The 72,089-nt window shown below is 42.5% G+C and overlaps 1 protein-coding gene across 3 annotated transcripts; it reads right to left on the reverse strand.

The window, feature by feature from the left end:
• Positions 1-2,250: 2,250 nt before the first annotated feature.
• SMPD1 (sphingomyelin phosphodiesterase 1) lies at positions 2,251-37,012 on the reverse strand. Of its 3 annotated transcripts, XM_063433307.1 has the most exons (8): positions 36,962-37,012; positions 36,327-36,355; positions 33,522-33,745; positions 30,494-31,257; positions 8,257-8,428; positions 4,338-4,414; positions 3,868-4,013; positions 2,251-2,975 (listed from the first exon to the last, which is right to left on the reverse strand). In XM_063433307.1, the coding sequence occupies exons 3-8, from the start codon at positions 33,699-33,701 to the stop codon at positions 2,581-2,583; spliced, it is 1,734 nt and encodes a 577-aa protein (XP_063289377.1). In that variant the 5' UTR covers positions 33,702-33,745; positions 36,327-36,355; positions 36,962-37,012; the 3' UTR covers positions 2,251-2,580. The 3 variants fall into 3 exon arrangements, with proteins under 3 accessions (XP_063289377.1, XP_063289392.1, XP_063289384.1); XM_063433322.1 differs by lacking the exons at positions 36,327-36,355; positions 36,962-37,012 and adding an exon at positions 35,324-35,376; XM_063433314.1 differs by lacking the exons at positions 36,327-36,355; positions 36,962-37,012 and adding an exon at positions 34,492-34,525.
• Between the last annotated feature and the right edge of the window lie 35,077 nt (positions 37,013-72,089).

A 72,089-nucleotide genomic window follows, 5' to 3' on the forward strand; every position in this document is an offset into this window, starting at 1 on the left:
CTATCAGTGTGTGCCTGTATGTCTATCAGTGTGTGTCTGTATGTCTATCAGTGTGTGTCTGTATGTCTATCAGTGTGTGTCTGTATGTAACGCCACTCATATCCGTGGAGTAAATGGATTGGCCTTGCTTAGAGACCTCGCTGTTGCTATAATCCAGAAGGACTGGCTAGGAAGCATGCTCTGGTATCAGCCAGTGCCCGGACAGACTGGTTCCAATGACAATCATTACTCCGTGATCGATCTCCATTTATAATAGACATCTAGTGTAAAATGAAGACGTGGTATAGCGTCACGGTGTCTGGCAATAATTTGTCTGTTAATTAGCAGCCACGCCGTTACTGACATCATAACAGAATCATAGTACAGCACAGGGGCTTCACTTCCTCGTTAGCTTAATTAGTCTTTATTGCTTCTATGTTACAGAGAGTAATAACACACACAGTATCATCCATCTTATTGCTGAAAGTTATTTTCCTGAAACATTCTGTTTGCATTTTATTCTTTAACCCCTTAAGGACACAAGCCTTTCTATTTCTGAAGCTGTGTCCTTAAGGGGTTAAATGAATATTCTAACGATTGTTTAGTTGATTCTATTCCTGCCTGTTTTTGGTGGGGGGCCAATACAAAACCCAGCTTGCAAACGCTGCAGGCCTGCGAGCACAGCTTCCCAGAGAGTTGTAGTACAGATTACGGAGAGGAGGGGAAGGCCATTCCCTTTAATTCTGTGAAGCCGATAGAAGAAATCCTCCCCAGCTGTCTAAATGAGAGCCAGGGAGTTATAAGAGTGTTGATTTCTAAATGACAGACTCTCAGCAAGTTGGGAGCGTTCCTGTACAGAATATAATGTGAATATAAGGAACTCCCAGTGTCTCATATCCCAGAGCAGCAATGGGGCTGGAATAATCACTGCCTGGATTATTCACCAACGTGTTCACTGTGAATTTCAACGCTAACGATATTTCCAGTTTGAAACATCTACAGCCACGTTGATATGCACACCACGGCACCTGGTGAGAGCTCGCCGTTCACTGCCCCTGATCTCATGCAGATAATGTGCGCTGCTCTCTATGTTGGTGCTTTATAAATGAGCTGATGATGATGATGAGTTAGAATGTTTAAATATTTACCAGCCAAATCTAAACCCAGAAATGGTAAATTTGTACACGGTCCACGCTTTCAATTTATTATTAAACAAGCGTGTGTGCCATCTAAGTACAGCCAAACCCAACACACAGGAATGTCTCGTTACACGGCCGCCGTTTGGCTCTGTTGTTCCAAGTGAGTTTCATTTCCGGGTTTAGATTCTGTGTTGGAACTTTCTGAGGTTCATGATCCAGATACATGGTAAAGGCACAGAGCTCTCCGACCAGCGAAAGGCAGGCGTGGAGACAAAATGGCACCCGTTTATTCCAGTTCTCACCATAAAACCAGACATTGGCTCCAGTGTTAGTCATTGAAGATTGTAACGAGGTTATTCGGTGTCAGTCCTGACAGGTTGTGATGGTCAATCTCCATGTCACCATCCATGCGTCCTGAGCTGAACGCAGACTAGCTATTAAACTCACTCTAATGACTTCAGTCCGATTTACTTTAACCTAAAATGCTGCGTTTCTTAATACAAAGTTCCTGCCATCAGCTGTCCGTGGTTCAATAAAGCAGCAAACACCCCATTTAAAGTGACCTCATGCTATTTAAACATTATCTTCTTACTTAAAATAATAATAATAAATAATTTAAATTAAAGATGCCGTCTGTGTGGGGCACGTAGAGAGATTCTCTCATTGCTTTTCCAGTGAAAGCTCTATCTTTACACAGATTTGGCAGAGAAGATGGAATTGGGATCCACTATTGATTGTTACAGTGATCATTGTGGAATTGCTATAAAGCGTTATACATCGTTAATCTTGGAGTGCAATTAGCTTTAACTTAATACAGTTCAGTGATTGTAAACCTCAAATCCCCCCCCAACACGTTCACACCACATAGATCCCATATACACAACATGATAAAAGCGCTATAGAATGTCCATTAACCCCCTGTAGACTGTTATCCCGTGTACACACACTGTATAGATATTATCCAGTGTACACACGGACAGTGTACAGATAGTTTATCCCGTGTACACGCACTGTACACATGTTATGCAGTAATCTAGAGTAGCTGCAGCCAACAGAAGCTTTCTAGTTTTTAAACAACAATTCCCACAATCCTTTCACAGGTTAGTTCATTGAGTGCAGCAGAGAATTCTATCCATAGCTGTCCAGTGGCCATGCCCGCTCTATTGATTATAGTTAAAGAGACGGGATCCCTGATGCCACACATTCCGGGCCCTGGCACAGTTGGCGTAGTGTCTATTCTTACCGCGCTGTGTGTTTGGGGTGCGTATAGGACTCATTACAGTGGTATAGCGTTTCTATTCTCCGAAGCCGGCAGAATGTGATTCTCTCATTATGTTACTGTAGACTTTGGTCGTCTGCGGTCAGTCCGGGGTGGGGTTTATATACGGAGACAGGGCTCAGTCTTGGTGTGGCAGCATTTACAGACCCAAAGTTTGCCAGTTACAAACGACGGTCTCTTTCCTCAGCAGTAGCGTTTGGGCTTCCAGTCTGAATTCTGGGCAAACTTCAAATCCTTGCAGAGCTGCGTGTCGTCCGATCGACCGGAGCGCAGTGTGCACAGGAGGGTGCTCTTACAGCTCTCTTTACACACCTCCTCCACATGGCCCTTGTGGTACAAATACCAGAATGTCTGGAAGAGCCGTTCGTCCTGCAGGAAGCGGTGGATGAGGTTATCCCAGTCTGACGGGTAGGCAGACTTCATGCCGTAGGTTTTTACAGCGCTGTAAAGCAGGGTCCAAGAAGGCTCCTCCGTCACCTTAGCGTTGGCCTGAGTTAGATTTAGGATGTAGGTTTCATGGTCCAAAACCATGTGTGAGCTCGCAGGATACTCGCCGTCTATCAGGTACACACGGTAACCTGCAAAGGAAAAAGACTAATTACCCAGAATTCCGTGCAGTCTATCATCTGCAAATACATTCCATTCATTCCGCTCATTAAACCAGAAGACACCCATATAATGGCAGAAGACACCCATATAATGGCAAGCTTACCGCGTATCCGATAACACCAAACTAGAGTGGCGAAATATGGCGCAATACGCTTCTCAACATGCTGTATGGTATTAGCCATTTTACAGACGTTTGCAGAGTATTTTCAATCACCTCATCTTTCTTACACAATGTGGTCAATCCACCACCATAGATATCGATGCCCACACAGTATTGCTTGAGGTACAATAATTCTAAAAAGCTTTTTAATGTAAATATTTAACAATCCATGGGCAAAGCCCGGATGAAATTATCGCAGCCTCCGAGGATGTTTTGTATGAAGTCATTTAAGGTTTTAAATCTTCGTTATCCTCTTTTAGGATTTAGTTTATTCCACACTGAGATGTTTGAGGTGCAACAATGTCTACTGTACAATTTGAATGTTTTTACTGCAGCAGGAGCGACCAACAGAGGGGCTTGGAGTGAGTTATTAGGGGATATGGGGGACCAGCAATAGGGGTGATAGAATAAAAGGAGGTATTCGGCATGGGGAGGCCAAAGCCATGCTATATAATTTACATACAGACCTGCGGGGCAGTCCGCCTGCAGAGGGATAACAATAGTTCACAGCAATGACAGCCCCTAATCTATGTCCCTGTGCCACTCGATAATATTCAATATAATGACACAATGGCATAAGGAGAACATCAACAATCATTGTGATGGACTAACACAAAGCTCTATTAGCTCCAAACTATATCCTCAATGGAATCATTATGGTGGCCACAACGTGTTCCTTTGTAGGGATAAAGACTCCTTACCTGGGTTTAGATTCACATAGGTTGTGATGCTGGGAGCAATGAAGGCCACAGATAATGGACGTGTCAGGGTTTCCTCGTCATAGAAAATCTCAAACTCATCCAAGTGTGTGTGTCCGAAGAACTGTGCCGAGATGGTGCTCTCATACCTGGGGGGGGGTGACAGAGCGATAAGACACAAAGAATTCAGAGCTCCAATGAGAAACCCGCAGAAACATACACATTCACTCACAATAACAAACAGAGCTAGACATTCTCACTACGCCTGTATTGTATGAGAGGTGTGGCTGTATGTGCAGTAGGAGAGGGCTTATATTGGTATGGATTCAATGGACATGGTTTGACATGCAGTTATATAATCTGAATGAAACGTGACCAGGCAGTTGGCTCTAGATACGTAGCAATGTCTCTAGTTTATAGGTTTACATGCCAATGCTTTATTCTGGAGGGGTTATAGCTCCATGCCTACCGACCTGTTCACGATGCGATAATAATTCCAGCTCCAGGTCTTTGCACAGATTCCCGGAGGGATGTGGCCAATAATGTGAACCTGTGGATGGAAAGGACGAGGTAGGTTAGTGCATCTATCACACAATTACACAAAGAGGCAGGCCCAGAAAAAGACTTGTCAGAGGATGAGAATTCATTCTGGACAGTGATTGGACCGGTCCATCTTGATTCTGATACAATTTAAATATAGGTCTATTATTCTAGCTCAGGTGGTCAGAATTAATCCCCAACCTGATGCACAGTATCAATATAAAAGTAATAATACAAGTAGTTAAGGTGATGAAAAGTGTATTTAACACATGCACAAAAGGACTATAGAGTGCTAAAACAACATGCAATAAAACGGCCATATAAAATGTATCGTACGTGTAAATCACCATTTAGTGGAACTTCCTCACAGCGTGACAGGTTAAAAATAAATAACAGATATTAGTATAACACCGTTTATTTTAAGGAATCCACACACAGCAAAACGTGGGACTTTACGCAAACGAGAGCCTTCTAGAGTGATCGCCACTTGTACTGCGCAGTGCCACTTTTATTATTCCTCTTTTATTGATACTGTGCGTCACTTGATATTTCAATGATTGGGGTTTTATAGTGATCACCTGGTATTTGAGTCTGATTGTTTGTTTGTGCTGTTTGCTGTGCTGTACACCGGGGGGCCTACAGGTGGAACGTGACCGTTTGTGAGTTTTATGTTTTTTAACTATTATTCTAACTGCTTCCACCACACTGAGACATGATAAGAGAGAACTGTGGGAGGAACAGACAGTGAACATGCATTAAATATCAAGTACTTTATATTCCTCGGTGTAAAACAGACCCAGACGGTGGATTAGATAATAGTAAAACCAATGTTGTAAACCCATGGTTACTCTTTCTGTATCTCTGACTGCGGGAGCTGAGTTCTTGGTAAATACATCTCTTAACGATTCTCAATAAATCCCCGGGAAAATCACATTATTGGCTGAGGTGTCTGTCTGCACCCGTTTGCAAGAAGAAAACACTTGTTTTGTCTCTTTCTTGAAATAATTCTTGCTACAGTCGTCATCTATCAGCCACTATAGAGTGTTACTAGTTCAGGAATTGCCAGTGGCCCTTAGCGGAAGAATAGCCTGTAGTAACCGGAGTCAGCTCTGCGGAATATCCTGCATTGCGAGTGGTCCTAGCATTTGGTGGAGCAGGTTAGGTAAAAGAAACCCACAGACGATAGCAGGCCTGAACTGGTACACCGTCAGTGCCAGAGACGCCAGGGCCATATCGTCACATTGTTTATCTGTGTACCCAGTGTAACGTGACCCCAATAATAGTATTTATACTATACCTACACACAATGCACAGATAAATCCAGTCCTTCCAGGAATCCCAGAGATCAATCTTCTTACAGAACATAAACCCCCAGTGTGGTGGTATTATTTTATAATTTACTGGGTTACAACACACAGGGCGACAGACACAATCAGCAGCTCATAACAGATACAAGAAGAGTCAAGGCTCACAATGTTCACTAGACATTGGCAAGTGAAAATTTAGTCCTGGTGAGCAGAAATTCTGTTACAATGGACCCGCCAGACTTGCATTGGCTAGTAACTTTTAAGGCATGGCTAGTTGACTAGAACTTAAAAGTTTAAGCCATGAACTAGGGTAAGAGATTCGTCAGACAGATGGAGATATAATGGGGCTTGAAGTGTTACGATCATTGGAACGCTCTCTGCAACTCATTAAAGCACTCTAAAGGTAGAACAGACAGAGGGAGAGCTGAGAATCAGATGGTGCCAGAGATATAGAGCAGCTCATATCAAATATTAGAATAAAAGGAGCGCACTCTTTAAAATAAATAAATCCCCATTAGTAATACCAAGAATATCCTACTATCCTTCTCCCATACTGAGTTATCTGCGGTAGGGACTGCTGTGATAAATCAGGTCTGCTATGTGATTAGACCTTTGTAGGGGTTGGTGAGGTTTTGACTTCATGTGGTCATATTTCCTTGTTTCCTGTGGTTTGTATACACACACACACACACATATTATTATTATTATTATTATTATTATTTATAAAGCGCCAACAAATTCTGCAGCGCTTTACAATGGGTGGACTAACAGACACGTAATTGTAACCAAACATGTTTGACACACAGTAACAGAGGGATTGTGGGCCCTGCTCAGTGAGTTTACATGTTAGAGGGAGTGGGGTATAGTGACACAGTAACAGAGGGATTGAGGGCTCTGCTCAGTGAGGTTACATGTTAGAGGGAGTGGGGTATAGTGACACAGTAACAGAGGGATTGAGGCCCTGCTCAGTGAGTTTACATGTTAGAGGGAGTGGGGTATAGTGACACAGTAACAAAGGGATTGAGGCCCTGCTCAGTGAGTTTACATGTTAGAGGGAGTGGGGTATAGTGACACAGTAACAGAGGGATTGAGGGCCCTGCTCAATTAGTTTACATGTTAGAGGGAGTGGGGTATAGTGACACAGTAACAGAGGGATTGAGGCCCTGCTCAGTGAGTTTACATGTTAGAGGGAGTGGGGTATAGTGACACAGTAACAGAGGGATTGAGGGCTCTGCTCAGTTTGTTTACATGTTAGAGGGAGTGGGGTATAGTGACACAGTAACAGAGGGATTGAGGCCCTGCTCAGGGAGGTTACATGTTAGAGGGAGTGGGGTATAGTGACACAGTAACAGAGGGATTCAGGGCCTGCTCAGTGAGTTTACATGTTAGAGGGAGTGGGGTATAGTGACACAGTAACAGAGGGATTGAGGGCCCTGCTCAGTGAGTTTACATGTTAGAGGGAGTGGGGTATAGTGACACAGTAACAGAGGGATTGAGGGCCTGCTCAGTGAGTTTACATGTAAGAGGGAGTGGGGTATAGTGACACAGTAACAGAGGGATTGAGGGCCCTGCTCAGTGAGTTTACATGTTAGAGGGAGTGGGGTATAGTGACAGTAACAGAGGGATTGAGGGCCCTGCTCAGTGAGGTTACATGTTAGAGGGAGTGGGGTATAGTGACACAGTAACAGAGGGATTGAGGGCCTGCTCAGTGAATTTACATGTTAGAGGGAGTGGGGTATAGTGACACAGTAACAGAGGGATTGAGGGCCTGCTCAGTGAGTTTACATGTTAGAGGGAGTGGGGTATAGTGACACAGTAACAGAGGGATTGAGGTCCCTGCTCAGTGAGTTTACATGTTAGAGGGAGTGGGAGTATAGTGACAGTAACAGAGGGACTGAGGGCCTGCTCAGTGAGTTTACATGTAAGAGGGAGTGGGGTATAGTGACACAGTAACAGAGGGATTGAGGGCCTGCTCAGTGAATTTACATGTTAGAGGAGTGGGGTATAGTGACACAGTAACAGAGGGATTGAGGGCCTGCTCAGTGAGTTTACATGTTAGAGGGAGTGGAGTATAGTGACACAGTAACAGAGGGATTGAGGGCCCTGCTCAGTGAGTTTACATGTTAGAGGGAGTGGGGTATAGTGATACAGTAACAGAGGGATTGAGGGCCCTGCTCAGTGAGTTTACATGTTAGAGGGAGTGGGGTATAGTGATACAGTAACAGAGGGATTGAGGGCCCTGCTCAGTGAGTTTACATGTTAGAGGGAGTGGAATCAGATAGATGTATATGGTCTTGTATTAGTGGGATATTTCAGTATGAATTTAAAAGAGAAAGTGCTCATCTATTGTAATATTTTATAGTTGAATTAACCCTGTGTAAACTGGGGTTTGGAGTGAGCACCTGTTCGTTAGACATTGATAATTATAATTGGTTGCTGACTGTGTCTGACACAAGGTGACCTCCATCATAGTTTATTTTTTATCAATCCAGACAGACAAGCATTTAAATTACCCCAAATATTACAGTAAATGTACAGAACTCACTTTCTCCATCTTGTCCTCAGCGTCCTGCAATACTCGCACCAACCACTGAAGCTGGCCGGCAGGATCCGTGCTGTTAATCAGAAGCCAAAAATTCTCAGTGGCGCAAAAATTCATATTGAGAGACACAAGGCGAAGATTCGGGCTGATCTGTACAGTGTAATACCCAGCAATTCTGCAATCAGAGCAGGAGAGAAATATTAATCAGAGCGAGTCTTCCATCTATTAACTCATATAAATATAGTGTATAAACAGAGCGAGCCCTCCGTCTATTAACTTATATAAATATATCGTATAAACAGAGCGAGCCCTCAGTCTATTAACTTATATAAATATATCGTATAAACAGAGCGAGCCCTCCGTCTATTAACTTATATAAATATATCGTATAAACAGAGCGAGCCCTCCGTCTATTAACTTATATAAATATATCGTCTAAACAGAGCGAGCCCTCCGTCTATTAACTTATATAAATATATCGTATAAACAGAGCGAGCCCTCCATCTATTAACTTATATAAATATATCGTATAAACAGAGCGAGCCCTCCGTCTATTAACTTATATAAATATATTGTATAAACAGAGCGAGCCCTCAGTCTATTAACTCATATAAATATATCGTATAAACAGAGCGAGCCCTCCGTCTATTAACTTATATAAATATATCGTATAAACAGAGCGAGCCCTCAGTCTATTAACTTATATAAATATATCGTATAAACAGAGCGAGCCCTCCGTCTATTAACTTATATAAATATATCGTATAAACAGAGCGAGCCCTCAGTCTATTAACTTATATAAATATATCGTATAAACAGAGCGAGCCCTCAGTCTATTAACTTATATAAATATATTGTATAAACAGAGCGAGCCCTCAGTCTATTAACTTATATAAATATATCGTATAAACAGAGCGAGCTCTCAGTCTATTAACTTATATAAATATATTGTATAAACAGAGCGAGCCCTCAGTCTATTAACTCATATAAATATATCGTATAAACAGAGCGAGCCCTCCGTCTATTAACTTATATAAATATATCGTATAAACAGAGCGAGCCCTCAGTCTATTAACTTATATAAATATATCGTATAAACAGAGCGAGCCCTCCGTCTATTAACTTATATAAATATATCGTATAAACAGAGCGAGCCCTCAGTCTATTAACTTATATAAATATATCATATAAACAGAGCGAGCCCTCAGTCTATTAACTTATATAAATATATTGTATAAACAGAGCGAGCCCTCAGTCTATTAACTTATATAAATATATCGTATAAACAGAGCGAGCTCTCAGTCTATTAACTTATATAAATATATTGTATAAACAGAGCGAGCCCTCCGTCTATTAACTTATATAAATATATCGTATAAACAGAGCGAGCCCTCCGTCTATTAACTTATATAAATATATTGTATAAACAGAGCGAGCCCTCCGTCTATTAACTTATATAAATATATCGTATAAACAGAGCGAGCCCTCAGTCTATTAACTTATATAAATATAGTGTATAAACAGAGCGAGCCCTCCGTCTATTAACTTATATAAATATATCGTATAAACAGAGCGAGCCCTCCGTCTATTAACTTATATAAATATATCGTATAAACAGAGCGAGCCCTCCGTCTATTAACTTATATAAATATATCGTATAAACAGAGCAAGCCCTCCGTCTATTAACTTATATAAATATATTGTATAAACAGAGCAAGCCCTCCGTCTATTAACTTATATAAATATATCGTATAAACAGAGCGAGCCCTCAGTCTATTAACTTATATAAATATATCGTATAAACAGAGCGAGCCCTCAGTCTATTAACTTATATAAATATATCGTATAAACAGAGCAAGCACTCCGTCTATTAACTTATATAAATATATCGTATAAACAGAGCGAGCCCTCAGTCTATTAACTTATATAAATATATCGTATAAACAGAGCGAGCCCTCCGTCTTTTAACTTATATAAATATATCGTATAAACAGAGCGAGCCCTCCGTCTATTAACTTATATAAATATATCATATAAACAGAGCGAGCCCTCCGTCTATTAACTTATATAAATATATCGTATAAACAGAGCGAGCCCTCCGTCTATTAACTTATATAAATATATCATATAAACAGAGCGAGCCCTCCGTCTATTAACTTATATAAATATATCATATAAACAAAACAGAGCGAGCCCTCCGTCTATTAACTTATATAAATATATCGTATAAACAGAGCGAGCCCTCCGTCTATTAACTTATATAAATATATCGTATAAACAGAGCGAGCTCTCAGTCTATTAACTTATATAAATATATCGTATAAACAGAGCGAGCCCTCCGTCTATTAACTTATATAAATATATCGTATAAACAGAGCGAGCCCTCCGTCAATTAACTTATATAAATATATCGTATAAACAGAGCGAGCCCTCCGTCTATTAACTTATATAAATATATCGTATAAACAGAGCGAGCCCTCAGTCTATTAACTTATATAAATATATCGTATAAACAGAGCGAGCCCTCAGTCTATTAACTTATATAAATATATCGTATAAACAGAGCGAGCCCTCAGTCTATTAACTTATATAAATATATCGTATAAACAGAGCGAGCCCTCAGTCTATTAACTTATATAAATATATTGTATAAACAGAGCGAGCCCTCCGTCTATTAACTTATATAAACATATTGTATAAACAGAGCGAGCCCTCCGTCTATTAACTTATATAAATATATCGTATAAACAGAGCGAGCCCTCCGTCTATTAACTTATATAAATATATCGTATAAACAGAGCGAGCCCTCCGTCTATTAACTTATATAAATATATCGTATAAACAGAGCAAGCCCTCCGTTTATTAACTTATATAAATATATCGTATAAACAGAGCGAGCCCTCAGTCTATTAACTTATATAAATATATCGTATAAACAGAGCGAGCCCACAGTCTATTAACTTATATAAATATATCGTATAAACAGAGCGAGCCCTCCGTCTATTAACTTATATAAATATATCATATAAACAGAGCGAGTCCTCCGTCTATTAACTTATATAAATATATCGTATAAACAGAGCGAGCTCTCAGTCTATTAACTTATATAAATATATCGTATAAACAGAGCGAGCCCTCCGTCTATTAACTTATATAAATATATCATATAAACAGAGCGAGCCCTCCGTCTATTAACTTATATAAATATATCGTATAAACAGAGCGAGCCCTCCGTCTATTAACTTATATAAATATATCATATAAACAGAGCGAGCCCTCCGTCTATTAACTTATATAAATATATCGTATAAACAGAGCGAGCTCTCAGTCTATTAACTTATATAAATATATCGTATAAACAGAGCGAGCCCTCCGTCTATTAACTTATATAAATATATCGTATAAACAGAGCGAGCCCTCCGTCTATTAACTTATATAAATATATCGTATAAACAGAGCGAGCCCTCCGTCTATTAACTTATATAAATATATTGTATAAACAGAGCGAGCCCTCAGTCTATTAACTTATATAAATATATCGTATAAACAGAGCGAGCCCTCAGTCTATTAACTTATATAAATATATTGTATAAACAGAGCGAGCCCTCAGTCTATTAACTTATATAAATATATCGTATAAACAGAGCGAGCCCTCCGTCTATTAACTTATATAAATATATCGTATAAACAGAGCGAGCCCTCCGTCTATTAACTTATATAAATATATCGTATAAACAGAGCGAGCCCTCAGTCTATTAACTTATATAAATATATTGTATAAACAGAGCGAGCCCTCCGTCTATTAACTTATATAAATATATTGTATAAACAGAGCGAGCCCTCCGTCTATTAACTTATATAAATATATCGTATAAACAGAGCGAGCCCTCCGTCTATTAACTTATATAAATATATCGTATAAACAGAGCGAGCCCTCAGTCTATTAACTTATATAAATATATCGTATAAACAGAGCGAGGCCTCAGTATATTAACTAATATAAATATATCGTATAAACAGAGCGAGCCCTCCGTCTATTAACTTATATAAATATATCATATAAACAGAGCGAGCCCTCCGTCTATTAACTTATATAAATATATTGTATAAACAGAGCGAGCCCTCCGTCTATTAACTTATATAAATATATCGTATAAACAGAGCGAGCCCTCCGTCTATTAACTTATATAAATATATCGTATAAACAGAGCGAGCTCTCAGTCTATTAACTTATATAAATATATCGTATAAACAGAGCGAGCCCTCCGTCTATTAACTTATATAAATATATCGTATAAACAGAGCGAGCCCTCCATCTATGAACTTATATAAATATATCGTATAACCAGAGCGAGCCCTCCGTCTATTAACTTATATAAATATATTGTATAAACAGAGCGAGCCCTCAGTCTATTAACTTATATAAATATATCGTATAAACAGAGCGAGCCCTCAGTCTATTAACTTATATAAATATATTGTATAAACAGAGCGAGCCCTCAGTCTATTAACTTATATAAATATATCGTATAAACAGAGCGAGCCCTCAGTCTATTAACTTATATAAATATATTGTATAAACAGAGCGAGCCCTCCGTCTATTAACTTATATAAATATATCGTATAAACAGAGCGAGCCCTTCGTCTATTAACTTATATAAATATATCGTATAAACAGAGCGAGCCCTCAGTCTATTAACTTATATAAATATATCGTATAAACAGAGCGAGGCCTCAGTATATTAACTTATATAAATATATCGTATAAACAGAGCGAGCCCTCCGTCTATTAACTTATATAAATATATAGTATAAACAGAGCGAGCTCTCCGTGTATTAAATTATATAAATATATCGTATAAACAGAGCGAGGCCTCAGTATATTAACTTATATAAATATATCGTATAAACAGAGCGAGCCCTCAGTCTATTAACTTATATAAATATATCGGATAAACAGAGCGAGCTCTCCGTCTATTAACTTATATAAATATATCGTATAAACAGAGCGAGCCCTCAGTCTATTAATTTATATAAATATATTGTATAAACAGAGCGAGCCCTCAGTATATTAACTTATATAAATATATCGTATAAACAGAGCGAGCCCTCAGTATATTAACTTATATAAATATATCGTATAAACAGAGCGAGCCCTCCGTCTATTAACTTATATAAATATATCGTATAAACAGAGCGAGGCCTCAGTATATTAACTTATATAAATATATCGTATATACAGAGCGAGGCCTTAGTATATTAATTTATATAAACATATTGTATAAACAGAGTGATGCCTCCGTCTATTAACTTGTATAAATATATCGTATAAACAGAGCGAGCTCTCCGTCTATTAACTTATATAAATATATCGTATAAACAGAGCGAGCCCTCCATCTATTAACTTATATAAACATATCGTATAAACAGAGTGAGCCCTCCGTCTATTAACTTATATAAATATATTGTATAAACAGAGCAAGCCCTCAGTCTATTAACTTATATAAATATATCGTATATAGAGTTGAGCGGACACCTGGATGTTCGGGTTCGCAGGGTTCGGCCGAACTTCGGCAAAAAGTTTGAGTTCGGGACTCGAACTTGACCCCGAACCCCATTGAAGTCAATGGAGACCTGAACTTTTGGGCACTAAAATGGCTCCAAAAAAGTCCTGGAAAGGGATAGAAGGCTGCAAAAGGAAGTAAGATGGGGGTAAGAGTAGGACAAGTGCCCTGCAAACAAATGTGGATAGGGAAATAACTTAAAATAACATAAAATAACATAAAATACATACAAATTAAAAATAATCTTGAACTAGGAGGAGGAGGTGGATGTGGAGTAGGAGGTTGAGGGGGCGGTGACCGTGGCGGTGTAGGTGGAAGCGGTGGTGGAGGAGGAGGAGGTAGCCAACACTGTGTTTTTTTTTGTTTTGTGTTTTAATTGGGGTAGCCCCCAAAATATTGGGACATATAAAAAAAAGAAAACAAAGAATAAGTGCGCTTGAGTATAACAATGGCTGGGTGAGGCCGGTATAAAGGTCTATTCTGCACAAGGTACAGACAAGTCTGGTGGGATCCATGCCTGGTTCATTTTAATAAACGTGAGCTTGTCCAGGCGGCTGCGCTTGTCTGTGATAAAACCCCCTGACGTGCTAAACACACGTTCAGACAATACACTGGCTGCTGGGCAGGCCAGCACCTCCAAGGCATAAAGGGCAAGCTCAGGCCATGTGCCCAATTTGGAGACCCAGAAGTTGAATGGGGCAGACCCATCAGTCAGTACGTGTAGGCGTGTGCACACGTACTGTTCCACCATGTTGCTGAAATGCTGCCTCCTGCTAAGACGTTCCATATCCGATGGTGGTGCTGGTTGTTGTGGTGTGCTGACAAAGCTTTTCCACATTTTGGCCATGATAACCCTGCCTTTTGAGGTGCTGGTGGTGCCCCAGCTGCGTTGGCGACCTCTTCCTCCTCCTCTGCCTTCGCCTTGTGCTTCCACTGAGCCCCCGGTGTCAGTTGGGAATGCCCTCAGCAGCGCGTCTACCAGCGTGCACTTTTAGTTGCGCATCTTCCAATCACGTTCCAGTGAGGGAATTAAGGACGGCGCGTTGTCCTTGTAACAGGGATCCAGCAGGGTGGCCACCCAATAATCAGCATAAGTTAGAGTGTGGGCAACTCGGCAGTCGTTGCGCAGGCACTGCAGTATGTAGTCGCTCATGTGTGCCAGGCTGCCCAGAGGCAAGGACAAGCTGTCCTCTGTGGGAGGTGTATCGTCTGTGTCCTCCGTATCCCCCCAGCCACGCTCCAGTGATGCCCACGAGCTGCGTTGGGTGCCACCCTGCTGTGAACACTGTTCCTCCTCCTCCTCCTCCAGAACTGTGCCCTGGCTGGACAATTGTGTACCTGGCCTATGCTGGTGCAGGAACCCACCTCCAAGCCACTTGTGAATGACTGGCCTGATAACCGTGGAAATTACCCCTCTTCCTCCTCCTCCTCTTCCTCCTGTGCCACATCCTCTTCCATCATCGCCCAAAGCGTTTTTTCAAGAAGACATAGAAGTGGGATAGTAAGGCTGAGAACGGCGTCATTGGCACTGGCCATGTTGGTGGAGTACTCGAAACAGCGCAACATGGCACACAGGTCTCGCATGGAGGCCCACTCATTGGTGGTGAAGTGGTGCTGTTCCGCAGAGTGACTGACCCGTGCATGCTGCAGCTGAAACTCCACTATTGCCTGCTGCTGCTCGCACAGTCTCTCCAGCATGTGCAAGGAGAAGTTCCACCTTGTGTGCACGTCGCATATGAGGCGGTGTGCGGGAAGGCTGAAGTTACGCTGCAGCACAGACAGGCGAGCAGCAGCTGCAGGGTAAGAACGCCGAAAGCGTGCATAGACGGCCCACACTTTCTGCAGCAGCTCTGATATATCTCGGTAGTTTTTCAGGAATTTCTGCACCACCAAATTCAGCACATGCGCCAGGCAAGGGATGTGCGTCAAACCGGCTAGGCCCAGAGCTGCTACGAGATTTTGACCATTATCGCACACCACCAGGCCGGGCTTGAGGCTCAGTGGCAACAACCACTCATCAGTCTGTTGTTCCATGCCCGTCCACAGCTCCTGCGCGGTGTGGGGTTTCCCCCCCAAACATATGAGTTTTAAAACAGCCTGCTGTCGTTTCCCCCTGGCGGTGCTGAAGTTGATGGTGAAGGTGTTATGCTGACCGGATGAGGAGGTGGTAGAGGAGGAGGAAGCGGAGTAGGAGGAGGAGGCAAAGAGAAATGCCCTGCAATCCTCGGTGGCGGAAGGACATGCGCCAAACTGCTATCCGCCTCAGGCCCAGCCGCCACTACTTTTGCCCAGTGTGCAGTTAGGGAGATATAGCGTCCCTGCCCGTGCTTACTGGTCCACGTATCTGTGGTTATGTGAACCTTGCCACAGATGGTGTTGCGCAGTGCACACCTGATTTTGTCCGCCAATTGGTTGTGCAGGGAAGGGATGGCTCGCCTGGAAAAAAAAGTAGTGGCGGCTGGGAAGCACATACTGTGGTACAGCCACCGCCATCAGGTTTTTAAAACTGTCCGTCTCCACCAGACTGAATGACAGCATTTCAAAGGCCAGGAATTTTGAAATGCTGGCATTCAGGGCCAGGGATCGCGGGTGGGTAGGGGGGTACTTCCTCTTTCTCTCCAGTGTTTGGGAGATGGACAGCTGAACGCTTCCATGGGACAGTGTGGAGATGCTTGGGGACGGTGGTGGAGTCGCGTGGAGGAAGAGGCAGCAGAAGAGGAAGCAGGAGGAGCCTGAGACCTTTCTTGGTTTTTGAGGTGCTTACTCCACTGCAGCTCGTGCTTTGCATGTAGATGCCTGGTCATGCAGGTTGTGCTCAGGTTTAGAACGTTTATACCTCACTTCAGGCTCTGATTGTACAGCGTGCAAACCACTCGTGTCTTGTCGTCAGCACATTGTCTGAAGAACTGCCACGCCAGGGAACTCCTTGGAGCTGGCTTTGGTGTACTCGGTACCTGGGTGCGGTGGGCAGTAGCAGGCATGTTGTCTAGGGGACGGCCGCTCCGCCTTTGCACCCTGCTCCCTCTTATGCTGTGCTGGTGCCTCTGTGCAACCACCGCCTCTTCCTCCAAACTGCACACGTCACTCGCATGACCTTGAGTCCATGTGGGGTCTTGGACCTCATCATCCTCCACATCATCTTCCACCCACTCCTCAACCCTGCCCTTCTTGCCGGTCTGCACACTGCAGAAAGCCACAGCAGTTGGCATCTGTGCTTTGTCATCATCAGAGACGTGCTGCGGTGGTCCTCGCATGTCCACATCCTGAAACATAAGTGGTTGTGCATCAGTGCACCCAATCTCTTCCACTTCTGGGGCAGGGCTAGGTGGATGGCCCACGGAAACCCCGCCAGCAGAGTCATCAAAAAGAATAAGAGACTGCTGCATGACTTGTGGCTCAGACTGCCTGGCTGATTTGCAAGGAGGTGAGGTGAAAGACAGATGGCCATGGGCTGCAGCTGCCAACTCGGAGCTTTCAACAGGGGACCAGGTTTGAGACAATGTGAAGGAACTGGAGGCACTGTTAGCCATCCAATCTACAATCGCCTGTACTTGTACTGGCCTCACCATTCGTAGAGCGGCATTCGGGCCTACCAAATAACGCTGAAGGTTCTGTCGCCTACTCCACCTGAGGAAGGTGTTTCACTTGTGCATGTAGCTAGCACAGATCGACCACGTTCTCTCCCTGCAACAGGAGCTCCACGACCAGGGCCACGTCCCTTATTTGACCCTCTCCTCATTCTTTGCGTTCACCCACCAAACTAACAGATGGTTTATGTCAGGCGACAATGTAACCGGCAATAGTCAACAATTAAGTTCATTGACAGTAAGGCAGTGCCGGTGTCCTAAAGAGAAAAAAATTCTCTTGAGGGCACACAACAGTGTGACAGGCGTAATTAATACAGTTACCTCACTGTCTCAAAAAATTTGAATTTGTCAAACAACAATGTAACAGTAGTATTTAACGGTTTTACTGGACTGCAAGAAATGCACCACAGGCCGCAAATGTACTATTTAGCACACAAAAAAATGTGAATTTTTCAAAGTGCGATGTAACCACAGTATTTGACAGTTCTGTTTGACTCTCAGATATGAAGTGCATGCCCCAAATGTACTTTTTAGCACCAAAAAAACATGTGAATTGGTGTCACGGCACAGCCCAAGCCCTGCTGACAGCAAGGCGTGGCTGCCCCTTTAAGAGACCTGGCTGGGTTTCAACTCACAGCTCCAGCATCCCAGTCAGGTTCTCTGCCGTGCTGTCCACCAGGGGGGTTCAGTTTCTGTTTGCATTTTTCTGCTTCCTGACCCCGTTGCCCTGGATTAAGCAGTGCTGACCCACCTGCAGCCCTTTTCCAATTAGGGTCAGCTGCATCTAATTAGCAGGCTGTAAAAGCCAGCCCTGCCTGAAACGTAGGATCTGGTCATTTTACCGGTTTGGGTTTTCCTGCCGGATCTCTGCTTCGCTACTGACCGATTTTCTGGACTCTGACCTCTGTTTGCTTTGACGACTTCATTACTTCGCTGCCAGCCCTGACTTCTGCTTCTCGTCTGACCCTGCCTTTAGAATTCCCCTTAATCTGTACTGCGCTTCTGGTTTTTGCCTCCTTCCTGTGCCATCTCCTGCAACTGGGCTCCAACTCCTGGTAAACTGTTACACAAGTCCCCTGGTGACTGTTACAATTGGTCAAACTGTGATGTATCCACAGTATTTGACTCTCAGATATGAAGTGCCCGCCCCAAATTTACTTTTTAGCACCAGAAAATTTAAATTTGTCAAACTGCAATGTCACAGCAGTATTTAAAAATGCCTAGATGTTGCCCACTGAGCTACCAGAACAGGATTAAAGTAATGTGCCTGGCACACATGCAGTTGCAAGTGCACTGCACTCTCTGTGGCACTGGGCTCAGGGCAGGGTACAAAAATGTAGTATAGCACCCACAAAAATAATCGCTGTAGTTTGCAGATTCAACACCAGAATTCTTTCCTAATCTGTCCCTCACAGCTGCAGCATCCTTTCCCTACACTAATAACAGCTCATGTGACTCCAGGTTATATAGAGGCTGGGTCACATGCTGCACTGGCCAATCACAGCCATGCCATTAGTAGGCATGGCTGTGATGGCTTCTAAGGGCACACGATCAAACGCTTGTTGATTGGCTGCCCTGCCGTCTTTCAAAATGCACCATTAAATCGCCGAACACCGAACTCCAACCCGAACTGAAATGTCTGGGTTCTGGTTCTGGGTCCAAAAAATCGTAATGTTCGGTAGGAACCCGAACTTCACAGTTCGCGTTCGCTCATCTCTAATCGTATAAACAGAGCGAGGCCTCCGTCTATTAACTTATATAAAAATATTTTATAAACAGAGCGAGGCCTCAGTCTATAACTTATATAAATATATCGTATAAACAGAGCGAGCCCTGCTTCTATCTATGGATTTATATAGTGTATAAACAGAGCGAGCCCTGCTTCTATCTATCTATGGATTTATATAGTGTATAAACAGAGCGAGTCCTGCTTCTATCTATCTATGGATTTATATAGTGTATAAACAGAGCGAGCCCTGCTTCTATCTATCTATGGATTTATATAGTGTATAAACAGAGCGAGCCCTGCTTCTATCTATCTATGGATTTATATAGTGTATAAACAGAGCGAGCCCTGCTTCTATCTATCTATGGATTTATATAGTGTATATACAGAGCGAGCCCTGCTTCTATCTATCTATGGATTTATATAGTGTATAAACAGAGCGAGCCCTGCTTCTATCTATGGATTTATATAGTGTATAAACAGAGCGAGCCCTGCTTCTATCTATGGATTTATATAGTGTATAAACAGAGCGAGCCCTGCTTCTATCTATCTATGGATTTATATAGTGTATAAACAGAGCGAGTCCTGCTTCTATCTATCTATGGATTTATATAGTGTATAAACAGAGCGAGCCCTGCTTCTATCTATCTATGGATTTATATAGTGTATAAGCAGAGCGAGCCCTGCTTCTATCTATGGATTTATATAGTATATAAACAGAGCGAGCCCTGCTTCTATCTATCTATCTATCTATGGATTTATATAGTGTATAAACAGAGTGAGCCCTGCTTCTATCTATCTATGGTTTTATATAGTGTATAAACAGAGCAAGCCCTGCTTCTATCTATCTATGGATTTATATAGTGTATAAACAGAGTGAGCCCTGCTTCTATCTATCTATGGATTTATATAGTGTATAAACAGAGCGAGCCCTGCTTCTATCTATCTATGGATTTATATAGTGTATGAACAGAGCGAGCCCTGCTACTATCTATCTATGGATTTATATAGTGTATAAACAGAGCGAGTCCTGCTTCTATCTATCTATGGTTTTATATAGTGTATAAACAGAGCAAGCCCTGCTTCTATCTATCTATGGATTTATATAGTGTATAAACAGAGTGAGCCCTGCTTCTATCTATCTATGGATTTATATAGTGTATAAACAGAGCGAGCCCTGCTTCTATCTATCTATGGATTTATATAGTGTATGAACAGAGCGAGCCCTGCTTCTATCTATCTATGGATTTATATATTGTATAAACAGAGCGAGCCCTGCTTCTATCTATCTATGGATTTATATAGTGTATAAACAAAGCGAGCCCTGCTTCTATCTATGGATTTATATAGTGTATATAGAGAGCGAGCCCTGCTTCTATCTATCTATGGATTTATATAGTGTATAAACAGAGCGAGCCCTGCTTCTATCTATCTATGGATTTATATAGTGTATAAACAGAGCGAGCCCTGCTTCTATCTATCTATGGATTTATATAGTGTATAAACAGAGGGAGTCCTGCTTCTATTTATCTATGGATTTATATAGTGTATAAACAGAGCGAGCCCTGCTTCTATCTATCTATGGATTTATATAGTGTATAAACAGAGCGAGCCCTGCTTCTATCTATCTATGGATTTATATAGTGTATAAACAGAGCGAGCCCTGCTTCTATCTATCTATGGATTTATATAGTGTATAAACAGAGCGAGCCCTGCTTCTATCTATCTATGGATTTATATAGTGTATAAACAGAGCGAGCCCTGCTTCTATCTATCTATGGATTTATATAGTGTATAAACAGAGCGAGCCCTGCTTCTATCTATGGATTTATATAGTGTATAAACAGAGCGAGCCCTGCTTCTATCTATCTATGGATTTATATAGTGTATAAACAGAGAGAGTCCTGCTTCTATCTATGGATTTATATAGTGTATAAACAGAGCGAGTCCTGCTTCTATCTATGGATTTATATAGTGTATAAACAGAGTGAGCCCTGCTTCTATCTATCTATGGATTTATATAGTGTATAAACAGAGGGAGTCCTGCTTCTATCTATCTATGGATTTATATAGTGTATAAACAGAGCGAGCCCTGCTTCTATCTATCTATGGATTTATATAGTGTATAAACAGAGCGAGCCCTGCTTCTATCTATCTATGGATTTATATAGTGTATAAACAGAGCGAGCCCTGCTTCTATCTATCTATGGATTTATATAGTGTATAAACAGAGCGAGCCCTGCTTCTATCTATCTATGGATTTATATAGTGTATAAACAGAGCGAGCCCTGCTTCTATCTATCTATGGATTTATATAGTGTATCAACAGAGCGAGCCCTGCTTCTATCTATCTATGGATTTATATAGTGTATCAACAGAGCGAGCCCTGCTTCTATCTATCTATGGATTTATATAGTGTATCAACAGAGCGAGCCCTGCTTCTATCTATGGATTTATATAGTGTATAAACAGAGCGAGCCCTGCTTCTATCTATCTATGGATTTATATAGTGTATAAACAGAGCGAGTGGTCCGTCGCCCCCCCCCCCCCCCTCCTCCGGCGGAGAGTGGCCGGTCGCCCCCCTCCCCTCCTCCGGCGGAGAGTGGCCGGTCGCACCCCCCACCCTCCCCTCCTCCGGCGGAGAGAGGCCAGTCGCCCCCCCCTCCCCTCCTCCGGCGGAGAGTGGCCAGTCGCCCCCCCCCCTCCAGCGGAGAGTGGCCAGTCGCCTCCCCCTCCCCTCCTCAGGCGGAGAGCGGCCGGTCGCACCCCCCACCCTCCCCTCCTCCGGCGGAGAGAGGCCAGTCGCCCCCCCCTCCCCTCCTCCGGCGGAGAGTGGCCAGTCGCCCCCCCCCCTCCAGCGGAGAGTGGCCAGTCGCCTCCCCCTCCCCTCCTCAGGCGGAGAGCGGCTTCTATCTATCTATGGATTTATATAGTGTATAAACAGAGCGAGCCCTGCTTCTATCTATCTATGGATTTATATAGTGTATAAACAGAGCGAGCCCTGCTTCTATCTATCTATGGATTTATATAGTGTATAAACAGAGCGAGCCCTGCTTCTATCTATCTATGGATTTATATAGTGTATAAACAGAGCGAGCCCTGCTTCTATCTATCTATGGATTTATATAGTGTATCAACAGAGCGAGCCCTGCTTCTATCTATCTATGGATTTATATAGTGTATCAACAGAGCGAGCCCTGCTTCTATCTATGGATTTATATAGTGTATAAACAGAGCGAGCCCTGCTTCTATCTATCTATGGATTTATATAGTGTATAAACAGAGCGAGTGGTCCGTCGCCCCCCCCCCCCCCCCCCTCCTCCGGCGGAGAGTGGCCGGTCGCCCCCCTCCCCTCCTCCGGCGGAGAGTGGCCGGTCGCACCCCCCACCCTCCCCTCCTCCGGCGGAGAGAGGCCAGTCGCCCCCCCCTCCCCTCCTCCGGCGGAGAGTGGCCAGTCGCCCCCCCCCCTCCAGCGGAGAGTGGCCAGTCGCCTCCCCCTCCCCTCCTCAGGCGGAGAGCGGCCAGTCTCCCCCCCCCTCCTCCGGCGGAGAGTGGCCAGTCGCCCCCCCCCCTCCCCTCCTCCGGCGGAGAGTGGCCAGTCGCCCCCCCTCCCCTCCTCCGGCGGAGAGTGGCCAGTCGCCCCCCCCCCCTCCGGCGGAGAGTGGCCAGTCGCCCCCCCCTCCCCTCCTCCGGCGGAGAGTGGCCAGTCGCCCCCCCCCCCCCTCCGGCGGAGAGTGGCCAGTCGCCCCCCCTCCGGCGGAGAGTGGTCTCAGATTCCCAATGACGACGTCTGATGACTGCTATTTCCTAAATCCAACCATACAAACCCAGGACTGGCACTCACTAAATCCAACCATACCTAGGACTGGCATCCACTGTATGCCAACCATACCCAGGACTGTCACCCGCTGAATGCCAACCATACAAACCCAGGACTGGCACACACTGCCAACCATACAACCCAAGACTGGCACCCACTGAATGCCAACCCAGGACTGGCACCCACTGAATGCCAACCATACAACCCAAGACTGGCACCCACTGAATGCTAACCCAGGACTGGCACCCACTGAATGCCAACCATACAACCCAAGACTGGCACCCAATGAATGCCAACCCAAGACTGGCACCCACTGAATGCCAACCCAAGACTGGCACCCACTGAATGCCAACATACAACCCAAGACTGGCACACACTGAATGCTAACCCAGAACTGGCACCCACTGAATGCCAACCATACAATCCAAGACTGGCACACACTGAATGCTAACCCAGGACTGGCACACACTGCCAAACATACAAACCCAGGACTGGCACGCACTGTGCCAACACAGGACTGGCACCTGCTGAACGCCAAACATACAAACCCAGGACTGGCACACACTGTGCCAACACAGGACTGGCACCTGCTGAACACCAAACATACAAACCCAGGACTGGCACCCACTGAATGCCAACCCAAGACTGGCACCCACTGAATGCCAACATACAACCCAAGACTGGCACACACTGAATGCTAACCCAGAACTGGCACCCACTGAATGCCAACCATACAATCCAAGACTGGCACACACTGAATGCTAACCCAGGACTGGCACACACTGCCAAACATACAAACCCAGGACTGGCACGCACTGATTGCCATCCCAGGACTGGCACCTGCTGAATGCCAAACATACAAACCCAGGACTGGCACACACTGATTGCCATCCCAGGACTGGCACCTGCTGAATGCCAAACATAGAAACCGAGGACTAAGGTTTACTGTGTGCCAGTTACAACAGCAGATAACTGGCACACACCTTCTGCCAATTAACCACCCTCCATCACCTAACGTACACACACCCTTGTTCTATGAGTAAAATAACCATTAAAGGACCACTCTAGTGCCAGGAAAACATACTCGTTTTCCTGGCACTAGAGTGCCCTGAGGGTGCCCCCACCCTCAGGGTCCCCCTCCCGCCCGGCTCTGGAAAAGGGAAAGGGGTAAAAACTTACCTTTTTCCAGCGCTGGGCGGAGAGATCTCCTCCTGCTCTCCTCCTCCGCTCCTCCTCTTCTCCTCCCTGTCGGCTGAATGCGCACGCGCGGCAAGAGCTGCGCGCGCATTCAGCCGGTCACATAGGAAAGCATTCATAATGCTTTCCTATGGACGCTTGCGTGCTCTCACTGTGATTTTCACAGTGAGAATCACGCAAGCGCCTCTAGCGGCTGTCAGTGAGACAGCCACTAGAGGAAATAGGGGAAGGCTTAACCCATTCACAAACATAGCAGTTTCTCTGAAACTGCTATGTTTATGAAAAAATGGGTTAACCCTAGAAGGACCTGGCACCCAGACCACCTCATTAAGCTGAAGTGGTCTGGGTGCCTAGAGTGGTCCTTTAATTATCTGCTAATTAGTTCACAATTTAAAGTTTGTACTTAGTGGCGTTTTCTATGATGATGGGCTATCTGTTTCTTTAGACTACCGTATTTTTCGCTCCATAAGACGCACCTGACCATAAGACGCACCTAGTTTTTTGAGGAGGAAAACAAGAAAAAAAATATTCTGAATCAAATGTTGTACTAAACTATTTAATAAACTACCAGTATAAACTACCAGTATATCAGAATAATATTTCAACCATGTAAAGTGAACAGTGGCATTAAGTCAACAGTGGTATTAAGAACATCATCACTGTCATTAACAAATGAAGAGAGACTTTAAGGTTTGAGTACTCTTCTAGTCTTCTGTGAACCCCAAGAACTCATCATTGCTAGAGTCAGAATTTAGGAAGCTCAGTTGCTCACAATCACTGACATCACTTTCTTCGCTATCTTCATATAAGATATCATCTTCATTTCCATCCAAAGCATTGCTAATGCCACATTTTTTGAATGACTGGACAACAATTTCCTCCTTCACAGAGTGCCATGAAGTTTTCACCCATTCACAAACTTGAGTGATAGTGGGCCTCTTCATTCGTCCAGTAGGTGTCAAATCATGATTGCCAGCAGCCATCCATTTGTTCCACTCTTCTCGCATAAAGACCTTAAATGGTTTGTTGATGGAAACGTCGAGAGGTTGCAACTGGCTGGTAAGACCTCCAGGAATTACAGCTAGATGAGTCTTCACTTCTTTAAAGCACTTTTTTGTAGTTTCACTAATATGTGCTCTAAACTGGTCAAGTACTAATAAGGCAGGTTTTTTCAGAAGCCCTCCAGGACGTTTGGACCACACTTTTTCAATCCATACTCTCATTCCATTTTCGTCCATCCATTCTTTCTCATGAACATGAACAACAACTCCTCCTCTTGGAATCGCTTCTTTTGGAAACGTTTTCCTTTTGAAAATCAACATGGGTGGCAATTTGGTGCCGTCTGCACAGCAAGACAACACAACCGTGTGATGGGTTTTCTCATGTCCAGAGGTTTTCACGGTGATTGTTTTGGCACCTTTCAGATCAACAGTCCTATTAGATGGCACATCAAAGGTTAGCGGGACTTCATCCATATTCCCAATCTGGCCAATTTCATACCCATTTTTCTTCCTAGCATCAATGACAAATTTATGAAAAGAAAGAATCTTAGATTCATATTCTTTTGGCATTTTTTGCGCAATTCTAGTTTTGGTGCGCATAGCAAGGCCACATCGCTTCATAAATCTGTAGCACCACGATGGTGATCCAATAAAATCGTGAATGCCTTTCTCTACAGCAATGCGTTTGGCTTCATATATTATCATTTTTGTAGAGACTGAGAAGCCATTATTCCGGTGATTTGTGATCCATTCTTTCATGGCCACGTCTAACTGTGGCCACTTTGCAGCATGTACACGAAGAGTGTGCTTACTTTTATCCACTTTTTGCAGCTGATCCTCCTGTTTCCTCCACTCTCTTATCATTTTTTCAGTTGGAGGTGGCCCAAAATGTCTCTCCGCTGCTCTGTTTCCATGCTCCTTGGCATACTTTACTACCTCTAGTTTAAAAGGAATCTTATATGCTAGTCTTTTCTGCTTGCTCATCCTTGTATGTAGAATGGGGGAAGGTTTCTGCAAGAAAATACAGTGATGAAGGAACTGTCAGTAATGTACCGTATCTCCAATGTGTACCACTGAGTGCTGACCGTACCTTTAAATAATGGCATCATAGCAAACATACATAGTACCGTAAGTGATATCTATAAAATTCCACAAGGAAAATAAATGTGCAAATTCAACTTGCACTTTTCAGAGAACTGCCCCATTAATCTGATCCCTGACAATTTAAATAAAATTAATATTATATTCAATATATATTAATGTACGGTAATTACTGTACATGTTGTAATATGTTGTCATATATTACAACATTTTGTGGGAATATAACAGTGTTTAATCAGCTATGGGTTTTGATCACTGCTAACAGTGCTGTTTAAGTGAGGAAAGCTAGGTGGCGATAGAGCTCTTACCTCAAATCCCAGCAAGACCACTGCTGTTGAAGTGAGGGAAGCTAGGTGGCGATAGATCCCAGCAAGACCACTGCTGTTCAAGTGAGGTAAGCTAGGTGGCGGTAGATCCCGGCTACGAGCGAGTGGGGAAGAAGCACGGTGCTGGACCGACGCAATACCGGAACCCCAGAAGCCTCTTCTCTTCCGCACGGAACCCCAGGAGCCTCTTCTCTTCCGCACGGAACCCCAGAAGCCTCTTCTCTTCCGCACGGAACCCCAGGAGCCTCTTCTCTTCCGCACGGAACCCCAGAAGCCTCTTCTCTTCCGCACGGAACCCCAGGAGCCTCTTCTCTTCCGCACGGAACCCCAGGAGCCTCCTCTCTGCAGCACGGAACCCCATGAGCCTCCTCTCAGCCGCACAGGAACCCCAGGAGCCTCCACGATCCACATTTCATCACTGCACTCTGGCGTTTTGACTCAAGGTACCACACATTCGCTCCATAAGACGCACATACATTTCCCCTCACTTTTGAGGGGAAAAAAAGTGCGTCTTATGGAGCGAAAAATACGGTAGATATCCCGACAGAACTTTGTACAAAGTGTTCGAAATTCCAAAATTCGATTAAAGCCCGCGGCTTCTTCCAGTCTCAGTCCGGGTTATTTCCTAATGTGGGAATTGCTGCGAACTTCAAATTTAAATGGACACTGTAGTCACCAGAACAACTACAGCTTGTTGTAGAATTATTCCCTTCATAGAAAATGCAGTGTTTAAATTACAGCCTAAGGGCACCTCCATTGGCCACTCCTCCATTTATTTATAAAATATTTTACCAGGAAAGATACATTGAGATTTCTCTCGTTTTTAAGTATGTCCTGGGTCCACAAATCATTGCATTGTTACATTAGGGTACAATAAAATACAAAACCAATATTAATATACAATATATACAAAATGTAACATAGAACAGGTAGGAAATATGTAATCAACCATGACAGGTGCATTCTGTTTTGAGGTATGTAGAGAGGGATCTCTTAAAGGACTTTAAGCTTAGGGAAGATTTTAACCCCTTAAGGACACATGACATGTGTGACATGTCATGATTCCCTTTTATTCCAGAAGTTTGGTCCTTAAGGGGTTAAATTGTGCGGGAGGTCGTTCCATAATTGCGGCGCTCTGTAGGAGAAGGAGGATCGAGCTGCTTTCTTTTTGTATTGAGGTAGACTAAGTAAAGTGTTGGTACTGGATCGGAGGTTATAGGAAGTGGGAACAGCCGGGGAAAGCATTGCGTTCAGGTAGGGTGGGAGTTTCCCAGAAAAGCTCTTAAACACAAGGCTGGAAAGATGAAGGGTGCGTCTGGATTCCAGCGACAGACAGTTTAGTTCTTTTAGCATGTCACAATGGTGGGTCCTGTAATTACATTGTAGCACAAATCGTCAGAACGATTTATACAATGTGTTGAGTTTATTAATGTGGGATTGCGATGCAGATGCATATACTACATCCCCATAATCAATGATTGGCATCAGCATTCACTGTACAATCTTTTCCTTTACTGTAGGGCTTAGGCAGGATTTGTTTCTGTACAGGGCACCTAGTTTTGGATAAAGTTTAGATGCAAGTTTTTCTATGTGGAGGCCAAAAGATATATTGGGGTCTAACATCATACCCAAGTATTTGAAAGAGTGGCCTGCGTTCAGTATGCCGTTTTGAATTTGTTTTGATGGATAGGTGGGAATTGTGTAATTTGTAATGTGCAATTCGTTTCGGCAATTCGAAGTCCCCGAATATCCGAATTTCCCAAAATTCGTCCGAATTCATATTCGGGGACTTCCGAATGTCCGAATTGCTGAAGTGCGAGGTCCCGAAAATACCGAAGCACAGTATTGCCTAAGTACTAACATACTTACCCAGCGAAAGAAGAAGAATGTTACACTGTATACAATTTTAAATAAAAAGTATACAAACATAGCCAGGATTCACCTGTAAGCATTTGCAACACTTTCAACAATCAAGTAACATACATTCATATAAAATGTAAGTTACTTAGCCTGTCAATGTAATGACAGGAATGAATAAGTAGATAACTCCCTAATTCCCACGGTATTAGGGAGCTATCTACTAAAAGGCTGAAAGACCTAAATTGGTAATTCTGCCAAATTTACTAATACTAAGTAAAGATTACTTAGAATTAGTAAATTATACCCCTACTCGCTATACCGTGAGTAGGGGCATGTCTATTAAACAGTGAGCAGCCTGTGGCTCCTCACTGTAAAAAAAAAAAAAAAAAAGGCCCCCCTTTACACAGCGTGGGAAAGTTCTTTGGAATTTTCCCACGCTGTGTAATTTGACTCATAACACTCTGGTGGATTTCAAACCAACCAATCAGAGTGCTGTGACAGGTAAATGTAGAGACTTACCTGTCCGTCTCTTCATTTACCTGTCAGAGCACTCTGATTGGATGGCTTAAATCCACCAATCAGAGTGCGCTGAGCCTAATTGCAGGGCGGGGCAAGGCTTTATAAGCCTTCCCCCGCCCTGCAGAGCTCAGTCTGCGCGGAGCCCTCGCCGGGTGAAAATTGATTTTTTTTTATTTTTTTTGCTGCGTCGGTTATAATGGATTTTTATTTGCCCTTTTTGGGTCTGAAAATAGAAGATTTTAGAAGAAAGAAAACATCGAATGGTAAGTTTTATTTTATTTACAGGTACTTAGTTAAAGGTCACCCCTTCATTATTTTTAGGGTGGGGGGGTAGGTAGGGGGTTAATTTTTTTTGGGGGGGAGGGAGGGGAGAGGGGGTGACTAGGGGTTTGTGGACCACTAGTCACCTGGGGGGGGACATTTATTTTTTTTTAGGGCCCCCACCTGCCGCTCAGGGGTGGGGGCCGGGAGGGAGGACCTTGGGACCCCCCCCTTATTTTACTGTAAGGCCCCCACCCACCGCTCAGGGGTGGGGGCCAGGGGGGAGGACATTAGGTCCCCCCTTATTATAATTTAGGGCCCCCACCCACCGCTCAGGGGTGGGGGCCAGGGGGGAGGACGTTAGGTCCCCCCCTTATTATAATTTAGGGCCCCCATCCATCGCTCAGGGGTGGGGGCCAGGGGGGAGGACATTAGGTCCCCCCCTTATTATAATTTAGGGCCCCCACCCACCGCTCAGGGGTGGGGGCCAGGGGGGGACGTTAGGTCCCCCCACCCCTTTATTTGTATTTAGGGCCACTCCCACTGCTCAGGGGTGGGGGCCAGGGGGGAGGACATTAGGTCCCCCCCCCCTTATTATAATTTAGGGCCCCCACCCGCCGCTCAGGGGTGGGGGCCAGGGGCAGGACATTAGGTGTCCCCCTTATTTTACTGTAGGGTCCCCACCCACCACTCAGGGGTGGGGGCAATACGACCCCCCTGTAGATTAAAGGGGGGACCCTATTTTTTTTTTTTTTTTAAATCAGTGAGCAGCCTCTGATTTAACACATTTTTCTACGATTTTTTACAATACCAGGAGCAATGATATTGGGCGATAGTTAGAAACCAAAGTAGTGTCACCACTTTTATGGATAGGCACTACTCTCGCAGTCTTCCAGAGTTTGGGTATATAAACCAAGGATTCATTTATTAGGATTGTGACAGGTCTAGCAATTGCTTTCTGGGTCAGTGCTGCACATCTGATGATGTCAGCAGACAAGTCAGAGCCAGCAGCAGCAGACTGGTATAGAGATAAGACTTTACTACATTTAGGGGGTGAAGGGAGGGGGGCTAGATACAGTTTTTAACACTATAGGGTCAGGAATAAATGTTTGTGTTCTTGACTCTATAATGTTCCTTTAACTTCCATACTGAAAACAGATTGTTTTTTTAATTCTGCTCCTTTGCCTACATTTTTAAATTAAAGTTTACTGTGAAATCTTACTGTAGTGAATAACCCTGTATGTGTGAAATGATATCCATCCCTTATAGAGTACTTACCGGAGAGTCTCCAGTGCTGACTCTGGGAGCCACTGTCTCCATGCATGCTGCATGGCGTCATACAGCCAGCTGGATGAGAGATTTCCGTGGATATAGGGAGGGGGGAAGCCATTGACCGGAGCACTCTCATGGTTCCCCACCGCTGGATAGACAGGTATTGAGCCCAGGTATTTTTGGGTGAGGTTAGTAATAGTTTCAAGTGCATTTATCTGGTTGTTCCTGGTCTGTTCCCAGACATTGTGAGCCGGTATGTCTCCTGCCCAATAAACACGGTCAAAGGGGCCCTGTGTGGCCACGTGGCGTAGCAGAGACTCAATGGTGTGCAGAGGCAGGTCACAAGCGCCATATTCTCCCCAGTAACCAGCACCTTTGGTGGACCCTGATGGTTTACCCCGACAGCAAAGCGGCTCTTTGCAGCTGGGTGAGGCTCCTGGGGTGTAAGACTTGTCCCAGTGGACATCAGTCAGGAAGAGAACACGGGAAATATTGGCACCAGGTGGAGGGGGGACTGGAGGTACCACTGGGGGTTTGGGAGTTTTGGGAAGGGAAATGTTCCACTCTGCATAAATGTCCCAGTGTCCACAGCTACTGCCTACAAGAAGAGCACATATTTCCGAGGGTCGAAGCACAGACAGCGCCCATGCCATTACCACCTCATGTTTAAAGAGCTGCACAACTTGGTGGCACACACGGGGCTCTTCCACACGCATTTTCACACAGATTTTCTCTGCCAGTTCTGCCACCATGTCCATGTTACTCTCCACCTGGCAAAAAAAAAGCACAATTTTAAAAAAATAACAGTAACACACACAAAGCTGTCCATCAAGGTCCCAGACCCGAACACCACAAGAAGATGGTCATATAGACACAGGATCAAACATTAGTTGGATGAGCAGTTGTGTTACAACAAAAAGAATAACTCTTTACAGGTGGACTCCAAGGACTTCTCCAGCATTAACTACACTTTATTCCAGATCTTGTTTCTCACCAGGTCCACCACACCTTCTAATTAATAAGTCTGGCTAAGTTACAGAGGACGGGCCTCCCTAGAAGTATCTGCAATAAAAATGTATGTAGGTCAACAGCTTAACACCAGATAAGCAGCCAGAGAAGAGAATTCATCTAGAATGGAGGACAAGACTTGGCTGGAGAGAAGTGGTTGAGCATTAATCTAGATTAGAAGGCGGCAGGATTAACCTAGTGTCTCCGATGAAACTGCAAAACAGCTTAATCTAGAGTAAAGGAGCGAGGCTGGGCCACAACTGAGGCAGAATTCATTTCTAATTCCAGACATCTGTCGAGGATATTAACCCATGGTACAATCTATATTGTAATATATGATCCCAGTCTCCATGATATCATTAATCATTGTGGCTGGGATCAAATAAATGCACCATAAGCAGTCATAGATCGTACACAGTGAGGGCAGTAAAGTTCTAAAGTTACCACCTCGGAGAGTTGGTGGAATAATATAGACAGTGGAGTCTGGAAGAAAAGAAGGAGGAGACCGCTAGATCAGGTCAAGTGGGTGAAATGTCTTTAGTTTTGTTTGCCTTTGGTGAATAAGCCAGAATACGGAACTTGCAGCAAAGCTTGTTTCTACTAACCTAGCAGACAGTCACGTTATGCACAAGGTGAATTGTTTGGAATTCAAAGTAAATATACATTTTTAGCACTACTTCCAATTTGACTATATTAGACTAGAATATGAAATTTGCTTCTCATTTCCAACCAGACGTCACCACATGATCTCACGCACCGCGTGCTGTTTCTCCATGGATTCTAGAACGCCACTTCTGGTAGAATCGGAGGAAACGCGATCTGGAACCGTCTGAACTAAACCATGGCAGCAACAAGGAGTATGAAAGTACAATGTCCGATGCAGGGCTGGTGAAAGGATTTTTGGCTACACGGGCGAGATGCATTTTGCCGCCCACCACCCCCACACTCCTGTATACATCTTAACCCGTGTGTCCCTTAATCCCCCCCTCCTTTTTATTGTCTTACACTCCACTTTAGTATATCTTATCTCTAATTTTTTTTTCTCCTTTGTTTTTTTTTCTCCTTTTTTTTTTTTACACCCCACCCTTTGTGTGCCTCTTTCTACCCCCAGCCCCTTTGTGTGCCTCTTTCTACCCCCAGCCCTTTTGTGTGTAATTTTCTCCCATTCTCAACTCCTCTATGCCCCTCTGGGTGTGTCCCCTCAGCCCCTCTTTCTCTTTTGCCACTTATTCAGCCCCTCTGTGTCTCTTTGGGGCCTCCAGACCCTCTGGATCTCTTTACCCCCAAGCGTTGGTCTGTCTCTTGTGTCCCCCTCCCAGCCCCTCTAGGGGTGTGTGTGTGTCTCTCTCTCTCTCTCTCCCTCTCTCTCTCGCCCAATTTGTGTGTGTCTTCCCCCAGCACCTTGGCACCATTGCGTCTCACTCCCCCATGCGTCTCATTTACTCCTCCCCCGCAGGTTCCATGTGCCAGCTCGCCTCTCTCTTCCTGTGTAGCGTTGGCGAGCACAGACCGCAGGAGAGGAGTTTGGTTTCCTCTCCCCGGTCTGACAGGAAGCGCTCACTGAGAGCGCCGAATTGCTTCTTGTCAGACCGGGGAGAGAGAAACAAGCTCCTTTCCCACAGTTGGCCATGCTGTGCAGTGCATTCCGCCCCCTTCCCAGGCCAGCGCCTCCCTAAGGTAGCTACCAGTGCCACCTTATGGTAGAGCTGGCCAAAGTCCGATAAACGTGGCCAGCTCAGCAAGGGACTCCTTAGGGGTTTCCAATAGAATGTCCTTGTCTCACGGAGATCCGATTAAAGGGACACCGTAACTGCTTTATCTCTTTGAAGTGGTTATAGTCACAATTTCATGTTTTCATGTTAAGCAAGAGTTCCCGAAGCCCCCTGTGCATTGTTATATTTAAAACCCCATTCCAAAGCCACGAAGGTTGGGTAATAAGCAATGTCTATTCACCCCGACACCCAAGCCCATTAGTGTAAAAGGAGCCAGAAAGAGTACCCCCCATCTGTGAATGGCTGTCAATTACCTGCAGGCTGACATCCACTGCGGAGAATATCGCCTTGCACAAGGGGCACGTCAGATTTTGCCATCCGAAACGCAGTCCCAGGTTGGACAGCTCCTGTGCGGTCACTAGGTCTGGGAGAGGAACGCTGGACACCGAGGGCCACACGAGGGCCACTGCGAAGACACTCCAAACATACAGCATGATGCTATATAGAAACCTTGTCACGTCTCACTCTGTATTGTACTCTGCAAGAAAGACCAGGAGTGTCAGCTCTCTGTGTATAGTGTAGCGCTCTCTGTATAGTGTTACATGTAGCGCTCTCTGTATAGTGTAGCGCTCTCTGTATAGTGTTACATGTAGCGCTCTCTGTATAGTGTTACCTGTAGCTGTCTCTGTATAGTGTTACCTGTAGCGCTCTCTGTATAGTGTTACCTGTAGCTGTCTCTGTATAGTGTTACCTGTAGCTGTCTCTGTATAGTGTTACCTGTAGCTCTCTGTATAGTGTAGCACTCTCTGTATAGTGTAACCTGTAGCTGTCTCTGTATAGTGTTACCTGTAGTTCTCTCTCTGTATAGTGTTACCTGTAGCTGTCTCTGTATAGTGTTACCTGTAGCTCTATCTCTTTATAGTGTTACCTGTAGCTCTCTGTATAGTGTTACCTGTAGCTCTCTGTATAGTGTTACCTGTAGCTCTCTGTATAGTGTTACCTGTAGCTCTCTGTATAGTGTTACCTGTAGCTCTCTGTATAGTGTTACCTGTAGCTGTCTCTGTATAGTGTTACCTGTAGCTCTCTCTGTATAGTGTTACCTGTAGCTCTCTCTGTATAGTGTTACCTGTAGCTCTCTCTGTATAGTGTTACATGTAGCTCTCTCTGTATAGTGTTACCTGTAGCTCTCTCTGTATAGTGTTACCTGTAGCTCTCTCTCTGTATAGTGTTACCTGTAGCTCTCTCTGTATAGTGTTACCTGTAGCTCTCTCTGTATTGAGTTACCTGTAGTTGTCTCTGTATAAGCAGCTGCTGTCTCTGCCGGTCTCTGTATAGTGTAGCTCTCTCTGTATAGTGTAGCTCTCTCTGTATTGTGTTACCTGTAGCTCTCTCTGTATAGTGTTACCTGTAGCTGTCTCTGTATAGTGTTACCTGTAGCTCTCTCTGTATAGTGTTACCTGTAGCTCTCTGTATAGTGTTACCTGTAGCTCTCTGTATAGTGTTACCTGTAGCTCTCTGTATAGTGTTACCTGTAGCTCTCTCTGTATAGTGTTACCTGTAGCTCTCTCTGTATAGTGTTACCTGTAGTTCTCTCTGTATAGTGTTACCTGTAGCTCTCTGTATAGTGTAGCTGTCTCTGTATAGTGTTACCTGTAGCTCTCTCCTTATAGTGTAGCTCTCTCTGTATAGTGTTACCTGTAGCTCTCTGTATAGTGTAGCTCTCTGTATAGTGTAGCTCTCTCTGTATAGTGTAGCTCTCTCTGTATAGTGTTACCTGTAGCTCTCTGTATAGTGTTACCTGTAGCTCTCTGTATAGTGTAGCTCTCTCTGTATAGTGTTACCTGTAGCTCTCTGTATAGTGTAGCTCTCTGTATAGTGTAGCTCTCTCTCTGTATAGTGTTAGCTGTAGCTGTCTCTGTATTGAGTTACCTGTAGTTGTCTCTGTATAGTGTTACCTGTAGTTGTCTCTGTATAGTGTTGCTCTCTCTGTATAGTGTAGCTCTCTCTGTATAGTGTAGATCTCTGTATAGTGTTACCTGTAGCTCTCTCTCTGTATAGTGTTACCTGTAGCTCTCTCTGTATAGTGTTAGCTGTAGCTGTCTCTGTATTGAGTTACCTGTAGTTGTCTCTGTATAAGCAGCTGCTGTCTCTGCCGGTCTCTGTATAGTGTAGCTCTCTGTATAGTGTAGCTCTCTCTGTATAGTGTAGCTCTTTGTATAGTGTTACCTGTAGCTCTCTGTATAGTGTAGCTCTCTGTATAGTGTAGCTCTCTCTGTATAGTGTAGCTCTCTGTATAGTGTTACCTGTAGCTCTCTGTATAGTGTAGCTCTCTCTGTATAGTGTTACCTGTAGCTCTCTGTATAGTGTAGCTCTCTCTGTATAGTGTTACCTGTAGCTCTCTGTATAGTGTTACCTGTAGCTCTCTCTGTATAGTGTTACCTGTAGCTCTCTCTGTATAGTGTTACCTGTAGCTCTCTCTGTATAGTGTTACCTGTAGCTCTGTGTATAGTGTTACCTGTAGCTCTCTGTATAGTGTTACCTGTAGCTCTCTCTGTATAGTGTTAGCTGTAGCTCTCTCTCTGTATAGTGTTACCTGTAGCTCTCTATGTATAGTGTAGCTCTCTGTATAGTGTAGCTCTCTCTCTGTATAGTGTTACCTGTAGCTCTATCTCTGTATAGTGTTACCTGTAGTTCTCTCTCTGTATAGTGTTACCTGTAGCTCTCTCTCTGTATAGTGTTACCTGTAGCTCTCTCTCTGTATAGTGTTACCTGTAGCTCTCTCTCTGTATAGTGTTACCTGTAGCTCTCTCTCTGTATAGTGTTACCTGTAGCTCTCTCTCTGTATAGTGTTACCTGTAGCTCTCTCTCTGTATAGTGTTACCTGTAGCTCTCTCTGTATAGTGTTACCTGTAGCTCTCTCTCTGTATAGTGTTAGCTGTAGCTGTCTCTGTATTGAGTTACCTGTAGCTCTATCTCTGTATAGTGTTACCTGTAGCTCTCTCTGTATAGTGTTACCTGTAGCTCTCTCTGTATAGTGTTAGCTGTAGCTCTCTCTGTATAGTGTTAGCTGTAGCTCTCTCTGTATAGTGTTAGCTGTAGCTGTCTCTGTATTGAGTTACCTGTAGTTGTCTCTGTATAAGCAGCTGCTGTCTCTGCCGGTCTCTGTATAGTGTAGCTCTCTGTATAGTGTAGCTCTCTCTGTATAGTGTAGCTCTTTGTATAGTGTTACCTGTAGCTATCTGTATAGTGTAGCTCTCTGTATAGTGTTACCTGTAGCTCTCTCTCTGTATAGTGTTAGCTGTAGCTCTCTCTCTGTATAGTGTTAGCTGTAGCTCTCTCTGTATAGTGTTAGCTGTAGCTCTCTCTGTATAGTGTTAGCTGTAGCTCTCTCTGTATAGTGTTAGCTGTAGCTCTCTCTGTATAGTGTTAGCTGTAGCTCTCTCTGTATAGTGTTAGCTGTAGCTCTCTCTGTATAGTGTTAGCTGTAGCTCTCTCTGTATAGTGTTAGCTGTAGCTCTCTCTGTATAGTGTTAGCTGTAGCTCTCTCTGTATAGTGTTAGCTGTAGCTCTCTCTGTATAGTGTTAGCTGTAGCTCTCTCTGTATAGTGTTAGCTGTAGCTCTCTCTGTATAGTGTTAGCTGTAGCTCTCTCTGTATAGTGTTAGCTGTAGCTCTCTCTGTATAGTGTTAGCTGTAGCTGTCTCTGTATTGAGTTACCTGTAGTTGTCTCTGTATAGGCAGCTGCTGTCTCTGCCGGTCTCTGTATAGTGCTGTGTCTCCTGACACTTACATTGGGGGGGAGGAGGCTATAGGAAGGGGGGGGGGGGGGTGATAGGAGGAGATATAGAGACAGGGAGTGTTATACAGAGGGGGCAGGGGCCACAACAGCTCCAATGATTGGAGCACACAGGGTAACAGTAGGAGGGACAGGGAGGGTGTAATAGGAGGGGAGGGTGTAATAGGAGGGACAGGGAGGGTGTAATAGGAGGGGAGGATGTAATAGGAGGGACAGGGAGGGTGTAATAGGAGGGGAGGATGTAATAGGAGGGACAGGGAGGGTGTAATAGGAGGGGAGGGTGTAATAGGAGGGACAGGGAGGGTGTAATAGGAGGGGAGGATGTAATAGGAGGGACAGGGAGGGTGTAATAGGAGGGGAGGATGTAATAGGAGGGACAGGGAGGGTGTAATAGGAGGGGGGGTGTAATAGGAGGGACAGGGAGGGTGTAATAGGAGGGGAGGATGTAATAGGAGGGACAGGGAGGGTGTAATAGGAGGGACAGGAAGTGACAATTTGAGGAAGAGACTGGATACAAATTGTTCACATTTTCAAGGAAAGAAAAAAGGAGTCAGACAGGGATTAATAATATCATAGATCAGGCCGGGGTTATTATCATAGACCAAGCGGGGATTAATAATATCATAGATCAGGCCGGGGTTAATATCATAGACCAAGCCGGGATTAATAATATCATAGATCAGGCCGGGGTTATTATCATAGACCAAGCAGGGATTAATAATATCATAGATCAGGCCGGGGTTAATATCATAGACCAAGCAGGGATTAATAATATCATAGATCAGGCCGGGGTTAATATCATAGACCAAGCGGGGATTAATAATATCATAGATCAGGCCGGGGTTATTATCATAGACCAAGCGGGGATTAATAATATCATAGATCAGGCCGGGGTTAATATCATAGACCAAGCGGGGATTAATAATATCATAGATCAGGCTGGGGTTAATATCATAGACCAAGCGGGGATTAATAATATCATAGATCAGGCCTGGGTTATTATCATAGACCAAGCGGGGATTAATAATATCATAGATCAGGCCGGGGTTATTATCATAGACCAAGCGGGGATTAATAATATCATAGATCAGGCCGGGGTTAATATCATAGACCAAGCGGGGATTAATAATATCATAGATCAGGCTGGGGTTAATATCATAGACCAAGCGGGGATTAATAATATCATAGATCAGGCCGGGGTTATTATCATAGACCAAGCGGGGGTTAATAATATCATAGATCAGGCCGGGGTTAATATCATAGACCAAGCGGGGATTAATAATATCATAGATCAGGCTGGGGTTAATATCATAGACCAAGCGGGGATTAATAATATCATAGATCAGGCCGGGGTTAATATCATAGACCAAGCGGGGATTAATAATATCATAGATCAGGCCGGGGTTAATATCATAGACCAAGCGGGGATTAATAATATCATAGATCAGGCCGGGGTTAATATCATAGACCAAGCGGGGATTAATAATATCATAGATCAGGCCGGGGTTAATATCATAGACCAAGCGGGGATTAATAATATCATAGATCAGGCCGGGGTTAATATCATAGACCAAGCGGGGATTAATAATATCATAGATCAGGCCGGGGTTATTATCATAGACCAAGCGGGGATTAATAATATCATAGATCAGGCCGGGGTTAATATCATAGACCAAGCGGGGATTAATAATATCATAGATCAGGCCGGGGTTAATATCATAGACCAAGCGGGGATTAATAATATCATAGATCAGGCCGGGGTTATTATCATAGACCAAGCAGGGATTAATGATATCATCGATCAGGCCGGGGTTAATATCATAGACCAAGCGGGGATTAATAATATCATAGATCAGGCCGGGCTTATTATCATAGACCAAGCGGGGATTAATAATATCATAGATCAGGACGGGTTAATATCATAGACCAAGCGGGGATTAATAATATCATAGATCAGGCCGGGGTTATTATCATAGACCAAGCGGGGATTAATAATATCATAGATCAGGCCGGGTTAATATCACAGACCAAGCGGGGATTAATAATATCATAGATCAGGCCGGGGTTAATATCATAGACCAAGCAGGGATTAATAATATCATAGATCAGGCCGGGGTTAATATCATAGACCAAGCGGGGATTAATAATATCATAGATCAGGCCGGGGTTAATATCATAGACCAAGCGGGGATTAATAATATCATAGATCAGGCCGGGGTTAATATCATAGACCAAGCGGGGATTAATAATATCATAGATCAGGCAGGGGTTAATATCATAGACCAAGCGGGGATTAATAATATCATAGATCAGGCCGGGTTAATATCATAGACCAAGCGGGGATTAATAATATCATAGATCAGGCCGGGGTTAATATCATAGACCAAGCGGGGATTAATAATATCATAGATCAGGCCGGGTTAATATCACAGACCAAGCGGGGATTAATAATATCATAGATCAGGCCGGGGTTATTATCATAGACCAAGTGGGGATTAATAATATCATAGATCAGGCCGGGGTTAATATCATAGACCAAGCGGGGATTAATAATATCATAGATCAGGCCGGGGTTAATATCATAGACCAAGCGGGGGGTTAATAATATCATAGATCAGGCCGGGGTTAATATCATAGACCAAGCGGGGATTAATAATATCATAGATCAGGCCGGGGTTAATATCATAGACCAAGCGGGGATTAATAATATCATAGATCAGGCTGGGGTTAATATCATAGACCAAGCGGGGATTAATAATATCATAGATCAGGCCGGGGTTAATATCATAGACCAAGCGGGGATTAATAATATCATAGATCAGGCCGGGTTAATATCATAGACCAAGCGGGGATTAATAATATCATAGATCAGGCCGGGGTTAATATCATAGACCAAGCGGGGATTAATAATATCATAGATCAGGCCGGGGTTAATATCATAGACCAAGCGGGGATTAATAATCTCATAGATCAGGCCGGGGTTATTATCATAGACCAAGCGGGGATTAATAATATCATAGATCAGGCCGGGGTTAATATCATAGACCAAGCGGGGATTAATAATATCATAGATCAGGCCGGGGTTAATATCATAGACCAAGCGGGGATTAATAATATCATAGATCAGGCCGGGGTTAATATCATAGACCAAGCGGGGATTAATAATATCATAGATCAGGCCGGGGTTAATATCATAGACCAAGCGGGGATTAATAATATCATAGATCAGGCCGGGTTAATATCACAGACCAAGCGGGGATTAATAATATCATAGATCAGGCCGGGGTTAATATCATAGACCAAGCGGGGATTAATAATATCATAGATCAGGCCGGGGTTAATATCATAGACCAAGCGGGGATTAATAATATCATAGATCAGGCCGGGGTTAATATCATAGACCAAGCGGGGGGGTTAATAATATCATAGATCAGGCCGGGGTTAATATCATAGACCAAGCGGGGATTAATAATATCATAGATCAGGCCGGGGTTAATATCATAGACCAAGCGGGGATTAATAATATCATAGATCAGGCTGGGGTTAATATCATAGACCAAGCGGGGATTAATAATATCATAGATCAGGCCGGGGTTAATATCATAGACCAAGCGGGGATTAATAATATCATAGATCAGGACGGGTTAATATCATAGACCAAGCGGGGATTAATAATATCATAGATCAGGCCGGGGTTAATATCATAGACCAAGCGGGGATTAATAATATCATAGATCAGGCCGGGGTTAATATCATAGACCAAGCGGGGATTAATAATATCATAGATCAGGCCGGGGTTAATATCATAGACCAAGCGGGGATTAATAATCTCATAGATCAGGCCGGGGTTATTATCATAGACCAAGTGGGGATTAATAATATCATAGATCAGGCCGGGGTTAATATCATAGACCAAGCGGGGATTAATAATATCATAGATCAGGCCGGGTTAATATCATAGACCAAGCGGGGATTAATAATATCATAGATCAGGCCGGGTTAATATCATAGACCAAGCGGGGATTAATAATATCATAGCTCAAGCTGGGGGTTAATATCATAGACCAAGCGGGGATTAATAATATCATAGATCAGGCCGGGGTTAATATCACAGACCAAGCGGGGATTAATAATATCATAGATCAGGCCGGGGTTAATATCACAGACCAAGCGGGGATTAATAATATCATAGATCAGGCCTGGGTTATTATCATAGACCAAGCGGGGATTAATAATATCATAGATCAGGCCGGGTTAATATCATAGACCAAGCGGGGATTAATAATATCATAGATCAGGCCTGGGTTATTATCATAGACCAAGCGGGGATTAATAATATCATAGATCAGGCCGGGGTTAATATCATAGACCAAGCGGGGATTAATAATATCATAGGTCAGGCCGGGTTAATATCATAGACCAAGCGGGGATTAATAATATCATAGATCAGGCCGGGTTAATATCATAGACCAAGCGGGGATTAATAATATCATAGATCAGGACGGGATTAATATCATAGACCAAGCGGGGATTAATAATATCATAGATCAGGCCGGGGTTAATATCATAGACCAAGCGGGGATTAATAATATCATAGATCAGGCCGGGGTTAATATCATAGACCAAGCGGGGATTAATAATATCATAGATCAGGTCGGGTTATTATCATAGACCAAGCGGGGATTAATAATATCATAGATCAGGCCGGGTTAATATCATAGACCAAGCGGGGATTAATAATATCATAGCTCAAGCTGGGGGTTAATATCATAGACCAAGCGGGGATTAATAATATCACAGATCAGGCCGGGGTTATTATCATAGACCAAGCGGGGATTAATAATATCATAGATCAGGCCGGGTTAATATCATAGACCAAGCGAGGATTAATAATATCATAGATCAGGCCGGGGTTAATATCATAGACCAAGCGGGAATTAATAATATCATAGATCAGGCCTGGGTTATTATCATAGACCAAGCGGGGATTAATAATATCACAGATCAGGCCGGGGTTATTATCATAGACCCAGCGGGGATTAATAATATCATAGCTCAAGCTGGGGGTTAATATCATAGACCAAGCGGGGATTAATAATATCATAGATCAGGCCGGGGTTAATATCACAGACCAAGCGGGGATTAATAATATCATAGATCAGGCCGGGGTTAATATCACAGACCAAGCGGGGATTAATAATATCATAGATCAGGCCTGGGTTATTATCATAGACCAAGCGGGGATTAATAATATCATAGATCAGGCCGGGTTAATATCATAGACCAAGCGGGGATTAATAATATCATAGATCAGGCCTGGGTTATTATCATAGACCAAGCGGGGATTAATAATATCATAGATCAGGCCGGGGTTAATATCATAGACCAAGCGGGGATTAATAATATCATAGGTCAGGCCGGGTTAATATCATAGACCAAGCGGGGATTAATAATATCATAGATCAGGCCGGGTTAATATCATAGACCAAGCGGGGATTAATAATATCATAGATCAGGACGGGATTAATATCATAGACCAAGCGGGGATTAATAATATCATAGATCAGGCCGGGGTTAATATCATAGACCAAGCGGGGATTAATAATATCATAGATCAGGCCGGGGTTAATATCATAGACCAAGCGGGGATTAATAATATCATAGATCAGGTCGGGTTATTATCATAGACCAAGCGGGGATTAATAATATCATAGATCAGGCCGGGTTAATATCATAGACCAAGCGGGGATTAATAATATCATAGCTCAAGCTGGGGGTTAATATCATAGACCAAGCGGGGATTAATAATATCACAGATCAGGCCGGGGTTATTATCATAGACCAAGCGGGGATTAATAATATCATAGATCAGGCCGGGTTAATATCATAGACCAAGCGAGGATTAATAATATCATAGATCAGGCCGGGGTTAATATCATAGACCAAGCGGGAATTAATAATATCATAGATCAGGCCTGGGTTATTATCATAGACCAAGCGGGGATTAATAATATCACAGATCAGGCTGGGGTTATTATCATAGACCCAGCGGGGATTAATAATATCATAGATCAGGTCGGGTTAATATCATAGACCAAGCGGGGATTAATAATATCATAGATCAGGCCGGGGTTATTATCATAGACCAAGCGGGGATTAATAATATCATAGATCAGGCCGGGGTTAATATCATAGACCAAGCGGGAATTAATAATCTCATAGATCAGGCCGGGTTAATATCATAGACCAAGCGGGGATTAATAATATCATAGATCAGGCCGGGGTTATTATCATAGACCAAGCGGGGATTAATAATATCATAGATCAGGCCGGGGTTAATATCATAGACCAAGCGGGGATTAATAATATCATAGATCAGGCTGGGGTTAATATCATAGACCAAGCGGGGATTAATAATATCATAGATCAGGCCGGGGTTAATATCATAGACCAAGCGGGGATTAATAATATCATAGATCAGGCCGGGGTTAATATCATAGACCAAGCGGGGATTAATAATATCATAGATCAGGCCGGGGTTAATATCATAGACCAAGCGGGGATTAATAATATCATAGATCAGGCCGGGGTTAATATCATAGACCAAGCGGGGATTAATAATATCATAGATCAGGCCGGGGTTAATATCATAGACCAAGCGGGGATTAATAATATCATAGATCAGGCCGGGGTTATTATCATAGACCAAGCGGGGATTAATAATATCATAGATCAGGCCGGGGTTAATATCATAGACCAAGCGGGGATTAATAATATCATAGATCAGGCCGGGGTTAATATCATAGACCAAGCGGGGATTAATAATATCATAGATCAGGCCGGGGTTATTATCATAGACCAAGCAGGGATTAATGATATCATCGATCAGGCCGGGGTTAATATCATAGACCAAGCGGGGATTAATAATATCATAGATCAGGCCGGGCTTATTATCATAGACCAAGCGGGGATTAATAATATCATAGATCAGGACGGGTTAATATCACAGACCAAGCGGGGATTAATAATATCATAGATCAGGCCGGGGTTAATATCATAGACCAAGCGGGGATTAATAATATCATAGATCAGGCCGGGGTTATTATCATAGACCAAGCGGGGATTAATAATATCATAGATCAGGCCGGGTTAATATCACAGACCAAGCGGGGATTAATAATATCATAGATCAGGCCGGGGTTAATATCATAGACCAAGCAGGGATTAATAATATCATAGATCAGGCCGGGGTTAATATCATAGACCAAGCGGGGATTAATAATATCATAGATCAGGCCGGGGTTAATATCATAGACCAAGCGGGGATTAATAATATCATAGATCAGGCCGGGGTTAATATCATAGACCAAGCGGGGATTAATAATATCATAGATCAGGCAGGGGTTAATATCATAGACCAAGCGGGGATTAATAATATCATAGATCAGGCCGGGTTAATATCATAGACCAAGCGGGGATTAATAATATCATAGATCAGGCCGGGGTTAATATCATAGACCAAGCGGGGATTAATAATATCATAGATCAGGCCGGGTTAATATCACAGACCAAGCGGGGATTAATAATATCATAGATCAGGCCGGGGTTATTATCATAGACCAAGTGGGGATTAATAATATCATAGATCAGGCCGGGGTTAATATCATAGACCAAGCGGGGATTAATAATATCATAGATCAGGCCGGGGTTAATATCATAGACCAAGCGGGGATTAATAATATCATAGATCAGGCCGGGGTTAATATCATAGACCAAGCGGGGATTAATAATATCATAGATCAGGCCGGGGTTAATATCATAGACCAAGCGGGGATTAATAATATCATAGATCAGGCCGGGGTTAATATCATAGACCAAGCGGGGATTAATAATCTCATAGATCAGGCCGGGGTTATTATCATAGACCAAGCGGGGATTAATAATATCATAGATCAGGCCGGGGTTAATATCATAGACCAAGCGGGGATTAATAATATCATAGATCAGGCCGGGGTTAATATCATAGACCAAGCGGGGATTAATAATATCATAGATCAGGCCGGGGTTAATATCATAGACCAAGCGGGGATTAATAATATCATAGATCAGGCCGGGTTAATATCACAGACCAAGCGGGGATTAATAATATCATAGATCAGGCCGGGGTTAATATCATAGACCAAGCGGGGATTAATAATATCATAGATCAGGCCGGGGTTAATATCATAGACCAAGCGGGGATTAATAATATCATAGATCAGGCCGGGGTTAATATCATAGACCAAGCGGGGGGTTAATAATATCATAGATCAGGCCGGGGTTAATATCATAGACCAAGCGGGGATTAATAATATCATAGATCAGGCCGGGGTTAATATCATAGACCAAGCGGGGATTAATAATATCATAGATCAGGCTGGGGTTAATATCATAGACCAAGCGGGGATTAATAATATCATAGATCAGGCCGGGGTTAATATCATAGACCAAGCGGGGATTAATAATATCATAGATCAGGACGGGTTAATATCATAGACCAAGCGGGGATTAATAATATCATAGATCAGGCCGGGGTTAATATCATAGACCAAGCGGGGATTAATAATATCATAGATCAGGCCGGGGTTAATATCATAGACCAAGCGGGGATTAATAATATCATAGATCAGGCCGGGGTTAATATCATAGACCAAGCGGGGATTAATAATCTCATAGATCAGGCCGGGGTTATTATCATAGACCAAGCGGGGATTAATAATATCATAGATCAGGCCGGGGTTAATATCATAGACCAAGCGGGGATTAATAATATCATAGATCAGGCCGGGTTAATATCATAGACCAAGCGGGGATTAATAATATCATAGATCAGGCCGGGTTAATATCATAGACCAAGCGGGGATTAATAATATCATAGCTCAAGCTGGGGGTTAATATCATAGACCAAGCGGGGATTAATAATATCATAGATCAGGCCGGGGTTAATATCACAGACCAAGCGGGGATTAATAATATCATAGATCAGGCCGGGGTTAATATCACAGACCAAGCGGGGATTAATAATATCATAGATCAGGCCTGGGTTATTATCATAGACCAAGCGGGGATTAATAATATCATAGATCAGGCCGGGTTAATATCATAGACCAAGCGGGGATTAATAATATCATAGATCAGGCCTGGGTTATTATCATAGACCAAGCGGGGATTAATAATATCATAGATCAGGCCGGGGTTAATATCATAGACCAAGCGGGGATTAATAATATCATAGGTCAGGCCGGGTTAATATCATAGACCAAGCGGGGATTAATAATATCATAGATCAGGCCGGGTTAATATCATAGACCAAGCGGGGATTAATAATATCATAGATCAGGACGGGATTAATATCATAGACCAAGCGGGGATTAATAATATCATAGATCAGGCCGGGGTTAATATCATAGACCAAGCGGGGATTAATAATATCATAGATCAGGCCGGGGTTAATATCATAGACCAAGCGGGGATTAATAATATCATAGATCAGGTCGGGTTATTATCATAGACCAAGCGGGGATTAATAATATCATAGATCAGGCCGGGTTAATATCATAGACCAAGCGGGGATTAATAATATCATAGCTCAAGCTGGGGGTTAATATCATAGACCAAGCGGGGATTAATAATATCATAGATCAGGCCGGGGTTAATATCACAGACCAAGCGGGGATTAATAATATCATAGATCAGGCCGGGGTTAATATCACAGACCAAGCGGGGATTAATAATATCATAGATCAGGCCTGGGTTATTATCGTAGACCAAGCGGGGATTAATAATATCATAGATCAGGCCGGGGTTAATATCATAGACCAAGCGGGGATTAATAATATCATAGGTCAGGCCGGGTTAATATCATAGACCAAGCGGGGATTAATAATATCATAGATCAGGCCGGGTTAATATCATAGACCAAGCGGGGATTAATAATATCATAGATCAGGACGGGATTAATATCATAGACCAAGCGGGGATTAATAATATCATAGATCAGGCCGGGGTTAATATCATAGACCAAGCGGGGATTAATAATATCATAGATCAGGCCGGGGTTAATATCACAGACCAAGCGGGGATTAATAATATCATAGATCAGGCCGGGGTTATTATCATAGACCAAGCGGGGATTAATAATATCATAGATCAGGCCGGGGTTATTATCATAGACCAAGCGGGGATTAATAATATCATAGATCAGGCCGGGGTTATTATCATAGACCAAGCGGGGATTAATAATATCATAGATCAGGCCGGGGTTATTATCATAGACCAAGCGGGAATTAATAATATCATAGATCAGGCCTGGGTTATTATCATAGACCAAGCGGGGATTAATAATATCACAGATCAGGCCGGGGTTATTATCATAGACCCAGCGGGGATTAATAATATCATAGATCAGGTCGGGTTAATATCATAGACCAAGCGAGGATTAATAATATCATAGATCAGGCCGGGGTTAATATCATAGACCAAGCGGGAATTAATAATATCATAGATCAGGCCTGGGTTATTATCATAGACCAAGCGGGGATTAATAATATCACAGATCAGGCCGGGGTTATTATCATAGACCCAGCGGGGATTAATAATATCATAGATCAGGTCGGGTTAATATCATAGACCAAGCGGGGATTAATAATATCATAGATCAGGCCGGGGTTATTATCATAGACCAAGCGGGGATTAATAATATCATAGATCAGGCCGGGGTTAATATCATAGACCAAGCGGGAATTAATAATCTCATAGATCAGGCCGGGTTAATATCATAGACCAAGCGGGGATTAATAATATCATAGATCAGGCCGGGGTTAATATCATAGACCCAGCGGGGATTAATAATATCATAGATCAGGCCGGGGTTAATATCATAGACCAAGCGGGGATTAATAATATCATAGATCAGGCCGGGGTTAATATCATAGACCAAGCGGGGATTAATAATATCATAGATCAGGCCGGGGTTATTATCATAGACCCAGCGGGGATTAATAATATCATAGATCAGGCCGGGGTTAATATCATAGACCAAGCGGGGATTAATAATATCATAGATCAGGCCGGGTTAATATCATAGACCAAGCGGGATTAATAATTAATATCATAGACCAAGCGGGGATTAATAATATCATAGATCAGGCCGGGGTTAATATCATAGACCAAGCGGGGATTAATAATATCATAGATCAGGCCGGGGTTAATATCATAGACCAAGCGGGGATTAATAATATCATAGATCAGGCCGGGGTTAATATCATAGACCAAGCGGGGATTAATAATATCATAGATCAGGCCGGGGTTAATATCATAGACCAAGCGGGGATTAATAATATCATAGATCAGGCCGGGGTTAATATCATAGACCAAGCGGGGATTAATAATATCATAGATCAGGCTGGGGTTATTATCATAGACCAAGCGGGGATTAATAATATCATAGATCAGGCCGGGGTTATTATCATAGACCAAGCGGGGATTAATAATATCATAGATCAGGCCGGGGTTAATATCATAGACCAAGCGGGGATTAATAATATCATAGATCAGGCCGGGTTAATATCATAGACCAAGCGGGGATTAATAATATCATAGATCAGGCTGGGGTTATTATCATAGACCAAGCGGGGATTAATAATATCATAGATCAGGCCGGGGTTAATATCATAGACCAAGCGGGGATTAATAATATCATAGATCAGGCCGGGGTTAATATCATAGACCAAGCGGGGATTAATAATATCATAGATCAGGCCGGGGTTATTATCATAGACCAAGCGGGGATTAATAATATCATAGATCAAGCGGGGGGTTAATAATATCATAGACCAGGCCGGGGTTAATATCATAGACCAAGCGGGGATTAATAATATCATAGATCAGGCCGGGGTTAATATCATAGACCAAGCGGGGATTAATAATATCATAGATCAGGCCGGGGTTAATATCATAGACCAAGCGGGGATTAATAATATCATAGATCAAGCGGGGGGTTAATAATATCATAGACCAGGCCGGGGTTAATATCATAGACCAAGCGGGGATTAATAATATCATAGATCAGGCCGGGGTTAATATCATAGACCAAGCGGGGATTAATAATATCATAGATCAGGCTGGGGTTATTATCATAGACCAAGCGGGGATTAATAATATCATAGATCAGGCCGGGGTTATTATCATAGACCAAGCGGGGATTAATAATATCATAGATCAGGCCGGGGTTAATATCATAGACCAAGCGGGGATTAATAATATCATAGATCAGGCCGGGTTAATATCATAGACCAAGCGGGGATTAATAATATCATAGATCAGGCTGGGGTTATTATCATAGACCAAGCGGGGATTAATAATATCATAGATCAGGCCGGGGTTAATATCATAGACCAAGCGGGGATTAATAATATCATAGATCAGGCCGGGGTTAATATCATAGACCAAGCGGGGATTAATAATATCATAGATCAGGCCGGGGTTATTATCATAGACCAAGCGGGGATTAATAATATCATAGATCAGGCCGGGTTAATATCACAGACCAAGCGGGGATTAATAATATCATAGATCAGGCCGGGGTTAATATCATAGACCAAGCGGGGATTAATAATATCATAGATCAGGCCGGGGTTAATATCATAGACCAAGCGGGGATTAATAATATCATAGATCAGGCCGGGGTTAATATCATAGACCAAGCGGGGATTAATAATATCATAGATCAGGCCGGGTTAATATCACAGACCAAGCGGGGATTAATAATATCATAGATCAGGCCGGGGTTAATATCATAGACCAAGCGGGGATTAATAATATCATAGATCAGGCCGGGTTAATATCATAGACCAAGCGGGGATTAATAATATCATAGATCAGGCCGGGTTAATATCATAGACCAAGCGGGGATTAATAATATCATAGATCAGGCCGGGGTTAATATCATAGACCAAGCGGGGATTAATAATATCATAGATCAGGCCGGGGTTAATATCATAGACCAAGCGGGGATTAATAATATCATAGATCAGGCCGGGTTAATATCATAGACCAAGCGGGATTAATAATATCATAGATCAGGCTGGGGTTATTATCATAGACCAAGCGGGGATTAATAATATCATAGATCAGGCCGGGTTAATATCATAGACCAAGCGGGGATTAATAATATCATAGATCAGGCCTGGGTTATTATCATAGACCAAGCGGGGATTAATAATATCATAGATCAGGCCGGGTTAATATCATAGACCAAGCGGGGATTAATAATATCATAGATCAGGACGGGTTAATATCACAGACCAAGCGGGGATTAATAATCTCATAGATCAGGCCGGGGTTATTATCATAGACCAAGCGGGGATTAATAATATCATAGATCAGGCCGGGGTTATTATCATAGACCAAGCGGGGGGTTAATATCATAGATCAGGCCGGGGTTAATATCATAGACCAAGCGGGGATTAATAATATCATAGATCAGGCCGGGTTAATATCACAGACCAAGCGGGGATTAATAATATCATAGATCAGGCCGGGTTAATATCATAGACCAAGCGGGGATTAATAATATCATAGATCAGGCCGGGGTTATTATCATAGACCAAGCGGGGATTAATAATATCATAGATCAGGCCGGGGTTATTATCATAGACCAAGTGGGGATTAATAATATCATAGATCAGGCCGGGTTATTATCATAGACCAAGCGGGGATTAATAATATCATAGATGAGGTCTGGGTTAATATCATAGACCAAGCGGGGATTAATAATATCATAGATCAGGCCGGGGTTAATATCATAGACCAAGCGGGGATTAATAATATCATAAATCAGGCCGGGGTTAATATCATAGACCAAGCGGGGATTAATAATATCATAAATCAGGCCGGGGTTAATATCATAGACCAAGCGGGGATTAATAATATCATAGATCAGGCCGGGTTAATATCACAGACCAAGCGGGGATTAATAATATCATAGATCAGGCCGGGTTAATATCATAGACCAAGCGGGGATTAATAATATCATAGATCAGGCCGGGGTTAATATCATAGACCAAGCGGGGATTAATAATATCATAGATCAGGCCGGGGTTAATATCATAGACCAAGCGGGGATTAATAATATCATAGATCAGGCCGGGTTAATATCATAGACCAAGCGGGGATTAATAATATCATAGATCAGGCCGGGTTAATATCATAGACCAAGCGGGATTAATAATATCATAGATCAGGCCGGGGTTAATATCATAGACCAAGCGGGGATTAATAATATCATAGATCAGGCCGGGTTAATATCATAGACCAAGCGGGATTAATAATATCATAGATCAGGCCGGGTTAATATCATAGACCAAGCGGGGATTAATAATATCATAGATCAGGCCGGGTTAATATCATAGACCAAGCGGGATTAATAATATCATAGATCAGGCCGGGTTAATATCATAGACCAAGCGGGGATTAATAATATCATAGATCAGGCCGGGGTTAATATCATATACCAAGCGGGGATTAATAATATCATAGATCAGGCCGGGTTAATATCATAGACCAAGCGGGGATTAATAATATCATAGATCAGGCCGGGTTAATATCATAGACCAAGCGGGATTAATAATATCATAGATCAGGCCGGGTTAATATCATAGACCAAGCGGGGATTAATAATATCATAGATCAGGCCGGGGTTAATATCATAGACCAAGCGGGGATTAATAATATCATAGATCAGGCCGGGGTTAATATCATAGACCAAGCGGGGATTAATAATATCATAGATCAGGCCGGGGTTATTATCATAGACCAAGCGGGGATTAATAATATCATAGATCAGGCCGGGGTTATTATCATAGACCAAGCGGGGATTAATAATATCATAGATCAGGCTGGGGTTAATATCATAGACCAAGCGGGGATTAATAATATCATAGATCAGGCCGGGTTAATATCATAGACCAAGCGGGATTAATAATATCATAGATCAGGCCGGGGTTAATATCATAGACCAAGCAGGGATTAATAATATCATAGATCAGGCCGGGGTTAATATCATAGACCAAGCGGGGATTAATAATATCATAGATCAGGCCGGGTTAATATCATAGACCAAGCGGGGATTAATAATATCATAGATCAGGCTGGGGTTAATATCATAGACCAAGCGGGGATTAATAATATCATAGATCAGGCTGGGGTTAATATCACAGACCAAGCGGGGATTAATAATATCATAGATCAGGCCGGGGTTATTATCATAGACCAAGCGGGGATTAATAATATCATAGATCAGGCCGGGTTAATATCATAGACCAAGCGGGGATTAATAATATCATAGATCAGGCTGGGGTTAATATCATAGACCAAGCGGGGATTAATAATATCATAGATCAGGCTGGGGTTAATATCACAGACCAAGCGGGGATTAATAATATCATAGATCAGGCCGGGTTAATATCATAGACCAAGCGGGGATTAATAATATCATAGATCAGGCCGGGTTAATATCATAGACCAAGCGGGATTAATAATATCATAGATCAGGCCGGGGTTATTATCATAGACCAAGCGGGAATTAATAATATCATAGATCAGGCCGGGTTAATATCATAGACCAAGCGGGGATTAATAATATCATAGATCAGGCCGGGTTAATATCACAGACCAAGCGGGGATTAATAATATCATAGATCAGGCCGGGGTTAATATCATAGACCAAGCGGGGATTAATAATATCATAGATCAGGCCGGGGTTATTATCATAGACCAAGCGGGAATTAATAATATCATAGATCAGGCCGGGTTAATATCATAGACCAAGCGGGGATTAATAATATCATAGATCAGGCCGGGGTTAATATCATAGACCAAGCGGGGATTAATAATATCATAGATCAGGCCGGGTTAATATCACAGACCAAGCGGGGATTAATAATATCATAGACCAGGCCGGGGTTAATATCATAGACCAAGCGGGGATTAATAATATCATAGCTCAAGCTGGGGGTTAATATCATAGACCAGGCCTGGGTTAATATATTAGACCAGACAGGGATTAATATCATAGACCAGGCGGGGGTTAATAATATCATAAATCAGGCCGGGGTTAATATCATAGACCAAGCGGGGATTAATAATATCATAGATCAGGCCGGGTTAATATCACAGACCAAGCGGGGATTAATAATATCATAGATCAGGCCGGGGTTAATATCATAGACCAAGCGGGGATTAATAATATCATAGATCAGGCCGGGGTTATTATCATAGACCAAGCGGGGATTAATAATATCATAGATCAGGCCGGGGTTATTATCATAGACCAAGCGGGGATTAATAATATCATAGATCAGGCCGGGTTAATATCATAGACCAAGCGGGATTAATAATATCATAGATCAGGCCGGGGTTAATATCATAGACCAAGCAGGGATTAATAATATCATAGATCAGGCCGGGGTTAATATCATAGACCAAGCGGGGATTAATAATATCATAGATCAGGCCGGGTTAATATCATAGACCAAGCGGGATTAATAATATCATAGATCAGGCCGGGTTAATATCATAGACCAAGCGGGATTAATAATATCATAGATCAGGCCGGGGTTATTATCATAGACCAAGCGGGGATTAATAATATCATAGATCAGGCCGGGTTAATATCACAGACCAAGCGGGGATTAATAATATCATAGATCAGGCCGGGGTTTATATCATAGACCAAGCGGGGATTAATAATATCATAGATCAGGCCGGGGTTATTATCGTAGACCAAGCGGGAATTAATAATATCATAGATCAGGCCGGGTTAATATCATAGACCAAGCGGGGATTAATAATATCATAGATCAGGCCGGGGTTAATATCATAGACCAAGCGGGGATTAATAATATCATAGATCAGGCCGGGTTAATATCACAGACCAAGCGGGGATTAATAATATCATAGACCAGGCCGGGGTTAATATCATAGACCAAGCGGGGATTAATAATATCATAGCTCAAGCTGGGGGTTAATATCATAGACCAGGCCTGGGTTAATATATTAGACCAGACAGGGATTAATATCATAGACCAGGCGGGGGTTAATAATATCATATATCAGGCCGGGGTTAATATCATAGACCAGGCGGGGGTTAATAATATCATAGATCAGGCCGGGTTAATATCACAGACCAAGCGGGGATTAATAATATCATAGATCAGGCCGGGGTTAATATCATAGACCAAGCGGGGATTAATAATATCATAGATCAGGCCGGGGTTATTATCATAGACCAAGCGGGGATTAATAATATCATAGATCAGGCCGGGGTTATTATCATAGACCAAGCGGGGATTAATAATATCATAGATCAGGCCGGGGTTATTATCATAGACCAAGCGGGAATTAATAATATCATAGATCAGGCCGGGTTAATATCATAGACCAAGCGGGGATTAATAATATCATAGATCAGGCCGGGGTTAATATCATAGACCAAGCGGGGATTAATAATATCATAGATCAGGCCGGGTTAATATCACAGACCAAGCGGGGATTAATAATATCATAGACCAGGCCGGGGTTAATATCATAGACCAAGCGGGGATTAATAATATCATAGCTCAAGCTGGGGTTAATATCATAGACCAAGCGGGGATTAATAATATCATAGATCAGGCCGGGTTAATATCACAGACCAAGCGGGGATTAATAATATCATAGACCAGGCCGGGGTTAATATCACAGACCAAGCGGGGATTAATAATATCATAGATCAGGCCGGGTTAATATCATAGACCAAGCGGGGATTAATAATATCATAGATCAGGCCGGGTTAATATCATAGACCAAGCGGGATTAATAATATCATAGATCAGGCCGGGGTTATTATCATAGACCAAGCGGGAATTAATAATATCATAGATCAGGCCGGGTTAATATCATAGACCAAGCGGGGATTAATAATATCATAGATCAGGCCGGGTTAATATCACAGACCAAGCGGGGATTAATAATATCATAGATCAGGCCGGGGTTAATATCATAGACCAAGCGGGGATTAATAATATCATAGATCAGGCCGGGGTTATTATCATAGACCAAGCGGGAATTAATAATATCATAGATCAGGCCGGGTTAATATCATAGACCAAGCGGGGATTAATAATATCATAGATCAGGCCGGGGTTAATATCATAGACCAAGCGGGGATTAATAATATCATAGATCAGGCCGGGTTAATATCACAGACCAAGCGGGGATTAATAATATCATAGACCAGGCCGGGGTTAATATCATAGACCAAGCGGGGATTAATAATATCATAGCTCAAGCTGGGGGTTAATATCATAGACCAGGCCTGGGTTAATATATTAGACCAGACAGGGATTAATATCATAGACCAAGCGGGGATTAATAATATCATAGATCAGGCCGGGGTTATTATCATAGACCAAGCGGGGATTAATAATATCATAGATCAGGCCGGGTTAATATCACAGACCAAGCGGGGATTAATAATATCATAGATCAGGCCGGGGTTAATATCATAGACCAAGCGGGGATTAATAATATCATAGATCAGGCCGGGGTTAATATCATAGACCAAGCGGGGATTAATAATATCATAGATCAGGCAGGGGTTAATATCATAGACCAAGCGGGGATTAATAATATCATAGATCAGGCCGGGTTAATATCATAGACCAAGCGGGGATTAATAATATCATAGATCAGGCCGGGGTTAATATCATAGACCAAGCGGGGATTAATAATATCATAGATCAGGCCGGGTTAATATCACAGACCAAGCGGGATTAATAATATCATAGATCAGGCCGGGGTTATTATCATAGACCAAGTGGGGATTAATAATATCATAGATCAGGCCGGGGTTAATATCATAGACCAAGCGGGGATTAATAATATCATAGATCAGGCCGGGGTTAATATCATAGACCAAGCGGGGATTAATAATATCATAGATCAGGCCGGGGTTATTATCATAGACCAAGCGGGGATTAATAATATCATAGATCAGGCCGGGGTTAATATCATAGACCAAGCGGGGATTAATAATATCATAGATCAGGCCGGGGTTAATATCATAGACCAAGCGGGGATTAATAATATCATAGATCAGGCAGGGGTTAATATCATAGACCAAGCGGGGATTAATAATATCATAGATCAGGCCGGGTTAATATCATAGACCAAGCGGGGATTAATAATATCATAGATCAGGCCGGGGTTAATATCATAGACCAAGCGGGGATTAATAATATCATAGATCAGGCCGGGTTAATATCACAGACCAAGCGGGATTAATAATATCATAGATCAGGCCGGGGTTATTATCATAGACCAAGTGGGGATTAATAATATCATAGATCAGGCCGGGGTTAATATCATAGACCAAGCGGGGATTAATAATATCATAGATCAGGCCGGGGTTAATATCATAGACCAAGCGGGGGGTTAATAATATCATAGATCAGGCCGGGGTTAATATCATAGACCAAGCGGGGATTAATAATATCATAGATCAGGCCGGGGTTAATATCATAGACCAAGCGGGGATTAATAATATCATAGATCAGGCTGGGGTTAATATCATAGACCAAGCGGGGATTAATAATATCATAGATCAGGCCGGGGTTAATATCATAGACCAAGCGGGGATTAATAATATCATAGATCAGGCCGGGTTAATATCATAGACCAAGCGGGGATTAATAATATCATAGATCAGGCCGGGGTTAATATCATAGACCAAGCGGGGATTAATAATATCATAGATCAGGCCGGGGTTAATATCATAGACCAAGCGGGGATTAATAATCTCATAGATCAGGCCGGGGTTATTATCATAGACCAAGCGGGGATTAATAATATCATAGATCAGGCCGGGGTTAATATCATAGACCAAGCGGGGATTAATAATATCATAGATCAGGCCGGGGTTAATATCATAGACCAAGCGGGGATTAATAATATCATAGATCAGGCCGGGGTTAATATCATAGACCAAGCGGGGATTAATAATATCATAGATCAGGCCGGGGTTAATATCATAGACCAAGCGGGGATTAATAATATCATAGATCAGGCCGGGTTAATATCACAGACCAAGCGGGGATTAATAATATCATAGATCAGGCCGGGGTTAATATCATAGACCAAGCGGGGATTAATAATATCATAGATCAGGCCGGGTTAATATCACAGACCAAGCGGGGATTAATAATATCATAGACCAGGCCGGGGTTAATATCATAGACCAAGCGGGGATTAATAATATCATAGCTCAAGCTGGGGGTTAATATCATAGACCAGGCCTGGGTTAATATATTAGACCAGACAGGGATTAATATCATAGACCAAGCGGGGATTAATAATATCATAGATCAGGCCGGGGTTATTATCATAGACCAAGCGGGGATTAATAATATCATAGATCAGGCCGGGTTAATATCACAGACCAAGCGGGGATTAATAATATCATAGATCAGGCCGGGGTTAATATCATAGACCAAGCGGGGATTAATAATATCATAGATCAGGCCGGGGTTAATATCATAGACCAAGCGGGGATTAATAATATCATAGATCAGGCAGGGGTTAATATCATAGACCAAGCGGGGATTAATAATATCATAGATCAGGCCGGGTTAATATCATAGACCAAGCGGGGATTAATAATATCATAGATCAGGCCGGGGTTAATATCATAGACCAAGCGGGGATTAATAATATCATAGATCAGGCCGGGTTAATATCACAGACCAAGCGGGATTAATAATATCATAGATCAGGCCGGGGTTATTATCATAGACCAAGTGGGGATTAATAATATCATAGATCAGGCCGGGGTTAATATCATAGACCAAGCGGGGATTAATAATATCATAGATCAGGCCGGGGTTAATATCATAGACCAAGCGGGGATTAATAATATCATAGATCAGGCCGGGGTTATTATCATAGACCAAGCGGGGATTAATAATATCATAGATCAGGCCGGGGTTAATATCATAGACCAAGCGGGGATTAATAATATCATAGATCAGGCCGGGGTTAATATCATAGACCAAGCGGGGATTAATAATATCATAGATCAGGCAGGGGTTAATATCATAGACCAAGCGGGGATTAATAATATCATAGATCAGGCCGGGTTAATATCATAGACCAAGCGGGGATTAATAATATCATAGATCAGGCCGGGGTTAATATCATAGACCAAGCGGGGATTAATAATATCATAGATCAGGCCGGGTTAATATCACAGACCAAGCGGGATTAATAATATCATAGATCAGGCCGGGGTTATTATCATAGACCAAGTGGGGATTAATAATATCATAGATCAGGCCGGGGTTAATATCATAGACCAAGCGGGGATTAATAATATCATAGATCAGGCCGGGGTTAATATCATAGACCAAGCGGGGGGTTAATAATATCATAGATCAGGCCGGGGTTAATATCATAGACCAAGCGGGGATTAATAATATCATAGATCAGGCCGGGGTTAATATCATAGACCAAGCGGGGATTAATAATATCATAGATCAGGCTGGGGTTAATATCATAGACCAAGCGGGGATTAATAATATCATAGATCAGGCCGGGGTTAATATCATAGACCAAGCGGGGATTAATAATATCATAGATCAGGCCGGGTTAATATCATAGACCAAGCGGGGATTAATAATATCATAGATCAGGCCGGGGTTAATATCATAGACCAAGCGGGGATTAATAATATCATAGATCAGGCCGGGGTTAATATCATAGACCAAGCGGGGATTAATAATCTCATAGATCAGGCCGGGGTTATTATCATAGACCAAGCGGGGATTAATAATATCATAGATCAGGCCGGGGTTAATATCATAGACCAAGCGGGGATTAATAATATCATAGATCAGGCCGGGGTTAATATCATAGACCAAGCGGGGATTAATAATATCATAGATCAGGCCGGGGTTAATATCATAGACCAAGCGGGGATTAATAATATCATAGATCAGGCCGGGGTTAATATCATAGACCAAGCGGGGATTAATAATATCATAGATCAGGCCGGGTTAATATCACAGACCAAGCGGGGATTAATAATATCATAGATCAGGCCGGGGTTAATATCATAGACCAAGCGGGGATTAATAATATCATAGATCAGGCCGGGGTTAATATCATAGACCAAGCGGGGATTAATAATATCATAGATCAGGCTGGGGTTAATATCATAGACCAAGCGGGGGGTTAATAATATCATAGATCAGGCCGGGGTTAATATCATAGACCAAGCGGGGATTAATAATATCATAGATCAGGCCGGGGTTAATATCATAGACCAAGCGGGGATTAATAATATCATAGATCAGGCTGGGGTTAATATCATAGACCAAGCGGGGATTAATAATATCATAGATCAGGCCGGGGTTAATATCATAGACCAAGCGGGGATTAATAATATCATAGATCAGGACGGGTTAATATCATAGACCAAGCGGGGATTAATAATATCATAGATCAGGCCGGGGTTAATATCATAGACCAAGCGGGGATTAATAATATCATAGATCAGGCCGGGGTTAATATCATAGACCAAGCGGGGATTAATAATATCATAGATCAGGCCGGGGTTAATATCATAGACCAAGCGGGGATTAATAATATCATAGATCAGGCCGGGTTAATATCATAGACCAAGCGGGGATTAATAATATCATAGCTCAAGCTGGGGGTTAATATCATAGACCAAGCGGGGATTAATAATATCATAGATCAGGCCGGGGTTAATATCACAGACCAAGCGGGGATTAATAATATCATAGATCAGGCCGGGGTTAATATCACAGACCAAGCGGGGATTAATAATATCATAGATCAGGCCTGGGTTATTATCATAGACCAAGCGGGGATTAATAATATCATAGATCAGGCCGGGTTAATATCATAGACCAAGCGGGGATTAATAATATCATAGATCAGGCCTGGGTTATTATCATAGACCAAGCGGGGATTAATAATATCATAGATCAGGCCGGGGTTAATATCATAGACCAAGCGGGGATTAATAATATCATAGGTCAGGCCGGGTTAATATCATAGACCAAGCGGGGATTAATAATATCATAGATCAGGCCGGGTTAATATCATAGACCAAGCGGGGATTAATAATATCATAGATCAGGACGGGATTAATATCATAGACCAAGCGGGGATTAATAATATCATAGATCAGGCCGGGGTTAATATCATAGACCAAGCGGGGATTAATAATATCATAGATCAGGTCGGGTTATTATCATAGACCAAGCGGGGATTAATAATATCATAGATCAGGCCGGGGTTAATATCATAGACCAAGCGGGGATTAATAATATCATAGCTCAAGCTGGGGGTTAATATCATAGACCAGGCCTGGGTTAATATATTAGACCAGACAGGGATTAATATCATAGACCAGGCGGGGGTTAATAATATCATAAATCAGGCCGGGGTTAATATCATAGACCAAGCGGGGATTAATAATATCATAGATCAGGCCGGGTTAATATCACAGACCAAGCGGGGATTAATAATATCATAGATCAGGCCGGGGTTAATATCATAGACCAAGCGGGGATTAATAATATCATAGATCAGGCCGGGGTTATTATCATAGACCAAGCGGGGATTAATAATATCATAGATCAGGCCGGGGTTATTATCATAGACCAAGCGGGGATTAATAATATCATAGATCAGGCCGGGTTAATATCATAGACCAAGCGGGATTAATAATATCATAGATCAGGCCGGGGTTAATATCATAGACCAAGCAGGGATTAATAATATCATAGATCAGGCCGGGGTTAATATCATAGACCAAGCGGGGATTAATAATATCATAGATCAGGCCGGGTTAATATCATAGACCAAGCGGGATTAATAATATCATAGATCAGGCCGGGGTTATTATCATAGACCAAGCGGGAATTAATAATATCATAGATCAGGCCGGGTTAATATCATAGACCAAGCGGGGATTAATAATATCATAGATCAGGCCGGGTTAATATCACAGACCAAGCGGGGATTAATAATATCATAGATCAGGCCGGGGTTAATATCATAGACCAAGCGGGGATTAATAATATCATAGATCAGGCCGGGGTTATTATCATAGACCAAGCGGGAATTAATAATATCATAGATCAGGCCGGGTTAATATCATAGACCAAGCGGGGATTAATAATATCATAGATCAGGCCGGGGTTAATATCATAGACCAAGCGGGGATTAATAATATCATAGATCAGGCCGGGTTAATATCACAGACCAAGCGGGGATTAATAATATCATAGACCAGGCCGGGGTTAATATCATAGACCAAGCGGGGATTAATAATATCATAGCTCAAGCTGGGGGTTAATATCATAGACCAGGCCTGGGTTAATATATTAGACCAGACAGGGATTAATATCATAGACCAGGCGGGGGTTAATAATATCATAAATCAGGCCGGGGTTAATATCATAGACCAAGCGGGGATTAATAATATCATAGATCAGGTTGGGTTAATATCACAGACCAAGCGGGGATTAATAATATCATAGATCAGGCCGGGGTTAATATCATAGACCAAGCGGGGATTAATAATATCATAGATCAGGCCGGGGTTATTATCATAGACCAAGCGGGGATTAATAATATCATAGATCAGGCCGGGGTTATTATCATAGACCAAGCGGGGATTAATAATATCATAGATCAGGCCGGGTTAATATCATAGACCAAGTGGGATTAATAATATCATAGATCAGGCCGGGGTTAATATCATAGACCAAGCAGGGATTAATAATATCATAGATCAGGCAGGGGTTAATATCATAGACCAAGCGGGGATTAATAATATCATAGATCAGGCCGGGGTTAATATCATAGACCAAGCGGGGATTAATAATATCATAGATCAGGCCGGGTTAATATCATAGACCAAGCGGGGATTAATAATATCATAGATCAGGACGGGATTAATATCATAGACCAAGCGGGGATTAATAATATCATAGATCAGGCCGGGGTTAATATCATAGACCAAGCGGGGATTAATAATATCATAGATCAGGCCGGGGTTAATATCATAGACCAAGCGGGGATTAATAATATCATAGATCAGGTCGGGTTATTATCATAGACCAAGCGGGGATTAATAATATCATAGATCAGGCCGGGTTAATATCATAGACCAAGCGGGGATTAATAATATCATAGCTCAAGCTGGGGGTTAATATCATAGACCAAGCGGGGATTAATAATATCATAGATCAGGCCGGGGTTAATATCACAGACCAAGCGGGGATTAATAATATCATAGATCAGGCCGGGGTTAATATCACAGACCAAGCGGGGATTAATAATATCATAGATCAGGCCTGGGTTATTATCATAGACCAAGCGGGGATTAATAATATCATAGATCAGGCCGGGGTTAATATCATAGACCAAGCGGGGATTAATAATATCATAGGTCAGGCCGGGTTAATATCATAGACCAAGCGGGGATTAATAATATCATAGATCAGGCCGGGTTAATATCATAGACCAAGCGGGGATTAATAATATCATAGATCAGGACGGGATTAATATCATAGACCAAGCGGGGATTAATAATATCATAGATCAGGCCGGGGTTAATATCATAGACCAAGCGGGGATTAATAATATCATAGATCAGGCCGGGGTTAATATCACAGACCAAGCGGGGATTAATAATATCATAGATCAGGCCGGGGTTATTATCATAGACCAAGCGGGGATTAATAATATCATAGATCAGGCCGGGGTTATTATCATAGACCAAGCGGGGATTAATAATATCATAGATCAGGCCGGGGTTATTATCATAGACCAAGCGGGGATTAATAATATCATAGATCAGGCCGGGGTTATTATCATAGACCAAGCGGGAATTAATAATATCATAGATCAGGCCTGGGTTATTATCATAGACCAAGCGGGGATTAATAATATCACAGATCAGGCCGGGGTTATTATCATAGACCCAGCGGGGATTAATAATATCATAGATCAGGTCGGGTTAATATCATAGACCAAGCGAGGATTAATAATATCATAGATCAGGCCGGGGTTAATATCATAGACCAAGCGGGAATTAATAATATCATAGATCAGGCCTGGGTTATTATCATAGACCGAGCGGGGATTAATAATATCACAGATCAGGCCGGGGTTATTATCATAGACCCAGCGGGGATTAATAATATCATAGATCAGGTCGGGTTAATATCATAGACCAAGCGGGGATTAATAATATCATAGATCAGGCCGGGGTTATTATCATAGACCAAGCGGGGATTAATAATATCATAGATCAGGCCGGGGTTAATATCATAGACCAAGCGGGAATTAATAATCTCATAGATCAGGCCGGGTTAATATCATAGACCAAGCGGGGATTAATAATATCATAGATCAGGCCGGGGTTAATATCATAGACCCAGCGGGGATTAATAATATCATAGATCAGGCCGGGGTTAATATCATAGACCAAGCGGGGATTAATAATATCATAGATCAGGCCGGGGTTAATATCATAGACCAAGCGGGGATTAATAATATCATAGATCAGGCCGGGGTTATTATCATAGACCCAGCGGGGATTAATAATATCATAGATCAGGCCGGGGTTAATATCATAGACCAAGCAGGGATTAATAATATCATAGATCAGGCCGGGTTAATATCATAGACCAAGCGGGATTAATAATATCATAGATCAGGCCGGGGTTATTATCATAGACCCAGCGGGGATTAATAATATCATAGATCAGGCCGGGGTTAATATCATAGACCAAGCGGGGATTAATAATATCATAGATCAGGCCGGGGTTAATATCATAGACCAAGCGGGGATTAATAATATCATAGATCAAGCGGGGGGTTAATAATATCATAGACCAGGCCGGGGTTAATATCATAGACCAAGCAGGGATTAATAATATCATAGATCAGGCCGGGGTTAATATCATAGACCAAGCGGGGATTAATAATATCATAGATCAGGCTGGGGTTATTATCATAGACCAAGCGGGGATTAATAATATCATAGATCAGGCCGGGGTTATTATCATAGACCAAGCGGGGATTAATAATATCATAGATCAGGCCGGGGTTAATATCATAGACCAAGCGGGGATTAATAATATCATAGATCAGGCCGGGTTAATATCATAGACCAAGCGGGGATTAATAATATCATAGATCAGGCTGGGGTTATTATCATAGACCAAGCGGGGATTAATAATATCATAGATCAGGCCGGGGTTAATATCATAGACCAAGCGGGGATTAATAATATCATAGATCAGGCCGGGGTTAATATCATAGACCAAGCGGGGATTAATAATATCATAGATCAGGCCGGGGTTATTATCATAGACCAAGCGGGGATTAATAATATCATAGATCAAGCGGGGGGTTAATAATATCATAGACCAGGCCGGGGTTAATATCATAGACCAAGCGGGGATTAATAATATCATAGATCAGGCCGGGGTTAATATCATAGACCAAGCGGGGATTAATAATATCATAGATCAGGCTGGGGTTAATATCATAGACCAAGCGGGGATTAATAATATCATAGATCAAGCGGGGGGTTAATAATATCATAGACCAGGCCGGGGTTAATATCATAGACCAAGCGGGGATTAATAATATCATAGATCAGGCCGGGGTTAATATCATAGACCAAGCGGGGATTAATAATATCATAGATCAGGCTGGGGTTATTATCATAGACCAAGCGGGGATTAATAATATCATAGATCAGGCCGGGGTTATTATCATAGACCAAGCGGGGATTAATAATATCATAGATCAGGCCGGGGTTAATATCATAGACCAAGCGGGGATTAATAATATCATAGATCAGGCCGGGTTAATATCATAGACCAAGCGGGGATTAATAATATCATAGATCAGGCTGGGGTTATTATCATAGACCAAGCGGGGATTAATAATATCATAGATCAGGCCGGGGTTAATATCATAGACCAAGCGGGGATTAATAATATCATAGATCAGGCCGGGGTTAATATCATAGACCAAGCGGGGATTAATAATATCATAGATCAGGCCGGGGTTATTATCATAGACCAAGCGGGGATTAATAATATCATAGATCAGGCCGGGTTAATATCACAGACCAAGCGGGGATTAATAATATCATAGATCAGGCCGGGGTTAATATCATAGACCAAGCGGGGATTAATAATATCATAGATCAGGCCGGGGTTAATATCATAGACCAAGCGGGGATTAATAATATCATAGATCAGGCCGGGGTTAATATCATAGACCAAGCGGGGATTAATAATATCATAGATCAGGCCGGGTTAATATCACAGACCAAGCGGGGATTAATAATATCATAGATCAGGCCGGGGTTAATATCATAGACCAAGCGGGGATTAATAATATCATAGATCAGGCCGGGTTAATATCACAGACCAAGCGGGGATTAATAATATCATAGATCAGGCCGGGTTAATATCATAGACCAAGCGGGGATTAATAATATCATAGATCAGGCCGGGGTTAATATCATAGACCAAGCGGGGATTAATAATATCATAGATCAGGCCGGGGTTATTATCATAGACCAAGCGGGGATTAATAATATCATAGATCAGGCCGGGTTAATATCATAGACCAAGCGGGATTAATAATATCATAGATCCGGCTGGGGTTATTATCATAGACCAAGCGGGGATTAATAATATCATAGATCAGGCCGGGTTAATATCATAGACCAAGCGGGGATTAATAATATCATAGATCAGGCCTGGGTTATTATCATAGACCAAGCGGGGATTAATAATATCATAGATCAGGCCGGGTTAATATCATAGACCAAGCGGGGATTAATAATATCATAGATCAGGACGGGTTAATATCACAGACCAAGCGGGGATTAATAATCTCATAGATCAGGCCGGGGTTATTATCATAGACCAAGCGGGGATTAATAATATCATAGATCAGGCCGGGGTTATTATCATAGACCAAGCGGGGGGTTAATATCATAGATCAGGCCGGGGTTAATATCATAGACCAAGCGGGGATTAATAATATCATAGATCAGGCCGGGTTAATATCACAGACCAAGCGGGGATTAATAATATCATAGATCAGGCCGGGTTAATATCATAGACCAAGCGGGGATTAATAATATCATAGATCAGGCCGGGGTTATTATCATAGACCAAGCGGGGATTAATAATATCATAGATCAGGCCGGGGTTATTATCATAGACCAAGTGGGGATTAATAATATCATAGATCAGGCCGGGTTATTATCATAGACCAAGCGGGGATTAATAATATCATAGATGAGGTCTGGGTTAATATCATAGACCAAGCGGGGATTAATAATATCATAGATCAGGCCGGGGTTAATATCATAGACCAAGCGGGGATTAATAATATCATAAATCAGGCCGGGGTTAATATCATAGACCAAGCGGGGATTAATAATATCATAAATCAGGCCGGGGTTAATATCATAGACCAAGCGGGGATTAATAATATCATAGATCAGGCCGGGTTAATATCATAGACCAAGCGGGATTAATAATATCATAGATCAGGCCGGGGTTATTATCATAGACCCAGCGGGGATTAATAATATCATAGATCAGGCCGGGGTTAATATCATAGACCAAGCGGGGATTAATAATATCATAGATCAGGCCGGGGTTAATATCATAGACCAAGCGGGGATTAATAATATCATAGATCAAGCGGGGGGTTAATAATATCATAGACCAGGCCGGGGTTAATATCATAGACCAAGCGGGGATTAATAATATCATAGATCAGGCCGGGGTTAATATCATAGACCAAGCGGGGATTAATAATATCATAGATCAGGCTGGGGTTATTATCATAGACCAAGCGGGGATTAATAATATCATAGATCAGGCCGGGGTTATTATCATAGACCAAGCGGGGATTAATAATATCATAGATCAGGCCGGGGTTAATATCATAGACCAAGCGGGGATTAATAATATCATAGATCAGGCCGGGTTAATATCATAGACCAAGCGGGGATTAATAATATCATAGATCAGGCTGGGGTTATTATCATAGACCAAGCGGGGATTAATAATATCATAGATCAGGCCGGGGTTAATATCATAGACCAAGCGGGGATTAATAATATCATAGATCAGGCCGGGGTTAATATCATAGACCAAGCGGGGATTAATAATATCATAGATCAGGCCGGGGTTATTATCATAGACCCAGCGGGGATTAATAATATCATAGATCAGGCCGGGGTTAATATCATAGACCAAGCAGGGATTAATAATATCATAGATCAGGCCGGGTTAATATCATAGACCAAGCGGGATTAATAATATCATAGATCAGGCCGGGGTTATTATCATAGACCCAGCGGGGATTAATAATATCATAGATCAGGCCGGGGTTAATATCATAGACCAAGCGGGGATTAATAATATCATAGATCAGGCCGGGGTTAATATCATAGACCAAGCGGGGATTAATAATATCATAGATCAAGCGGGGGGTTAATAATATCATAGACCAGGCCGGGGTTAATATCATAGACCAAGCGGGGATTAATAATATCATAGATCAGGCCGGGGTTAATATCATAGACCAAGCGGGGATTAATAATATCATAGATCAGGCTGGGGTTATTATCATAGACCAAGCGGGGATTAATAATATCATAGATCAGGCCGGGGTTATTATCATAGACCAAGCGGGGATTAATAATATCATAGATCAGGCCGGGGTTAATATCATAGACCAAGCGGGGATTAATAATATCATAGATCAGGCCGGGTTAATATCATAGACCAAGCGGGGATTAATAATATCATAGATCAGGCTGGGGTTATTATCATAGACCAAGCGGGGATTAATAATATCATAGATCAGGCCGGGGTTAATATCATAGACCAAGCGGGGATTAATAATATCATAGATCAGGCCGGGGTTAATATCATAGACCAAGCGGGGATTAATAATATCATAGATCAGGCCGGGGTTATTATCATAGACCAAGCGGGGATTAATAATATCATAGATCAAGCGGGGGGTTAATAATATCATAGACCAGGCCGGGGTTAATATCATAGACCAAGCGGGGATTAATAATATCATAGATCAGGCCGGGGTTAATATCATAGACCAAGCGGGGATTAATAATATCATAGATCAGGCCGGGGTTAATATCATAGACCAAGCGGGGATTAATAATATCATAGATCAAGCGGGGGGTTAATAATATCATAGACCAGGCCGGGGTTAATATCATAGACCAAGCGGGGATTAATAATATCATAGATCAGGCCGGGGTTAATATCATAGACCAAGCGGGGATTAATAATATCATAGATCAGGCTGGGGTTATTATCATAGACCAAGCGGGGATTAATAATATCATAGATCAGGCCGGGGTTATTATCATAGACCAAGCGGGGATTAATAATATCATAGATCAGGCCGGGGTTAATATCATAGACCAAGCGGGGATTAATAATATCATAGATCAGGCCGGGTTAATATCATAGACCAAGCGGGGATTAATAATATCATAGATCAGGCTGGGGTTATTATCATAGACCAAGCGGGGATTAATAATATCATAGATCAGGCCGGGGTTAATATCATAGACCAAGCGGGGATTAATAATATCATAGATCAGGCCGGGGTTAATATCATAGACCAAGCGGGGATTAATAATATCATAGATCAGGCCGGGGTTATTATCATAGACCAAGCGGGGATTAATAATATCATAGATCAGGCCGGGTTAATATCACAGACCAAGCGGGGATTAATAATATCATAGATCAGGCCGGGGTTAATATCATAGACCAAGCGGGGATTAATAATATCATAGATCAGGCCGGGGTTAATATCATAGACCAAGCGGGGATTAATAATATCATAGATCAGGCCGGGGTTAATATCATAGACCAAGCGGGGATTAATAATATCATAGATCAGGCCGGGTTAATATCACAGACCAAGCGGGGATTAATAATATCATAGATCAGGCCGGGGTTAATATCATAGACCAAGCGGGGATTAATAATATCATAGATCAGGCCGGGTTAATATCACAGACCAAGCGGGGATTAATAATATCATAGATCAGGCCGGGTTAATATCATAGACCAAGCGGGGATTAATAATATCATAGATCAGGCCGGGGTTAATATCATAGACCAAGCGGGGATTAATAATATCATAGATCAGGCCGGGGTTATTATCATAGACCAAGCGGGGATTAATAATATCATAGATCAGGCCGGGTTAATATCATAGACCAAGCGGGATTAATAATATCATAGATCCGGCTGGGGTTATTATCATAGACCAAGCGGGGATTAATAATATCATAGATCAGGCCGGGTTAATATCATAGACCAAGCGGGGATTAATAATATCATAGATCAGGCCTGGGTTATTATCATAGACCAAGCGGGGATTAATAATATCATAGATCAGGCCGGGTTAATATCATAGACCAAGCGGGGATTAATAATATCATAGATCAGGACGGGTTAATATCACAGACCAAGCGGGGATTAATAATCTCATAGATCAGGCCGGGGTTATTATCATAGACCAAGCGGGGATTAATAATATCATAGATCAGGCCGGGGTTATTATCATAGACCAAGCGGGGGGTTAATATCATAGATCAGGCCGGGGTTAATATCATAGACCAAGCGGGGATTAATAATATCATAGATCAGGCCGGGTTAATATCACAGACCAAGCGGGGATTAATAATATCATAGATCAGGCCGGGTTAATATCATAGACCAAGCGGGGATTAATAATATCATAGATCAGGCCGGGGTTATTATCATAGACCAAGCGGGGATTAATAATATCATAGATCAGGCCGGGGTTATTATCATAGACCAAGTGGGGATTAATGATATCATAGATCAGGCCGGGTTATTATCATAGACCAAGCGGGGATTAATAATATCATAGATGAGGTCTGGGTTAATATCATAGACCAAGCGGGGATTAATAATATCATAGATCAGGCCGGGGTTAATATCATAGACCAAGCGGGGATTAATAATATCATAAATCAGGCCGGGGTTAATATCATAGACCAAGCGGGGATTAATAATATCATAAATCAGGCCGGGGTTAATATCATAGACCAAGCGGGGATTAATAATATCATAGATCAGGCCGGGTTAATATCACAGACCAAGCGGGGATTAATAATATCATAGATCAGGCCGGGTTAATATCATAGACCAAGCGGGGTTTAATAATATCATAGATCAGGCCGGGGTTAATATCATAGACCAAGCGGGGATTAATAATATCATAGATCAGGCCGGGGTTAATATCATAGACCAAGCGGGGATTAATAATATCATAGATCAGGCCGGGTTAATATCATAGACCAAGCGGGGATTAATAATATCATAGATCAGGCCGGGTTAATATCATAGACCAAGCGGGATTAATAATATCATAGATCAGGCCGGGGTTAATATCATAGACCAAGCGGGGATTAATAATATCATAGATCAGGCCGGGTTAATATCATAGACCAAGCGGGATTAATAATATCATAGATCAGGCCGGGTTAATATCATAGACCAAGCGGGGATTAATAATATCATAGATCAGGCCGGGTTAATATCATAGACCAAGCGGGATTAATAATATCATAGATCAGGCCGGGTTAATATCATAGACCAAGCGGGGATTAATAATATCATAGATCAGGCCGGGGTTAATATCATATACCAAGCGGGGATTAATAATATCATAGATCAGGCCGGGTTAATATCACAGACCAAGCGGGGATTAATAATATCATAGATCAGGCCGGGGTTAATATCATAGACCAAGCGGGATTAATAATATCATAGATCAGGCCGGGGTTAATATCATAGACCAAGCGGGGATTAATAATATCATAGATCAGGCAGGGGTTAATATCATAGACCAAGCGGGGATTAATAATATCATAGATCAGGCCGGGTTAATATCATAGACCAAGCGGGGATTAATAATATCATAGATCAGGCCGGGGTTAATATCATAGACCAAGCGGGGATTAATAATATCATAGATCAGGCCGGGTTAATATCACAGACCAAGCGGGGATTAATAATATCATAGATCAGGCCGGGGTTAATATCATAGACCAAGCGGGGATTAATAATATCATAGATCAGGCCGGGTTAATATCATAGACCAAGCGGGATTAATAATATCATAGATCAGGCCGGGGTTAATATCATAGACCAAGCAGGGATTAATAATATCATAGATCAGGCCGGGGTTAATATCATAGACCAAGCGGGGATTAATAATATCATAGATCAGGCCGGGTTAATATCATAGACCAAGCGGGGATTAATAATATCATAGATCAGGCTGGGGTTAATATCATAGACCAAGCGGGGATTAATAATATCATAGATCAGGCTGGGGTTAATATCACAGACCAAGCGGGGATTAATAATATCATAGATCAGGCCGGGGTTATTATCATAGACCAAGCGGGGATTAATAATATCATAGATCAGGCCGGGTTAATATCATAGACCAAGCGGGGATTAATAATATCATAGATCAGGCTGGGGTTAATATCATAGACCAAGCGGGGATTAATAATATCATAGATCAGGCTGGGGTTAATATCACAGACCAAGCGGGGATTAATAATATCATAGATCAGGCCGGGTTAATATCATAGACCAAGCGGGGATTAATAATATCATAGATCAGGCCGGGTTAATATCATAGACCAAGCGGGATTAATAATATCATAGATCAGGCCGGGGTTATTATCATAGACCAAGCGGGAATTAATAATATCATAGATCAGGCCGGGTTAATATCATAGACCAAGCGGGGATTAATAATATCATAGATCAGGCCGGGTTAATATCACAGACCAAGCGGGGATTAATAATATCATAGATCAGGCCGGGGTT

This window comes from Pelobates fuscus, chromosome 1, assembly GCF_036172605.1.
Source record: "Pelobates fuscus isolate aPelFus1 chromosome 1, aPelFus1.pri, whole genome shotgun sequence".
NCBI lineage: Eukaryota > Metazoa > Chordata > Amphibia > Anura > Pelobatidae > Pelobates > Pelobates fuscus.

What these genes read in the sequence shown, in the direction of transcription:
- SMPD1 (XM_063433307.1), bottom strand. Translation starts at nt 33,701, where the DNA reads ATGCTGTATGTTTGGAGTGTCTTCGCAGTGGCCCTCGTGTGGCCCTCG. An exon ending in CAGTGGATGTCAGCCTGCAG is followed by an intron (nt 31,258 to 33,521) that starts GTAATTGACAGC and finishes TTTTTTTGCCAG; the next exon opens with GTGGAGAGTAACATGGACAT. An exon ending in CTGAGGACAAGATGGAGAAA is followed by an intron (nt 4,415 to 8,256) that starts GTGAGTTCTGTA and finishes TTCCATCCACAG; the next exon opens with GTTCACATTATTGGCCACAT.